Below are 72089 nucleotides of genomic sequence, written 5' to 3' on the forward strand. Positions count from 1 at the left end.
ATTGGCATCAAAGTGTACTTTAAGTACCAAAAGTAGAAAGTACTCATTATGCAGAATGTCCCATTTCTTTGCCATTTGAGATGTATTCCAGTAGAAGTAAAACACTATTGGAAACTATTTGCAAATACCTCAAAATGTTACTTAAGTACAGCACTTTAGTACATGTACTTAGTTACTTTTCACCACTGAGACAGACACACACACACACACACACACGCACACGCACACGCACACAAACCACCTTATACATTGTTTGTTCATTCCATTACAGCCTCTTCCCACTAGAGGGAGACATTAACCGGCGAGTCGCGTCAGACACCCATCTGTTTCCACAGCTGTAATGAATGTATTTGTTTCTCTAGTCTCATTAACCTTTATGTATACTTTAATTTCAGCATCTTAATAAATCTGTAATCAGATAAAAGCAACAAACTATTCCAGGTCCTAATCTTTGTCTGCTACACTGCTAAACGCCTAAACTTAACCCCTGGGGAACCTTTGCTGATACAGATGGAAGAACTATCCCATTTGGATATTTTACTTGAGTAAAAGTATCAATAAAGCATTGTAAAAAAATACCCCATTACAAGTAAAAGTTCTGCATAAGTCAAAGTACAAAAGTATTAGCAGCAACAAAAATCTATATAAGCATTAAAGTAAAAGATGTTGTCCCCCAACTCCTATATTAATTATATGACATATTCAATCAGTGTGTAGCCTAAGTGGCATGTTACTGTTGTCAGTGGTGTAAAGTAACTAAGTATGTTTACTTAAGTACAAGTTTTAGGTATTTTAACTTTAGTGGAGTATTTCCAGTCTTCAGTACTTTTACTTCTACTTCTACTTTTACTCCACTTCAATTATTTGAAAAGTTGAGTTACTAGTTACTTTGCAGATATAAATTATAATATTATAAAATATACATTAACCACTTTAAGTAGCTGTTTCACCACTTCAGAGCACAAAAGTGAGAGGAAAACATAAAATATGACATTATATTTAGGTTCGCTTGGTGGCTTTTAAAGAAAATGGTGAAAGGATTGTCTTTTTTAGTGACAATAGCTTTTTATTTTCCAAAAGGTTTTGCTTCAAATAAAGGCACAAATTGCACAAATTGTAATGCAATAAAACACAGAGGTCACATATTATAAACAGTATTTTAATTGGGTAAAAAAAACATACATAAAATGTTAAAATGCATAAATCCAAAGCATGTTGAATGAAAGTTCTCATCAAAAAAGAACAATGAAAGATAAACTTTTATTGAACGGTTCATAATGTTTTAGAAAATGTTCTGTGCCTCCTTGGACATTTGCCAATACAAATGATAAACAAGTACTGTAGGCATTACCTGAGTGAGGACAAATGAAAGCCTAATAGTCTCTGTTTATACTCTGTTGTCCGAAAAAAGGATAAATCCGTGAATGTATTGCATGTGGTCCCTGACCATGCATTTAGTAAGGATGGAAAGTGAAGATTTGTATTTTTATTCCACAGAACAGTGCACTAAAATAAAATGACCTGGTGACCTATGATGATGCGTCAATATTGAGAAAAATTAATCATACCACTTCCCTGTCTCACTCACATCCCAAAGTAACTAAGTACATTTACTGAATGTAACGATTTTTATTCTATAGTTCATTCAAAGTCTACTCAGATGATGTGGATTAAAGAAGTTCATTGGAGAACACAAGATGATGTCTCAGTTATAGCAGCATAGAAGAAGAGTGATGCATGGGGACACATTGAGTCTCAAACAAGCGTCTAAGTCAACATGTTCTAATTTATTGAAAGACAGGCAGTCACATATATACATTGACAGAATTAGTGTTGGACACAATTATTTGAAAACTTTAGTTACTAGTTACTTTGCATATATAAATGATTACATTATAAAACATAAATTAACCACTTTAGCCCTATTTTATACCTAGGCTATTTGAAAATAGCCGATCTACAAGCTCACAATGCGTCGCATCGCAAGTATATTTTGATACCAATACTTTTGTACATTTTTCATTCCGGACTGTTACTTGTAACAGAGTACTTCTACATTGCAGTATTGACTTTTACTTAAGTAAAACATTTGTGTACTTTTTCCACCACTGGCTGTTATCACCCTTATCATAGGGACCATAGCTATGGCCTGGGGCTGCCTGAGGCCGATTTTTTTTTAAATAATTCAAAATGACTTTATAATAAACTTAATATTATAGTTAATTTTTTTCCAATATTGATATTAGAACATATTGAATCGTATTAGGGTTAATTTAACTGATCTATGTTTTAAATGGAATTCACTTGAGACTCAGTAGCTTACACTTCCTGCTGAAGGAATTATGGGTAATGGAGTCTAAGAGACCACAAGGAATTATGGGTAATGGAGTCTAAGAGACCAGAAGGAATTATGGGTAATGGAGTCTAAGAGACCAGAAGGAATTATTTAGTTCTAACTGACCGGAGATTGATTGAAATTTGGACTAAAATTGTTATAGAACGAGCGAGACAGACACGCATTCAAACATTCACGTATGCCTGCATAGCTGAATCGCTCATACACATAGAAAAGAGAGAAAGATAAACAGAGAACTTTCACCTTACGCTCCCTCACTCCCTCGCACTCACACACACCGTAGAAGACAGCACACTGGCGGACCCACACAGAGAGAGAGAGAGAGAGAGAGAGAGAGAGAGAGAAAAAAAAAACAATCGTTCATTAATACACACAGACATACCGAACATAGATATTTCAGCGATAAACTAATTTTGTAATGAGAAATATTTTATGCTGACTGGGTTCAGTATTACTTATTAGTTTAAATTATATTTAAAATAATTTAAAACTTAGAATTTAAAACTTATTATTAAGGCAAAATATATTGATGGTTCAATGAATTAGAACAGAAGGTTCAAGTAAAGGAATAAGGCATTCAAACTTATTGTTAAAGCTCAATATATTAAATGGATGGATGGTTTAACCTACAGTGGTCAACATGAAACCGGTCTGTGTTCAATATATATAACTTTGACTGATGACAGAAGAAATCACAGAGAAAAAAAAATATATATGTAACAAACCATATAAGACAAAACAAACAAACAAAAAAATGTACTGACAAAGTAAGTAAAACACAAACTTCAAACTGACTCACGGGCCGAAGCAGAAGTTTCTGAATTACAAGGATGGCAAACCTGGCATTGCCATATGGGTTGGAAATTGTGTTCCAGTATGCAGCTGCCTATTAATGTTTTGTACTCGCGGACTCACGGGCCGATGGGTGGTACTAACATAGAAATACAACTGTATACAAAAATGTTACCTGTAGCAGGTAATATGTGGCCAGGGGATAGAAGAGCAACACTGGAGTACCCTTGAGCTGATTTGAGACCCGATAAGGCGGACGTATTATGCCTGTCTATCTAAGGCTAGAACAGTAGACTAGAACATTAACCCACATACAGCCGATAGGCAGTGTAGAAAGGGGTGGCAGGGGTTAATCTTAGGTCAAATATCAGTATAGAAGGAAAATGAGTACATTATGACAACGAGAAATAGTATATATATCATATAGGCACCACACAGACAACCCCCTCCCACCCCTAGTTTAAAACTATTATTAGATAAATCTCCACGCACCGAATACCAATGACGTGGTGATTCGAGCTACAAAAAAATTAATCCATATATTTATATATATGGTCACGAATGCATCGAACACCCAAGTTTGGATCGTGGGTTATTTCTAGATGCATTGACATAAATATATATATAAATAAAGACAAATAACTGTAAGTAACAGCTGATAGCCAAACATCAGTGTAAAAAAACGTTGAGGATGTGTCTGGTGGTGTGATCAATATATATACAATGGACAAGCCAGAAAATAAAACAACCTAAATAAAGAAAAAAAGGACGCTCTGCTTCTAAATTCCGCCGATTTTCGCCGTTTTTTTTCCTCATTTGCCGTTTTTTTTTCTCTTTTCGCTGTTAGGTAAAGCCCCCAAGGTTGATGCCCTGTGCTGCTGCGCTGATTTTATCCGCCAGATTGGGACGTTCACGGCATATTTTGCACCATTACGGTGCGTTCATCTCGGTGACGAGTGCCTCTTAACAGCCGCTGCTGGCTGCGTGCACGCAGCGAGGCAATGCGAGGCGATGCGAGGCGACGCGAGTCATATCTCTACCCCTGTGCCTAATGGCTGTACATGGGGCCGACGGGTGCTTTAGAGTGATTGTGTGAGTGTGGCTTCAGGAAGTAAATTCCTAGCCTCGATCTCCAGGCTTTTATTTTTTAGTTTTGCTAAAAAATAAAAGCTTGGAAATTCCTGTCCCAGCTGTTGGTGCGCAAAAGCGCCTCGCCTGATGTGGTGCGCATTTTTTATTTTGGGTGCGCATGCGCACCTGCGCACCAGTTATGTGCACCCCTGTATATATACCAATGCATGGCGAAACATCACATAAGTATGTATATAAGTACCAGTAACTTTCATAAAAAGCGACAAAGAAAAAACAGACTCAGAACACAGGCAGCCATTGGGTGTAGTGAAATATATTATTCAGACAGACAGAGAAAAAGGTTACAGCATCACCAGGTGTTAACGCATCATCGGTCGTCGCCTCTCTCCTCGTTAAACAGAGAAAGCCCTGGACTTTAACAGCGTCCGGTAACATAAACATATGACATCATTGAAGATACATCGAGCGTCCAGCCGTCGGAGGTGTAATGCTGCCATTGGTGGATAGTGATGATTACGTCGTCGTCAGATGAAGATGATGATGGTAGATGATGAAGATGGTGTGACAGGTTATCTTTGAACAAACAGCGTCCACATGTCTCGAACAACACGTTGACCTCGGGTCTGACCGGTCACTGGTCAGTGGTGACTTCAGTGGCGCTGAAGGAATTGTTAGCGTAGGGAAGAACACCAAGATACAGTGTTCTCAAAACAACTGATAGCCACAGAACGCCTGTAGCTAGTTTGACCTTGCATAGACAGAGAAATAGCAGAATAGAGTACATGACAGAGTTTAGGCCAATATGACAGCATTATATTAATTTGACATTTAAAGCAGGTTTAGGGCACTAGCCAAATTATGATCAATCAAAATAACTCTATCAAGTACTTTTACTTTACTAGAGTATTTCCAATTGTCTATACTTGTACTTCTACTCCACTACATCTCAGAGGCAAATATTGTACTTTTGCTCCACTACAATTATATGAAAACTTTAGTGACGAGTTACTTTGCAGATACAAATTATTACATTATAAAACATACATTAAGCACTTTAGCCCTATTTTTTATACCTAGGCTATTTTACGTAAGTACATTTTTATAACAATACTGTTGTACATTTTGAATTCCGGACTGTTACTTGTAACAGAGTACTTCTACATTGCAGTATTGATACTTTTACTTAAGTAAAACATTTGTGTTCTTTTTCCACCACTGGCTGTTATCACCCTTATCATAGGGACCATAGCTATGGTCTGGGGCTGCCTGAGGCCGATTTTAGAAACGCCTTCTAAATCCTAACCCTAAGCTTTTTGATTTAAAAAAAAAAAGATTCATGTTGCTATATACATAGAAACTAAATAGAAATCTAAAATGACATAGGCGTACAGGACAAAGGCGATCAGACCAAACACACAGCCTGTAAACCCGACAGTGCCGTCATAACCACTAACCATAATGACAAAGGTGATGAGGTACAACCCGCTATAAATGGAGGCACGGAAAAAATCACTCCAGACCGAGTAGACCCATCGGAACCGCTTGTCCAGCTCCATCGCGAAGACTCCAAAAAACACTGCGGAAAATATCACCCCAGAAACGGGCACGTCGATCCAGTTTCCGTGCCACGATTTAGCGTAGCAGATGAGGCCCAGGACTACTTCTGCGGTGAGAATAAATCCCTTGTGAGTCTCCGTCATGTAACTTATCAGCTTCTCCTGGAAGCAGGCATCGGAGCTGGATACGGTCGTATCAGCCATTCTATTACGTTACGTTTCTTTAGGTGACAGATTTAACAGCTTGTATCTTCTCAGTCAGTGGCTGCAGCTCAGTCAGAGTGGCTTTTGCTTTCACTCTCAGTCTAATACCTCAACTTTCCCGTTCGGACATGTGACTGTGTGCGGCTGTAGAAACTACAATGGAAAACCCCAATGCCTAACTGACATTCAGTGGTGTAAAGTAACTAAGTACATTTACTCAAGTACTGTACTTAAGTACAATTTTGAGGTACAGTACTTTTACTTTACTAGAGTATTTCCAATTGTCTATACTTGTACTTCTACTCCACTACATCTCAGAGGCAAATATTGTACTTTTGCTCCACTACAATTATATGAAAACTTTAGTTACTAGTTACTTTGCAGATACAAATTATTACATTATAAAACATACGTTAAGCACTTTAGCCCTATTTTATACCTAGGCTATTTTACGTAAGTACATTTTGATAACAATACTTTTGTACATTTTGAATTCCGGACTGTTACTTGTAACAGAGTACTTCTACATTGCAGTATTGATACTTTTACTTAAGTAAAACATTTGTGTACTTTTTCCACCACTGGCTGTTATCACCCTTATCCTGTCTCACTCACATCCCACTGCATTGTTCATATCCCCAGTGTAATTTTTTGGAGGTCAGAGAGTTAAATTAACACTGAGGATTTTACTGTGTTGGCGCTTGGCGGCCCACGGCATCCTTGTCTTCCTGTCTGTTTTATTGTCCACCTTCCACTCTGCTTGATAGTTGTCTCCAGTGACTCTCCCATGAACTTCATTCATTCTTTCAGTGTGTTCATCTTGATGAGGATAAAAGTGTGAAATTCATTCTTCCAGTGTGTGCTCAGCGATCAGAGTGTAAACAGGATGGTGTAAGTGTCGTAGGCATACAGGACACCAGCGATCAGGCGAAACACACAGCCTATAAGCTCGACAGTGTCTCCATATGGTGGGTTATTATAATTATTACTCACAAGGATGACACAGGTGATGAGGTACAACACGCTATAAACGGCGGCACGGCAAAAATCAGCCATTCAGCCATTATCAGCCATTCTGTTAAAAATACGTTTCTTTTAGGTGATCGTCTCAGTCAGTGGCTGCAGCTCATTCAGAGTGGCTTCTGCACAACTCAGCCTCCCTAATAAAGAAGCCTGTTTCACTTCCTGTTTCACTTCCTTCTACATGTGTGCGGTACAGAAACTGCTCTGCTGCAGACAGGAATGCTCTGCAGCGGGTGGTGCAAGTTTGCTCAAAAGATCATCGGAAGCAGCAGCCTACCCGCCATCAGTGACATTTATACCAGCAGGTGTAGGAAAAAAAGCTACCAGCATTATGAAAGATGCCACCCCCCCTGCTCACGGTCTGTTTGACCCCCTCCCCTCGGGCAGGAGACTAGGTAGCATCAAGGCCAGAACCTCCAGGCTAAAAAAATAGCTTCTACCCTGAAGCTGTGAGAATCATGAACTCTTGACCTTGAACTATGATGATCATCGCATTAGTGATCTAGTGATCTGTGAGAATTACCCGTGAACTCTGCACTAAGAACTGAACTGTGACACATGAATTGTTTTTTTAATGCTGTTTTTAATGTTGCTGTTTTTTATACTGTTGTTTTTATTGCACAGTTTTTAGTTTTGTTGTGCTAAGGTGTATTTTATTTATTTTATTTTTATTTTATTTTATTCTGCCATGACCAGGACCTGGGTAACACATTTTGTTCTGTAATGGAATGACAATAAAGCTCCTTGAACCTTGATAACCATTTCAAATGAGCAGCTTTAAAGGTTTCCTTTGAGGGGGAAAACTGTTGATTTTTACATCATTGTACTAGAGTAGGGGTTTTCAACAGGTGGTCCGTGAAGGTATTGCATGTGGTCCCTGACCTTGCATTTAGTAATGAAGGAAAGTGAAGATTTGTATTTTTCTTCCACGGAACAGTGCACTAAATGACCTGGTGACCTACGATGACGTGTCAATGTTGTCAGTTACTGGCAGGGGTGGAAAAAGTAGTCAAATGTTTTACTTAAGTAAAAGTATCAATACTGCAATGTAGAAAGAAGTACTCTGTTACAAGTAAAAGTCCGGAATTCAAAATTCCCTTGAGTAAAAGTCCAAAAGTATTGCCATCAAAATGTACTTTAAGTACCAAAAGTAGAAAGTACGCATTATGCAGAATGTCCCATTGCCTCTGAGATGTATTGCAGTAGAAGTAAAAAACTATTGGAAATTGGAAATACTCAAGTACAATACAAATACCTCAAAATGTTACTTAAGTACGCACACACACGCACACAACCCACCTTATAAATTGTTTGTTCATTCCATTACAGCCTCTTCCCACTAGAGGGAGACATTAACCAGCGAGTCGCGTCAGACACCCATCTGTTTCCACAGCTGTAATGAATGAATTTGTTTCTCTAGTCTCATTAACCTTTATGTAGACTTTAATTTAATCATCTTAATACATCTGTAATCAGATAAAAGCAACAAACTATTCCAGGTCCTAATCTTTGGCTGCTACACTGCTAAATGCCTAAACTTAACCCCTGGGGAACCTTTGCTGATACAGATGTAAGAACTATCCTATGTGGATATTTAATAGTAAAAGTACCCCATTACAAGTTAAAGTTCTGCATGAAAAAAACACATATTTAAGTCAATGTACATAAATATTATAGCAAAAAAATCTATGTAAGTATTAAAGTAAATGTTTTTGTCCCCCGACTCCTATATTAATTATACATTAAGTGAAGGTGGGGGCCGCATGTTGCCCATGCATGGACTGTGAACTGACAGATTAACTGAAAGACCCTGCGAGACTAAATCAAGATGTTTATTACTTGGTTTAATCCAATGTAAACACAAAATATCAGCTGTCTGCCAAATGAAAGGAAATCTGAAGTAAATATTTTCTGACCCCTATACGCACGTTGCACATACAAAAGATCCTGTTATACCAAAAGCAGGTCTAATTTCCAATTGTTCATCTTGACAGTTGGAAAGGTATTAAATTGAACCACAGAAACAATGAGAACTATGATGAAAGGGGAGGATGTGGGTAGGAGGTTTGAGGGGTTGGCTGTGTGTTCAGTGTAACTATTTGACAAGATGGTTGGTATTAGAATTTGCCTTAAAATATGTGTACAATGTCAAAATTGTGATCCTGTGACTGCGTGTGCTGAAATCAGGACGTTATACATCAATATTTGTGACATATTGAATTATATTACACCAAAGGTACAGTAGCTGTTTCACCACGTCAGAGCACAAAAGTGAGAGGAAAACATAAAATATGACATTATATTTAGGTTCGCTTGGTGGCTTTTAAAGAAAATGGTGAAAGGATTGTCTTTTTTAGTGACAATAGCTTTTTATTTTCCAAAAAGGTGTTGCTTCAAATAAAGGCACAAATTACACAAATTGTAATGCAACAAAACACAGAGGTCACATATTACATGGGCGCGGCAGTAGCTCAGGGGTAGAGTGGCCGGGTAAAGTGAGCTGGAAACCGCAAGGTTCCCAGTTCGATCCCGGGCTGGGGCGCTCCCCCAGAGTAAGTGTCGAAGTGTCCTTGAGGAAGACACTAAACCCCTAGTTATCCCCGATGAGCAGGTTGGTGCCTTGCATGGTTTCCTCCGCCATCGGTGTATGAAAGTGTGTGTGAATGGGTGAATGGCACAATCTATGTGTATCGCTTTGGATGAAAGAGCTATGTAAATGCACCATTTAACATAAACAGTACTTTGGGTGGGTAAAAAAAACATACATAAAATGTTAAAATGCAGAAATCCAAAGCATGGTGAATGAATGTTACTTCACTTTTCTCATCAAAAAAGAACAAACAATGAAAGTTGTTCATAATGTTGAAGACGATGTATCAGGTACAACATTTCTTTATAAAAGGCCAAGAGATATTTTTAGGGCTGTCCTTCATTAAATAAACTCTTAGTCGAGTCATAGTCAACTAATCAACAGGTTGATTTACAGTCATCTACAAATTGCTTTATGCGTACATTCATGCAGACAGAGACCAACCTTTTCAGGTTGGTGAGATTGAGAACTGATGTTGACTTATCAATGCCTACGGGCTATAAAATGTATGTACTGGCAGAATTAAAGGGTTCTAACTAGAGTTCTCACAAGAAATGTGAGTCTGGGAGAAGCATAAAAAACCTCTCCAGGGACTCTCCCATGAACTTCTTTCATTCTTTCAGTGTGTTCTTCTTGAGGAGGATCGGAAAAGTGTGTCCTTGGCTTGTTTTACACTCAGCGTTCAGAGTTTAAACAGCGTTCTGCTGACTGCTGCTCCTCAGCTCCAGGACGATGGTGTAAGTGTTGTAGGCGTACAAGACACCAGCGATCAGACCAAACACGCAGCCTGTAAGGCGGGCAGGATCTCCACGATGACTCAACATGATGAGACAGGTGATGAGGTAGAACGCACTATCAGCGACGGCACGGAAGAAATCACTCCAGACCCAGTGGAACCATCTGAACCGCTTGTCCAGCTCCATCGCGAAGACTCCAAAAAAGACAGCGGAAAAGATCACCCCAGAAATGGGCACGCCGATCCAGGTTCCGTGCGACGAGGCAGCGTAGCAGATGAGAACGATGAGGCCCAGGACTACTTCTGCAGCGAGGATAAATCCCTTCCGGGTCTTCATCATGTAACTTATCAGCTTCTCCTGGACGCTGGCGTCGGAGCTGGATGCAGTCGTATCAGCCATTCTGTTACAAATACGTTTCTTTAGGTGACAGATTGAACAGCTTGTATCTTCTCAGTCAGATGCTGCAGCTCAGAGTGGCTTCTGCTTTCACTCTCTGTGTCTAAAACCTCAACTTTCCCGTTCGTAAGTAAGTAGGCTAACTCCTACTGAACTCTGTGTATAGAAACCACAATGGAAAACCCAATGCCTAACTGACATTCAGTGGTGTAAAGTTACTAAGTACATTTACTCAAGTACTGTACTTAATTAAGTACAATTTTGAGGTACTTTCACCTTACTGAAGTATTTCCAATTGTCTATACTTTTACTTCTACTCCGCTACATCTCAAATAGGCAAACAGTGTACTTTTACTCCACTACAGTTATTTGAAAACTTTAGTTACTAGTTACTTTGCAGATATAAATAATTATTACATTATAAAACATTAATCTATTTTATACCATTACCTGGGCTATTTAAAATAGCCGATCTACAAGCTTACAGTGCGTCGCATCGCGACGCGTTGTGATCTTGTAGATCTGCTATTTTCAAAGATTTTAGTACTTTCTTTTTTTTTTGTAATTAAAGTATTTATTATTTTTCTTTTTTTTTTCCAACAAATAAACATGACAAAACATAACAGACAAAACCAACAACACAACAGTACAGACAATACAGATAATACAAAAAATAAAAATACAAAAAATAAAAAATAAATAAACATAAAAACAAACAACATAAATTAAATACACCTAACACAGGCAGTCATAACACAACTAGGCTAAGCGGACAACACCCCCTACCTCCCCTTTGTGATTTTTGATTACACATCAATTGCGATCTGTTTCAACATATGATCAATGCAGCAAACCTTTTATATACTAAAATCCCACAAGGTAAGTAAAACTCACGTTGTGGGATTTTAGTACTTTCACTTTTGGTACCTTAAGTACATTTTGATACCAATACTTTTGTACTTTTCCTCAAGTCATTTTTTAATTACAGACTTTTACTTGTAACAGAGTACTTTTCCCACCACTGCTGACATTAGTTATTGGGTTTCCCCTGGCAGTATCTGGCTCATATAAGGTGGCAAAATCTTTTCGGTACCAGTTTTGTTTGTAGGGTCCATAAGTACTTACTTAGTAACATGATAACCCATTTCAAATGAGCAGCTTTACAAGTTTTCTTTGTGGGGGACATAACTGTTGATTTTAACATTATTGCCCTAGGCCTCTAGAGTAACCACACAGTAGGTTTGTGTGCAGTGCAGTCTATTGAAAGTTTTTACCAATACCGATATACAGTATGCAATTATTAAGGCCTGTTTTTGTTTCGTTGATCATTGTTGTGGAAGATTAAAGTTACATTAAAGACCTGCTGGGTACAGGAGACCACGCTGAACCCAGTGGTGGAAAAAGTAATCAAATGTTGTACTTAAGTAAAACTATCATTACTGCAATGTAGAAGTACCCTTTTACAAGTAAAAGTCCGGAATACACAATTTACTTGAGTAAAAGTAGTCGCATCGCGACGCGTTGTGAGCTTGTAGATCTGCTATTTTGAAACATTTTAGTACTTATATTTTGTACACCAATACTTTTGTACATTTTGAATTCCGGACTGTTACTTGTAACAGAGTACTTCTACATTGCAGTATTGATACTTTTACATGATCCCACTGCATTATTCACAGTAACATGTTATTTTTAGGTCAGAGAGTTCAATTAACACTGAGGATTTTACTGTGTTGGCGGCACACGGCATCCTTGTCTTTCTGACATGACCATGGATGAAACCTCTCCTCTTTTGAGACCTTAATAACTGTGGTTAATCTGTTCGTTTTATTGTCCACCTTCCACTCTGCTTGATAGTCGTCTCCAGTGACTCTCCCATGAACTTCATTTATTCTTTCAGTGTGTTCTTCTTGATGAGGATAAAAGTGTGAAATTCATTCTTCCAGTGTGTGCTCAGCGTTCAGTGTGTAAACAGGGTCATGGTGTAAGCGTCGTAGGCATACAGGACACCAGCGAGCAGACCAAACACACAGCCTATAAGCTCGGCAGTGTCTCCATATGGTGAGTCACGATAATGACTCGCTATGATGAGAGAGGTGATGAGGTACAACGCGCTATCAACGGCGGCACGAAAAAAATCACTCCAGTGGACCCAACTGAACCGCTTGTCCAGCTCCATCGCGAAGACTCCAAAAAAGACAGCGGAAAAGATCACCCCAGAAATGGGCACGCCGATCCAGTTTCCGTGCCTCGAGGCGGCGTAGTAGATGAGGAGGATGAGGCCCAGGACTATCTCTGCGGCGAGAATAAATCCCTTGTGAGTCTTCGTCATGTAACTTATAAGCTTCTCCTGGGAGCTGGATGCGGTCGTATCAGTCATTCTGTACGTTTCTTTAGGTTGACAGATCTAACAGCTTGTATCTTCTCAGTCAGATGCTGCAGCTCAGAGTGGCTTCTGCTTTCACTCTCTGTCTAATACCTCAGGTACTTTTACTTTACTGAAGTATTTCCAATTGTCTATATATTTACTTCTACTCCACTACATCTCAGAGGTATAAATATTGTACTTTTGCTCCACTACAATTATTTGAAAACTTTAGTTACTAGTTACTTTGCAGATATAAATTATTACATTATAAAACATACATTAACCACTTTATCCCTATTTTATACCTAGGCTATTTGAAAATAGCAGATCTACAAGCTCACTAGAGACGCGTTGTGAGCTTGTAGATCTTCTATTTTACGTAAGTATAGTTTAATACCAATACTTTTGTACATTTTGAATTCCAGACTGTTACTTGTAACAGAGTACTTCTACATTGCAGTATTGATACTTTTACTTAAGTAAAACATTTGTGTACTTTTTACGCCACTGGCTGTTATCACCCTTATCACAGGGACCATAGCTATGGTCTGTGGCTGCCTGAGGCCGATTTAAAAAACGCTTTCTAAATCCTAACCTAATTTGAAAAAAAATGTTTTAAGAAAAAGATTCATGTTGCTATATACATAGAAACTAAATATACATCTAAATGACACAGATGCTTTCCCGGATTGAAAGATTGAAAAAAGATTGAAAAAAAGAGATTGAAAAAAACGAGATTTTGTCCCAAAAAAATGTTTTTACTTCTACCACTTCCTGTCTCACTCACATCCCACTGCATTGTTAATATCCCCAGTGTAATTGTTTTGAGGTGAGCAAGTTAAATTAACACTGAGGATTTTACTGTGTTGGCGGCCCACGGCATCCTTGTCTTTCTGTTCGTTTTATTGTCCACCTTCCACTCTGCTTGATAGTTGTCTCCAGTGACTCTCCCATGAACTTCATTCATTCTTTCAGTGTGTTCTTCTTGATGAGGATAAAAGTGTGAAATTCATTCTTCCAGTGTGTGCTCAGCGTTCAGAGTGCAAACAGGGTTCTGCTGACTGCTGCTCCTTGGCTGCAGAGCGTTGTAAACAGGGTTCTGCTGACTGCTGCTCGGGTTCCGCTGACTGCTGCTTCTGAGCTGCAGGATGATGGTGTAAGTGTCGTAGGCATACAGGACAAAGGCGATCAGACCAAACACACAGCCTGTAAACCCGGCAGTGTCTTCATAACCACTAACCATGATGACACAGGTGATGAAGTACAACGCGCTATCAACGGCAGCACGGAAGAAATCACTCCAGACCCAGTGGACCCATCTGAACCGCTTGTCCAGCTCCATCGCGAAGACTCCAAAAAAGACAGCGGAAAAGATCACGCCAGAAACGGGCACGCCGATCCAGCCGATCCAGGATCCGTACCTCGAGGCAGCGTAGCAGATGAGAACGATGAGGCCCAGGACTACTTCTGCGGCGAGAATAAATCCCTTCCGAGTCTTCGTCATGTAACTTATCACCTTCTCCTGGACGCTGGCGTCTGAGCTGGATGCGGGCGTATCAGCCATTCTGTTACAAATACGTTTCTTTTAGGTGACGGATTGAGCAGCTTGTATCTTCTCAGTCAGTCGCTGCACAGAGTCAGAGTGGCTTCTGCACAACTCAGCCTCCCTAATAAAGAAGGCTCACCCAACGTGCGTATTTCCTGAGAATACGCACATTCTACATGTGTGCGGTGGAGAGCATCTTCACATCCTGCATCACTGTATGGCACGGAAACTGCTCTGCTGCAGACAGGAAGGCTCTGCAGCGGGTGGTGAAGTCTGCTCAAATAATAATCGTAAGCAGTCTACCTGCCATCAGTGACATTTATACCAGCAGGTGTAGGAAAAAAAGCTATACCAGCATTATGAAAGATGCCACCCCCCTTGCTCACGGTCTGTTTGACCTCCTCCCCTCGGGCAGGAGACTGCGTAGCATCAAGGCCAGAACCTCCAGGCTAAGAGATAGCTTCTACCCAGAAGCTGTGAGAATCATGAACTCTTGACCTTGAAAGTTTTCTTTGGGGGGGCTCAACTGTTGATTTTGACACCATTGCCCCAGAGCAGGGGTATTCAACAGGTGGTCCGTGGACCACTGATGGTCCGTGAAGGTATTGCATGTTGTCCCTGACCATGCATTTAGTAATGAAGGAAAGTGAAGATTTGTATTTTTATTCCACGGAACAGTGCACTAAATGTAGAAATACTCTGTTACAAGTAAAAGTCCGGAATTCAAAATTCCCTTGAGTAAAAGTCCAAACGTATTGGCATCAAAATGTACTTTAAGTACCAAAAGTAGAAAGTATTCATTATGCAGAATGTCCCATTTCAAGTTTTCAAATGTATAAAAATCTATTGAAAATAGCAGATCTACAAGCTCACAATGCGTCGCATCGTGACGCATTGTGAGCTTGTAGATCTTCTATTTTCAAGTGGCCGAAATATATGTAGGGTTGAAGTGGTTAATGTATGTTTTGTAATAATAATCAAAATCTACAAAGTAACTAGTAACTAAAGTTTTCAAATAATTGTAGTGGAGTAGAAGTACAATAGTTGCCTCTGAGATGTATTGCAGTAGAAGTAAAAACTATTGGAAATTGGAAATACTCAAGTAAAGTACAAATACCTCAAATGTTACTTAAGTACAGTACTTTAGTACATGTACTTAGTTACTTTCCACCACTGAGACACACACACACACACACACACACACACACACACACACACACACACACACACACACACACACACACACAAAACCCACCTTATAAATAGTTTGTTCATTCCATTACAGCCTCTTCCCACTAGAGGGAAACATTAACTAGCGAGTCGCGTCAGCGACTACAAGCTCACTGCAGATCTACAGTGAGCTTGTAGATCTGCTATTTTCAACTTTTACTTTTACTTTTGGTACTTTAAGTATATTTTGAGGCCAATACTTTTGTACTTTTACTCAAGCAACATTGAAATCAATAATATATCAGTGTTCCGATATTAACCTGCGGGCCGCATTAAGTGAAGGTGGGGGCCGCATGTGTGGCCCCCGGGCCGCCAGTTGCCCATGTATGGACTGTGAACTGACAGAGTAACTGAAAGACCCTGCATGACTAAGTCAAGCTGTTTATTACTTGGTTTAATCCAATGTAAACACAGAACATCAGCTGTCTGCCTAATGAAAGGAAATCTGAAGTAAATATTTTCTGACCCCTATACGCACGTTGCACATACAAAAGATCCTGTTATACCAAAAGCAAGTGTAATTTCCAATTGTTCATCTTGACAGTTGGAAAGGTATTAGATTGAACCACAGAAACAGAAACAATGATAGCTATGATGAAAGGGGAGGATGTGGGTAGGAGGTTTGAGGGGTTGGCTGTGTGTTCAGTATATTTTCTCAAACTATGAGGTACAGTAGCTGTTTCACCACGTCAGAGCACAAAAGTGAGAGGAAAACATAAAATATGGCATTATATTTAGGTTCGCTTGGTGCCTTTTAAAGAAAATGGTGAAAGGATTGCCTTTTTTAGTGACAATAGCTTTTTATTTTCCAAAAGGGTGTTGCTTCAAATAAAGGCACAAATTACACAAATTGTAATGCAATAAAACACAGAGGTCACATCTTATTGAACATGGGGGCGGCAGTGGCTCAGGGGTAGAGTGGCCGGGTAGAGTGAATTGGAAACTGCAAGGTTCGATCCCGGGCTGGGGCGCTCCCCCAGAGTTAGTGTCGAAGTGTCCTTGAGCAAGACGCTGAACCCCTAATTGCTACCGATGAGCAGGTTGGTGCCTTGCATGGTTTCCTCCGCCCACGGTGTATGAATGAATGGGTGAATGGCACAATCTATGTGAAGCGATTTGGATAAAAGCGCTATATAAATGCACCATTTAACATAAACAGTACTTTGGGTGGGTAAAAACATACTTAAAATGCAGAAATCCAAAATATGGTGAATGAAAGTTTCTTCACTTTTCTCATCAAAAAAGAACAAACAATGAAAGTTGTTCATAATGTTGAAGACGATGTATCAGGTACAACATTTCTTTATAAAAGGCCAAGAGATATTTTTAGGGCTGTCCTTCATTAAATAAACTCTTAGTCGAGTCATAGGAATGTATCAACTAATCAACAGGTTGATTCACAGTAATCTACAAATTGCTGCATGCGTACATTCATGCAGAGACCAACCTTTTCAGGTTGGTGAGATTGAGAACTGATGTTGACTTATCAATGCCTACGGGCTATAAAATGTATGTACTGGCAGAATTAAAGGGTTCTAACTAGACAAGAAATGTGAGTCTGGGAGAAGCATAAAAAACACCTTACACTCTGCTTGATAGTTGTCTCCAGGGACTCTCCCAACTTCATTCATTCTTTCAGTGTGTTCTTCTTGAGGAGGATCGGACAAGTGTGTCCTTGGCTTGTTTTACACTCAGCGTTCAGAGTTTAAACAGTGTTCTGCTGACCGCTGCTCCTCAGCTCCAGGACGATGGTGTACGTGTCGTAGGCGTACAAGACACCAGCGATCAGACCAAACACGCAGCCTGTAAGGCGGGCAGTATCTCCACGATGACTCAACATGATGAGACAGGTGATGAGGTAGAGCGCGCTATCAGCGACGGCACGGAAGAAATCACTCCAGACCCAGTGGACCCATCTGAACCGCTTGTCCAGCTCCATCGCGAAGACTCCAAAAAAGACAGCGGAAAAAATCACCCCAGAAATGGGCACGCCGATCCAGGTTCCGTGCGACGAGGCAGCGTAGCAGATGAGGACGATGAGGCCCAGGACTACTTCTGCAGCGAGGATAAATCCCTTCCGGGTCTTCGTCATGTAACTTATCAGCTTCTCCAGGAAGCTGTCGTCGGAGCTGGATGCAGTCGTATCAGCCATTCTGTTACAAATACGTTTCTTTAGGTGACAGATTGAACAGCTTGTATCTTCTCAGTCAGTGGCTGCAGCTCAGAGTGGCTTCTGCTTTCACTCTCTGTCTAATACCTCAACTTTCCCGTTCGTAAGTAAGTAGGCTAACTCCTACTGAACTCTGTGTGCAGCTATAGAAACCACAATGGAAAACCCAATGCCTAACTGACATTCAGTGGTGTAAAGTAACTAAGTACATTTACTCAAGTACTGTACTTAATTAAGTACAATTTTGAGGTACTTTCACTTTACTGAAGTATTTCCGATTGTCTATACTTTTACTTCTACTCCACTACATCTCAGAGGCAAATAGTGTACTTTTACTCCACTACAATTATTTGAAAACTTTAGTTACTAGTTACTTTGCAGATATAAATCATTACATTATAAAACATTAATCACTTTAGCCCTATCTTATACCATTACCTGGGCTATTTGAAAATTGCCGATCTACAAGCTTACAACGCGTCGCGTTGTGAGCTTGTAGATCTGCTATTTTCAAACACGGACGTAGACAGTCCGTTAAAAAAATTACATTTTGTCCAAAAGAAAATGTACTTCTACCACTTCCTGTCTCACTCACATGATCCCACTGCATTATTCACAGTAACATGTTTTTTTTTAGGTCAGAGAGTTCAATTAACACTGAGGATTTTACTGTGTTGGCGGCCCACGGCATCCTTGTCTTTCTGGCATGACCATGAATGAAACCTCTCCTCTTTTGAGACCATAACTGTGGTTAATCTGTTCGTTTTATTGCCCACCTTCCACTCTGCTTGATAGTTGTCTCCAGTGACTCTCCCATGAACTTCATTCATTCTTTCAGTGTGTTCTTCTTGATGAGGATAAAAGTGTGAAATTCATTCTTCCAGTGTGTGCTCAGCGATCAGAGTGTAAACAGGGTTCTGCTGACTGCTGCTCGGAGTGTAAAAAACAAGGTTCTGCTGACTGCTGCTCAGAGTGCAAACAGGGTTCTGCTGACTGCTGCTCCTTAGCTGCAGGACGATGGTGTAAGTGTCGTAGGCATACAGGAAACCAGCGATCAGACCAAACAAACAGCCTATAAGCTGGACAGTGTCTCTATATGGTGAGTCATTATACGGACTCACTATGATGACAAAGGTGATGAAGTACAACGCGCTATCAACGGCGGCACGGAAAAAATCACTCCAGACCCAGTGGAACCATCTGAACCGCTTGTCCAGCTCCATCGCGAAGACTCCAACAAAGACAGCGGAAAAGATCACACCAGGAATGGGCACGACGATCCAGGTTCCGTGCCTCGAGGCAGCGTAGCAGATGAGGACAAGGAGGCCCAGGACTACTTCTTGGGCGAGAATAGATCCCTTGTGAGTCTTCATCATGTAACTTATCAGCTTCTCCTGGACGCTGGCGTCTGTGCTGGATGCGGTCGTATCAGCCATTCTGTTACAAATACGTTTCTTTTAGGTGACAGATTGAGCAGCTCGTATCGTCTCAGTCAGTGGCTGCAGCTCAGTCAGAGTGGCTTCTGCACAACTCAGCCTCCCTAATAAAGAAGGCTCACCCAACGTGTGTATTTCCTGAGGATGACTGAAGCGGGCAGGGTACGCCTGTTTCACTTCCTTCTACAGTACGTGTGTGCGGTACAGAAACTGCTCTGCTGCAGACAGGAAGGCTCTGCAGCGGGTGGTGCAGGTTTGCTCAAAAGATCACCGGAAGCAGCAGCCTGCTTCCGGTGGACCTGGGTAACCAATTTTGTTCTGTAATGGAATGACAATGAAGCTCCTTGAACCTTGAATCTTGAAAACCATTTCAAATGAGCAGCTTTAAAAGTTTTTTTTGAGGGGAAAAACTGTTGATTTTGACATCAATGCCCTAGAGCAGGGTTTTTCAACAGGTGGTCCATGAAGGTATTGCATGTGGTCCCTGACCATGCATTTAGTAATGAAGGAAAGTGGAGATTTTTATTTTTATTCCACAGAACAGTGCACTAAATGACCCGGTGACTTATGATGACGCGTCAGTTACTGGCAGTGGTGGAAAAAGTACTCAAATGTTTTACTTAAGTAAAAGTATCAATACTGCAATGTAGAAGTACTCTGTTACAAGTAAAAGTCCGGAATTCAAAATTCCCTTGAGTAAAAGTACACAAGTATTGGTATCAAAATATACTTAAAGTACCAAAAGTAATTAAGTACTAAAATGTTTGAAAATAGCAGATCTACAAGCTCACAACGCATTGTGATGCGTATTCTAATTTTTAAAAAAGTGTGTTTTATAATAATTTATATCTGCAAAGTAACTAGTTACTAAAGTTTTCAAATAATTGTAGTGGAGTAAAAGAACAATATTTGCCTCTGAGATGTAGTGGAGTAGAAGTGAAAGTATAGACAATTGGAAATACTCCAGTAAAGTAAAAGTATCTCAAAATTGTACTTAAGTACAGTACTTGAGTATATGGACTTACTTTACACCACTGAATGTCAGTTAGGCATTGGGTTTTCGATTGTGGTTTCTATAGTACAATACTTGAGTAAATGTACTTTACCACTGGTTACTGGGAAGTCGGAGGTCAAGGAGATTCCACAGAAAAGAGAGTTAGAATCTCAAGAAGGGGAAGTGTACCGGATTGCCTGATTGAGTCATCATTATTAGGAAATATGCCCATAATTGCATGTGTCTGCTCACTCATACATAAGATACAAATCAGTACATCAGTTAACGTGGGTTTAATGGAATGCTGGATAAAGTAAGAGAACAGAATAATGGTAACCGTGGGATAGGAATAGATCAACCCCCATTTCTTTTTTGCTCTGGACCACCCACATATTTCAGTTAAATAATGTCTGGACTTGATATATTTTGTTGCACGTAATATCGTGCAAAAAATTAAATCAAACCCTTAACAGTAATAATTTAATTTCAAGCTTTTCTCCCGTACCACTCCTATCAATTAAAATTGTTTTCTTACATTTGCTGGACTTTTGAAAATATTATTTAAACATATTTTAATACATTTAACAAAGACTTATTTATTTATATTTTCAAACATTTTCCCATTGACAACCTGCAGGTCTAATTATGCCATGAACCACTAGTAGTCCCTCGACCATTGGTTGAGAAACAGTGGGATGCATAGACATGGGATGCATAGCAAGTGTTACCAAAGCAGCACTAATATTAGCTCATATCCCCACCCAACACAACAGTGGTCCCCAGGTTGATTCTTAGTCAGGGTGGTGGTCCCTGGTTCGCAATCAATTGAAACCCCCTGCCCTAGAGTAACCACACAGTAGGTTTGTGTGCAGTGCAGTCTATTGAAAGATTTTACCAATACCAATATACAGTATGCAATTATTATAGCCTGTTTTTTTTTTTGGTTGATCATTGTTGCGGAAGATTAAAGTTACACTAAAGACCTGCTGGGTACAGGAGACCACGCTGAAACCAGCTTTATTCCAGTCATCATGTTTACAATACAACCTGCTCCATCCCAATAGACCATATTCACACGGCGGCCATATTGGAATTTAACATTGAAAGTGCGGCCACCCGGGGTGGCTACTTTCATTGACTTCATAGAAACATGGCCGCCGTGTGAATATGGTCTATTGGGATGAGCTCTAATTGGCCAGAAGGGGGCGCAGCAGGCCACTAAGCACAGTCATGTCAAACTATAATGTAGTGTAGACCTATTTATAGTGTACAAACCTTTTGTTTTTAAAGCAATTTTCAAGCAAGTAATATTTTGAAAGCTCATAGTAGAGCATTTTGAAAGCTCTACACACCAAAGTGTAGCTACTGTAGCCTACAGATCATGCTAGTGTAGTATATTTTATCATTCTGGTCTTAAATTCTGGTGGGCTATAGGAAAAAGAGATGAAAATAAAATAAAATATTTGTTGTGGCCAGTTTTGCAGCTTGCTATATTAAAAAGTACACACACACACACACACACACACACACACACACACACACACACACACACACACACACACACACACACAAAATAGGACCGGCTGTAAAAGTGCGCGTGTGCCCATGTGTGCGAAAATTCTCTGGTGTAGATCGGCCGACACGCTTTTTAAGTAGTGTATATTTGTCTGTCTTCTTAAATGTCATCATTTATGAGAGAAACAAATTCACTGTTACTTGTAACAGAGTACTTCTACATTGCAGTATTGATACTTTTACGTACTGTAAGTAAAACATTTGTGTACTTTTTCCACCACTGGCCGTTATCACCCAGGGCCTGAGGCCGAATTTAAAAAACGCCTTCTAAAAAGCCTTCTAAATCCTAACCTAAGCTTTTTGAAAAACTTAAAAAACAAAAAGTTCATGTTGCTATATACATAGAAACTAAATAGAAATCTAAAATGACACAGATGCTTTCCCAGATTGAAAAATATAACTGATAGAGCTGTTATTTTTCCTTATCACCCATATATATATACCAATGCATGGCGAAACATCACATAAGTATGTATATAAGTACCAGTAACTTTCATCAAAAGTGACAAAGAAAAACCAGACTCAGAACACAGGCAGCCATTGGGTGTAGTGAAATATATTATTCAGACAGAGAGAGAAAAAGGTTACAGTATCACCAGGTGTTCACGCATCATCGGTCGTCGTCTCTCTCTCGTTAAACAGAGAAAGCCCTGGACTTTAACAGCGTCCGGTAACATAAACATATGACATCATTGAAGATACATCGAGCGTCCAGCCGTCGGAGGTGTAGTCCTGCCATTGGTGGATAGTGATGATTACGTCGTCGTCAGATGAGGATGATGATGGTAGATGATGAAGATGGTGTGACAGTTTATCTTTGAACAAACAGCGTCCACATGTCTCGAACAACACGTTGACCTCGGGTCTGACCGGTCACTGGTCAGTGGTGACTTAAGTGGCGCTGAAGGAATTGTTAGCGTAGGGAAGAACACCAAGATACAGTGTTCTCAAAACAACTGATAGCCACAGAACGCCTGTAGCTAGTTTGACCTTGCATAGACAGAGAAATAGCAGAATAGAGTACATGGCAGAATTAGGCCAATATGACAGCATTATATTAATTTGACATTTAAAGCAGGTTTAGGACACTAGACAAATTATGATCAATCAAAATAACTCTATCAAGCCTACATCTTATCATGATTTGGATAGGGTCAAAGGGCAAGCTGATCAAGTCTTGTACCTTGTGACATTATTCAAACCAAATCAGACAGACAGGCAAACTTAACATTGTGAAGGAGATTTCAATGACTTAAGGGCAAACATAAATGGTTAGTTATTCAGATAACATACACATTTGTACTTCTTCAAAAGGACTGTATATAATGGTTATTTATTCAATTAGGAAGCAAAACATGGTTATATTTCATGACCTTTTAAGACACCACACAACAAAGTTTTCCCCTTGCAATTTGCAAATAACTATTATAATTCAAAAATCTCAGCTAATGTACTGTCCCAAACAAACCTTTTCAAAATATGTTTAGATTTAATCAATTTTCAGCACAGTTAATGACATTGGCAGCTTAGCCTTAGAGTGAGAGACAACTGACCAGTCTGACGTTTTCAAATAATCTGACAAGAAACCTTCGTAACTGGTCAAAGACGATTCTGGACACGTTCAGAAAAAGAAAAAGTTACCCTCCTCGTTGTGAAGCTGTGGTCCTGTGCTTTATTTAACAAGCTGACCTGTAGGTCCAAGTATTTGAGAATGGATCAATACACTCCTGATACCTGTATTTATTACATCACTTTACACTTTATTTAGGGAAAAACTTACGTGGAATGGTCTTAAAACTCAAGAAATACTTCCCGATTGCATCATGTAGGCATGGGGGGCATCAAACATCTGTCTATCCAAGACATAAGTTGAAATCTGTAAGATAGATGGAAATCAAATTTACTGTTTGGCATGAGACCTACAGTTGACTGTAGTATGAAACAGAGTTTAAAACAGTTTGGAACAAAATATAAAATTAAAGTTTTAGCCCTGTATGTCACAATTAGCAGGTATTGTGACCTTATTGTTGTCCAGGAATTGGATTAATGGAGTGGCTTACATTCTCGTTCTAAAATGAAACAAACACAAACAAAGCACATTAAACATTTAAATCAAATCATATTTAAATCAAATATTCATCAAACTCCCCTCTATTTGACACCCATATATCTATAATATAGTGTGTGTCAGAGGATGAATCTGTTGATGAGAAAGAAAAAATTAAACTGAAAATCAAAAGAATTTTTTTTATTAAATTATAACAATTATAATTAAAATATTTAAAATTAAAATATAACAATGAAAAATAAGGAATAAACATCTTTGTTCTGAAGAGTATATTAGAGTTAGGTAACGTACACCAAAATAAATCGAAATCGAAATGTTTAAAATAATTTAAAACTTAGAATTAAGGCAAACTATATTTATGGTTCAATGAATTAGAACAGAAGGTTCAAGCAAAGGAATATAAAATGTATTATTAATAAGGCATTTAAAACTTATTGTTTAAAGCTCAATATATTAAATGGAAGCATGGTTTAACCTACAGTGGTCAAAAATAAAACCGGTCAAAGGTAAAAAAATATATATATGCTCACCGCACCACCCCGGCCGGAGGTGGTGAGAGAAAGAGACAGATAAGATATAGTAATCAATACGAAATCCACCAAAACATAACTAAATATAACCTAGTAACAACAAGCAGTTAACCAGTATATAACCAATATTCAACAAAATCGTGTGGATAATCAGAGATAACCATAACAACGAACTCTTGCGGATTATAAAGTCTATAACCATATTCAACAAAATCGTGTGGATAATCAGAGATAACCATAACAACAAACTCTTGCGGATTATAAACGGTAACAAAAAAAACTGACTTGTGAATTATACATAGTAGGTAAGAAATCGCTGAAACGACCTTAATAAATGACCACTAGATAAGAGAATTTATGAGACATTAGGAATGTCTTCCCAGGAATATAAGGTGATAAAACATTTTTACTTGACTGACTCCCTGGCGGAGCTGTGTTAAACAGTAATTTAAAAACAGGCTGATAATTATGAGACAAATCGTTCGGTAAAGACAATAAAATAAAAATAAATAAAAAGGTATACTCATCAGATTAAGGTTCACAGGGAGAAGTTACGTGGAGATCCCAATCACTGGACCATGGTAAAATAAAATAAAAAGATATACTCATCAAATCAATGGTTCGGGGATCCTGACTCCGATGGCTGGACCATGTGGAATTTGAGACATGTCGAGGGTCAAAGAGCAAGTCCAAAGGTCCAGCGATCGCGTCCAGGTCCAAAACAAAATAAATAAAATAAAAAATGTGATACTGTTCAAAGATAACCTTCATCTGAATAGAAGTGATACATCGTTACACCCAAGGCTGGTTCGTTTGATACGTATTAAAACATGGTCTGCCAGGAGAAGAGAGTCTGACCGTACAGTTCCGGTCAATAGCTCAGTTCCCCCCGTCCACCCTGTTTCAAACATATCCGGCATCGATGGACCAATTGATAGAGCTGTTATTTTTCCTTATCACCCATATATATATATACCAATGCATGGCGAAACATCACATAAGTATCTATACAAAGTACCGGTAACTTTCATAAAAGGCGACAAAGAAAAACCAGACTCAGAACACAGGCAGCCATTGGGTGTAGTGAAATATATTATATTCAGACAGAGAGAGAATAAGGTTACAGTATCACCAGGTGTTAACGCATCATCGGTCGTGTCTCTCTCTCGTTAAACAGAGAAAGCCCTGGACTTTAACAGCGTCCGGTAACATAAACATATGACATCATTGAAGATACATCGAGCGTCCAGCCGTCGGAGGTGTAATGCTGCCATTGGTGGATAGTGATGATTACGTCGTCGTCAGATGATGATGAGGATGGTAGATGATGAAGATGGTGTCACAGTTTATCTTTGAACAAACAGCGTCCACATGTCTCGAACAACACGTTGACCTCGGGTCTGACCGGTCACTGGTCAGTGGTGACTTCAGTGGCGCTGAAGGAATTGTTAGCGTAGGGAAGAACACCAAGATACAGTGTTCTCAAAACAACTGATAGCCACAGAACGCCTGTAGCTAGTTTGACCTTGCATAGACAGAAATAGCAGAATAGAGTACATGACAGAATTAGGCCAATATGACAGCATTATATTAATTTGACATTTAAAGCAGGTTTAGGACACTAGACAAATTATGATCAATCAAAATAACTCTATCAATAACAACGTCGTATAGGCTTTCCAGGTCTACGGACGTAGACAGTCCGTTAAAAAAAACAATTTTGTCCAAAAAAAAAGTACTTCTACCACTTCCTGTCTCACTCACATGCTCCCACTGCATTATTCACAGTAACATGTTTTTTTTAGGTCAGAGAGTTCAATTAACACTGAAGATTTTACTGTGTTGGCGGCCCACGGCATCCTTGTCTTTCTGACATGACCATGGATGAAACCTCTCCTCTTTTGAGACCATAACTGTGGTTAATCTGTTCGTTTTATTGTCCACCTTCCACTCTGCTTGATAGTAGTCTCCAGTGACTCTCCCATGAACTTCATTAATTCTTTCAGTGTGTTCTTCTTGATGAGGATAAAAGTGTGAAATTCATTCTTCCAGTGTGTGCTCAGCGTTCAGAGTGTAAACAGAGATCTGCCGACTACTGCTCCTTAGCTGCAGAGCGTTATAAACAGGGTTCTGCTGACTGCTGCTCCTTAGCTGCAGGACGATGGTGTAAGTGTCGTAGGCATACAGGACACCAGTGATCAGACGAACCACACAGCCTACATCATAATTATAACTCACAATGATGACAAAGGTGATGAGGTACAACGCGGTATAAACGGCGGCACGGAAAAAATCACTCCAGACCCAGTGGACCCATCTGAACTGCTTGTCCAGCTCCATCATGAAGACTCCGGAAAAGAACACCCCAGAGATGGTCACGTCCATCCAGGTTCCGTGCCACAGCGTAGTAGATGAGGCAGCGTAGCAGATGAGGCCCAGGACTACTTCTGCGGCGAGAATAAATCCCTTGTGAGTCTTCGTCATGTAACTTATCAGCTTCTCCTGGAAGCTGCCGTCGGAGCTGGATGCGGTCGTATCAGCCATTCTGTTACAAATACGTTTCTTTTAGGTGACGGATTGAACAGCTTGTATCTTCTCAGTCAGTGGCTGCAGCTCAGAGTGGATTCTGCTTTCTATTTCTGTCTAATACCTCAACTTCCCCGTCCGGAAGTAGGCTACCCACATGACTGTGTGCGGCTGTAGACACTACAATGGAAAACCCAATGTCTAACTGACATTCAGTGGTGTAAAGTAACTAAGTACATTTACTCAAGTACTGTACTTAAGTACAATTTTGAGGTACAGTACTTTTACTTTACTAGAGTATTTACAATTGTCTATACTTTTACTTCTACTCCACTACATCTCAGAGGCAAATATTGTACTTTTGCTCCACTACAATTATTTGAAAACTTTAGTTACTAGTTACTTTGCAGATATAAATTATTACATTATAAAACATACATTAAGCACTTTAGCCCTATTTTATACCTAGGCTATTTGAAAATAGCAGATCTACAAGCTCACAACGCGTCGTGAGCGAGTAGATCTGCTATTTTACGTAAGTATATTTTGATACCAATACTTTTGTACATTTTGAATTCCGGACTGTTACTTGTAACAGAGTACTTCTACATTGCAGTATTGATACTTTTACTTCAGTAAAACATTTGTGTACTTTTTCCACCACTGGCTGTTATCACCCTTATCATAGGGACCATAGCTATGGTCTGGGGCTGCCTGAGGCCGATTTTAAAAACGCCTTCTAAATCCTAACCCTAAGCTTTTTGAAAAAAACAAAACAAAAAAAAGATTCATGTTGCTATACACATAGAAACTAAATAGAAATCTAAAATGACACAGATGCTTTCCCAGATTGAAAGATATAGCAACGTTGGATAGGCTTCCCAGGTCTACGGACGTAGACAGTCCGTAAAAAAAATGAGATTTTTCCACTTCCACTTCCTGTCTCACTCACATCCCACTGCATTGTTCATATCCCCAGTGGACATTTTTTGATGTCAGAGAGTTCAATTAACACTGAGGATTTGACTGTGGTGGCGGCCTACGGCATCCTTGTCTTTCTGTTCGTTTTATTGTCCACCTTCCACTCTGCTTGATAGTTGTCTCCAGTGACTCTCCCATGAACTTGAGCAGAATGTATGTAAGTATTAAAGTAAAAGTTTTGGTTCCCCTACTCATATATTAATTATATGACATATTAAATTATTAATCAGTTTGTAGTCTAAGTGGCATGTTACTGTTGTCAGTGGTGTAAAGTAACTAAGTACATTTACTCAAGTAAATGTACTTAGTTACTTTACTTAAGTACAATTTTGACATATTTTTTTACTTTACTTGAGTATTGCCATTTTTCAATACTTTATACTTCTACTCCACTACATCTCAGAGGCAAATAATGTACATTTTACTCCAGTACAAATATTTGAAAACTTTAGTTACAAGATTCTTTCAAACACACACATTGGCCTGGGCCGCAGCGTGGCGGTCCAGGCACCCTATAGGCTGCAATGCCAGCCTGACAGCGTGTCGCGGGTTCGACTCCCGATCCCGACGACCTTTGCTGCGTGTCACCCCCCCATCTCTCTACCCATTTCCTGTCAGCCTACTGTCATCTATCAATAAAAAGGAAAAAAGCCCCAAAAAATATCTTTAAAGAGGTGGTGCCATGGTTTTGCACTTTTTCTGTTTTTCATGTGTCTATGAGGTTGATAGAACTTCATTAAGGCCCCCGCTGGTGGTTTTATGGTGTTTCATGTCTTCTCTGGCTATTTGGAGTTTTTTCCTGGAGGCTGAAACCTTGAGAGTCAAACGTGCCAATCCAAAAACAGGGGCATAGTGACATCACAGAGCCCCCAAAAAACATACCCTCCCCCTCATTATCATAACACAACAGGTGTGGGCATGAGGAGGAGGAGGGACTAGGACAGGTGGGTGGTGCTAAGGTGGTGGAGGAGGTGCTAAGGTGAGAACCAGGCATACTTAATGAACTGGAGGCGTGTCCACATAAAAACATTTTTTTTAACAATTTCTGTACACTTTGTGGTATTGCTACCTTTTACTAAAGTTTACAAAGTGAAATCAACTCTGAGGATGTCATGCTGGTTATCCTCAGCTCAGTCATCAGACATCTGAGCACTGGGCACTGCAGGTTGTGTTGCTGCAGGGTGAAGGGAAGCAAGTACTTTACTGAAGTAAAAGTAGCTGTACCACAATTGAATGTAGAAATACACTGTTACAAGTAGTAAGTCCTGCATGCAGAATATTACTTGAGTAAAAGTATAAAAGCGTTTTGGCATCAACATATAGTTAAAGTACTAAAGTAAAAACCTTTTCAAAATGTGTCAAACTTTTTCACATTGTGAGCTTGCAGATCTGCTATTTTCAAATAGCCAATGTTATATTAATAATGTAAATCTGCAAACTGGTAACTAAAGCTGTTATTTTAGTGGAGTAAAACGTAGGCTACAATATCTGTCTCTGAGATGTAGAGGAGTAGAAGTATATAAAGTAGCTTACCACAAAATTATACTTAAGTACAGTATAGTTGGGTAAATATACTTAGATCATTTCCACCACTGTGGGCACGGTGGGTTGCGTTGCTGGGTGCAGGGAAGTAATTTAAGGTGCATTTAGTCTCAGTGGGATTAATCAGCCCGACATTCCTCCTCTCCATGACCTTGGTGTAATTGTTTGGCTCCAAGGTGTTGTCCCGTCCACTGTGGCAACCCGTGGGCACGGCGGGGGGAGTGGCATTTAACCCCCCACGTGAAAACAACGCAACCTGTTTGGTGTCTGACACAGTACCGCTAATTACTGCTGACTCAACCAGCTGCTTTTGCTCGCCAGGTCTGCGTAGTGGAAACTATGACCTGGAAGCATTTAAGGAATTAACTGATCATTCTTGTTCACTGTAATGTAATGTAGGTCATGTTTTTCTGCTCGCTGGTAGTGGACTGTTTGTCCTGTTAAGTGGGGGACCGGGGGACACCCAGGGGCCGGGTACAAGTTGAGGGGGTTCCCAGGGGCCCCCAGCAAAACGAGGAACAGTTAAGACATGTAAAACCCTATTTTATTTTTGGGCTATTCGAAAATAGCCGATAAGCTCACAACTTATCGGCTTGTAGATCTGATAGGTTTCGAAACCTTTTGAAAATCTTGGAACGATTTGGGGGAATTAAGATTTTTGAATAACTTGTTTATATTAAAAAAAAATTAACACAAATCTTCTCTTTTATGGGGGTCCCTGGCAGAACATCTTTTCAGATGGATGGGGGCCTGTGGCCAAATACCTGTACATGTCAACTTTGGCTTTGGCTGTCTTGACATGAAAGTGTTTTGAGAACCACTGCTGTAGTGTCTCAGAAAATAATCCATAGATAGACTGTGTAGGAGGCAGAATGTACATTGCAGGGATGGGATGATATGTGGTATTGCACTAACTGTACTAGGTGTAGGCGTATATTACGTGTTTATAATGTGTTTGAAGATTAGGTGTTGTAATGTTGGGGCGTAAAGCTGTCAGTCTAGTGACATTGTTTGGGTCACGGGCTGTACTGAGCTACATGTGGTGGAATAAATGCAAGTGTTTGTTGTAGCAGCATCAGATGGATGGCAGAAATTATATCATTGAATGTAACAACGTTTACATAACGTTGTTAGTCACATGAATGATGTAGTACCAATAATAATACTTACAATGTCCCATGGAATACAAGAACGCTCGCCCCAGGTCAAATCCGGCGACGTCGAAACAGTCGCCACCAGGTATTTCTACATAAATATGCAGGGAGTGATTTCCTTGGCCTACTGGCAGTGTGCACAAGAAATTTGCCGCTGATAGGGACTAGTAGCTTAAGAGATTAGTTCTGGACAAACACAGACAGACAGACAGACAGACAGACAGGGGTGAAAACAGGCCCTATGGTCTGTCACTAGAGGTGAACAGTAAATCTAACTAATCGATAATTATTATTTTTTAAATCAATTTAGGGGGTTGAAATGATCAGACTGATTGATTTAGTAAATCATAAAGAATCATAAAGAATTTGTTTATATATAATTTAACAAAATTAATTATATTTTAAAAAGTGATTATTCAAAACAGTTATTGATAGAATAATGGCTAAGAAAACAATGGTTAGTAACTGCTAAATGTAACGGAGGTGGTGATGTAAAGCTGGGATGTCTGTTGTTCCTCTGTCATGTCTGTCTTCAATCCCTATTTCCTTAAGCTGTTGGAGGTCATGAGAGCTTTCTCTGGGGGATCAGTCAGTCATATTGGGGTCAGAGAGGAAGGAAGAAAGGGCACATGATGAACTGCATGGCCCTTCAGGCTAACACAGGAGCCCTGCGTGGATTATATACCCACAAAGAGAAAGCAGAAAGCACTGCTGCAGGAGATGCATGTAGAGTGTGGGTGGTGGTCTGTTTAGTGTGTCCCACTCATGTCAGCCATTGACCACGTCCACTGACATCTATAGGCAGTGGTGGAATAAGTACTAAGATATTTTACTCAGGTAAAAGTAGCAATACCACAATATAAAAAATACTCTGTTACAAGTTACAAAGGTCTGTGTTAAAAATGTTACTTGAGTAAAAGCACAAAAGTATTGGCATCATATTGGCAAATATACGTGAAGTACCAAAAGTAAAAGTACAAAAATGTTTGAAAATAGCAGATCTACAAGCTCACAACGCATCGCATCACGACGCGTTGTGATCTTGTAGATCGTCTATTTTCAAATAGCCTATGTATTAAATAGGGTTAAGGTGGTTAATGTATGTTTTATAATATAATAATGTATATCTGCAAAGTAACTAGTAACTAAAGTTTTCAAATAATTGTAGTGGAGTAAAAGTACAATATTTACCTCTGAGATGTAGTGGAGTAGAAGTAAAAGTATAGACAATTGGAAATAATCCAGTAAAGTCAAAATACCTCAAAAATGTACTTAAGTACAGTACTTGAGTAAATGTACTTTCCACCACAAAAGTTACTTTCCACCACTGCTGGCACACCTGCAGCAGATCTGAAATTGCTGCCGCCCCAATTACCAGCCAGACAGATTCAGTTCCACTCCAGACACAGACCCAGCAACAGGTTCGAATCTCACACCATTGATTATTTAGCCTAGAAAGCCTTTTCTTTAAGTTACTAGTTTATTTTTGTTTGGCCTGGGGATGGCCGGTAGTTCTATCTTGTCATTATAGAAAGGGGGGTCCCCAGGCGCAGATGACAGTGAAGTGATCATTTAAGGACTTTTAAGACCTTTTTAGTACAAAAAAAAAACATTACTGCATCAAAAGTAATCAACAATATTGAAAATAGACGATCTACAAGCTCACAATGCCTCGTGTTGTGAGGCTTGTGAGGCAATTTTCACAATATTTATCTGTGGAAAGACTTAAGAGTCGAACAAAATGTAAAGCCTCCTACAATCCAAGTGCTTGTCAGGGTGGGGGGTCCCCAGTCCACATATGATTATTTTGGGGGATCCCCAGTTCAAATATGATCATTTTGGCGGGTGTAATGAATGTCTATTGAGACGAGTGTCAAATGTTATGTCATGATGATGAGAGAGACCATAGTGTTTGGGGGGCTGGCCTGAAGCCAGACCACTTCACATGAACAGTATCAGTCAGTGGTGGAAAGTAAAGTACACTTACTCAAGTACTGTACTTTAGTAAAGGGGTCTTCAACGTTTTCAGGCCAAGGACCCCCTAGCCGAGAGAGAGATGAAGCAGGGACCCCCTACTCTATATTGTATAAAACTGTGTTTCAGATTAAAGTTGTTTTTTTGACTTAGTCTGCTCTTTTTCCCCTCTACACCTATAGCCTCTTTGCCAAAAATAGCCGATCTATGTTGAGAGCTTAATTGTAGATCTGCTATTTTCGGCTAATGTTCCCCTCAGAAAAGGAATTCTATGGGTTCAAGTGGTTAATGTAAAAAAAACTAAATCCTATCACACAAAGATTTGGTGGACCCCCTATAGTAGCTCTGAGGACCCCCTAGGGGTCCTGGACCCCCTGTTGAAGTTTTGAGGTTTATTTTTATTTATTTTTTACTTTACTGGGGTATTTCCAATTTTCAATCATTTTACTTCTACTCCACTACATCTCAGAGGCAAATATTGTAGTCTACTTTTTACTACAATTAGTTTAGTTACTTACTTTGTAGATTTGTATTATTATAACAAAACGCATACATTAACCACTTCATCCCTATATACTTCGTCTATTTGAAAAGATTCCAATACTTTTGTACTTTTAATCAAGCCTACATTTTGCACCGAACTTTTTCTACAACAGGGTATTGATACTTTTACTTATAGTAGGCTACTTCTACCACCACTGGTATCAGTAGAGTAGACAGTCCGCGGTTTCACTCTGCATCGAAAGTTAAAGCCGTCTGCCAACCAGAGGGGGGCGCCAGTACAGTACCAAGACCCTCTGCAAAGGGCAAAAGATTCACCACCAATGATCATAGCATTGATTATTTGGTCTGGTCTAAGTTCTGCCATCACGGCCCCGACTAAAGCCATCTCTTCGGAATATATTCTACATAGTCATATTAATTGACCTACATTTATAAGAATACAGTTTAAAGCATAATATCTAGATGCAGCTCAATTCATAGCCTACTTTATTCATCAAGTACGTTATTTTATTAATGTTTTAATATAAAATGAAAACATAATTTTATATAAAAACATGAATATAATAACATACTTGATAGAGATAAGAGCTATTTCATAACGAAATATCTCTTATTTTATACAAAATATAGAATATTGATCAGCTTTTGTCTATCCAAAGAAAGGATGCGTTCTTTTGATTTGTTTTTATCACCATGAATTAGCCGTTAAACATTGTTATATCATGATGGTCATGGCGGAGCTTCTACCTGGTTTAGGCACTTTCTACATAATCTACATAAACGTTTAGATTTCAAATATAAAGTGCTTACCCCATGGCCACTGATGTTACAAGTACCCGTATCTTCCGTATTGTTAAATAAAAAGCATTTTAATCTCACAGTCATACTATATCAGAGTGCAATACACCTCCCAACCAATAGGGTCGCGTAGTGGAAGCATTATGGAGAAAATTTGGAGAAAATGGCCACCGATCGGATTAAAATGGTTTATATTGAACAATACGGAAGATAAGGGTACTTAAACCCACCCGATGTCAATGTTAACATCCGTGGACATGGGGCAAGCACTTTATATTTGAAATCTGAACGTTTATGTAGATGTACGGGTTGTACATGGAGAAAGTGCCAAAGCCAGGTTGGAGTTCCGCCATGACGCTCGTGACGGACGAGCGTCGTGTGATCCATATGGCTACAATCAGACAAATAACTTACTTCATCTGCTTTTGAGAGCTTTAATAGGGGAACATTTTCCACGAGCCACTTGTTGGTGGTCAGGCTTGTAACACTCAACTCAAGAGTTGTTTATTGGGAACGAATTCCTTAAAGAGATCCATGAGATTTTATAAACAAACACACGCCTTCAATGTTTATGTTTAACATTGTCATGCATGAAGGTTCTGAGTCTAAAAACAACTCACACACTTTGTCCGCGGGCTCTCAATGCATTCTCTCCATTGGTATAAGCTATGTAGGCTGTATTAGAATATTCTGGTTTGTGTTTATTTCATAATAAGATAAATACAATTTGGAAATACAATTCGATATTTAGAAATAAAATCACTGAAACGTGGACGTTATAAATGAAAACATATTCCTTGGCAACTTTAAATTGATTGTGTGTGCGTAATTGCGCGAAGCCACTTAATTGTGCCAAAACCTCTCCAAAACAACTTAAAAGTCGGTGAATAAACAGTAAAATACTCAGGGTTTTATTTTTTTTCTTAATATGTTTTATTTTTATGTAGCCTATGTTTTTAAATGTAGGCTATGTATTGTTTTTATATGTGGAACCCAGGAAGATCAGCTAATGGGGATCCTAACAAATAAACAAAAAAGTGTTCCTTTATCAATTTTTAACTCCGAGAGTAGGCTATAGGCCTATCTCCGAGAGTGTAGCCTACAAATGGTACCGAATGGACCCGTAAGGGGACCATTATTTTAATGTATTCATTATAGAGTGAGTCTCTCCACACATCAGTATCTGTATCGGTGCTCATTGATATGGAGATCAGGTTAAAGCAGACAGTTAGACTGAGAGAGGCAGTGACAGAGAGCAGTGGGTGTGACCTGTCCCTAGAACTCCATTCATAGCTCTACCTGTAGCGTTTGTATAAATACTCCTCCCTCTGTGGGCTGGAAGGTTAGTTCAGTTCAGTCCTCCAACAGACACAGACACACACAGGGAGACAGTCAGATCGTTTCTGGGGACAACAAGCTCTCCTCCTTCTCAGTGATGATCAGAACGGATTATAACATGAATGCTTTTGGACACCACCACCAGTCGCCGTCACCCACCACCAGCAGCCATCAGCAGCAATCCAGCACCACTGCCCAGGAGCTCCTGGACATGGCTGTGTACTGCGACAACTTCGGCATGTACCAGGCACAGAACCTCCACCACCAGAGACCCCCGACGGTCCACCCGGGACCACCGGGGTCCTCCTACGGGTCCCTGGGAGTGGGAGAGTACACCTCCCCGTCCTCCAACCCTTACCTGTGGGGCATCAACTCCAACCCTTACCTGACCGGTGGGACCAACGGTTCCTCGTACCTCCAGGCGGCGGGGTACGGTGGGGTCAACCCCCACCACCAGAGGCCGGGGTTCCTCACCTCTCCTCCCACGGGCTTTGGAGGAGCGGACCTGGGCTGGCTGTCCATCTCCAGCCAGCAGGAGCTGTTCAAGATGGTCCGCCCTCCTTACTCCTACTCGGCGCTGATCGCCATGGCCATCCAGAACGCCCTGGACAAGAGGCTCACCCTCAGCCAGATTTACCAGTACGTGGCCGACAACTTCCCCTTCTACAAGAAGAGCAAGGCCGGATGGCAGAACTCCATCCGACACAACCTGTCGCTCAACGACTGCTTCAAGAAGGTGGCGAGAGATGAGGATGACCCTGGTACGTTGATTTATCAAATTATCCCAGAAACGTGTTAAATAGGAGATATACAAGCTCACACCATGAGCTTGTATATCTGTTATTTAACTCTATGTGACTCTATAAGAAAACGTGTCTCTGAAACACTTGCTATGAGTTTGATTTTTTTATATAAATAATTTACCGTGACATTTTAGAATAGCGGACCAACTGACTCCATATAGATGGGAACAGTGCGCTCACCGTTTTTAAAGTGAAATTGTGGCTTTTATGTTTGAGATTCTTTTTAAAACAATGTGAAACAGTTAACAGACAGATCCAAGTTATTAACTTTTACATTGCTGTCATAATTGAGCAAGTATTTATTTAGTAATCGGGTAAAAAGCAAAAAATGGTCGCAACCCCGCCCTCCCCTATTTTGCCAAAAAAAAATATTTTTGTTTTTTACCGAGCTCAAACATTATCAGAGTTGGTAGGCTATAATGTTATTTTACTGTGCTATTTTTGGCAGTCAAATCTTTAAAAAATAATAATGCATCTGACTAATAAAAGTTATTTTTTTTGTATTTCTATAGGCAAGGGAAACTACTGGACGCTGGACCCCAACTGTGAGAAGATGTTCGACAACGGCAACTTCAGGAGGAAGAGAAAGAGGAGATCTGACCTGACCTCCGGAGAGACCACCAGCCCCCTCCCCGCCGCCGTGAAGTCCGAGGAGGACCAGGGCATCAAGATCTCCTCAGACACCTCCTCCCCCAGCGTGCTGAGCCCCTCTCCTCCATCCAGCTCCGCAGCCAGCCTGCAGAACTCCCCCACCTCCTCGTCGGAGTCCAACAAATCCTCCCCACCTCCCTCCATGGACAGTCCCATGAACAGCCCCTGTTACAACAACTTTATGTCCAACATGAACTCGATGCTCACGGGGAACAGCAGCCGAGGAGGGCTCAACAGAACAGACTTTGGGTCCACTAGCGGTCATTTTGTGAGCGACCTGTCCCAGAGCAGCAGCCGGGACAGCGGCATCATGTCTGGACTCGGCTCGCCGGTATACTCGCCCACGTTGACATCTGACAGCGGCAGAATTAACTATTCCTACGCCTCCATGCAGAGCGGCATGAGCAACCACCACTCGCTCTCGAACCACTTCAGCGTCAACAATCTGATATACAGCCGCGAGGGAACCGAGGTGTAGTAGAGCAATGTGGTTCTCGAACTTTAAAAAGGTCAAGGTCTCCCCTTTAACTCTGATAGTAGCCCTATATTTTAGACGGGCTATTTGAAAATAGTGGATCTTCAAGCACACAAGGCATCGCAATGTGAGCCATTGTGAGCTTGTAGGTCTTCTATTTTCGAGGGGGGAAATGAAAAAGATATATTTTTTTATATTTTTGAACATTTTAATACCACAAATTGCCTTTTATGGGGGCCCTGGGTCTGCTACATTTCAATTTGGGGGTCCTTGACGTGAGAATGTTTGAGAGCCACTGAAGTCATGTGTAGATATATTTGAATGGACACGACATAGCATTATACTATTGTTGTTTTAATGTCAAATTGGCCTTGAGCCTGGTGTTTAATTGTTGTACAAAGGACTCCACCTATTATAACATGTCTGTTCAAGGAGATAAGCCTGTTGGTATGGCTGGGTAATTCACTCATGCTGACTTTCTATTTTAATTTGTGCTGAGTGTTTTTTTAACGTACTTTGGTTGATCCAACTTTTTTTTTAAGTATATAGGCCTATGTACAGAAATTATTTTCATAAAAAAAAAGCAAAACTGTATTCTGTATTTTATTTAAGCCCACATCTTGTATTTGAATAAACAAATATATAAAAAATACTTTACGCTGTATTGTGTGTCATCGTTCCTATTCAATGAAAACCTGAATTAGCCCAGGCATGTTCTTTATTTACATCATGGGAATCGATGCGATGATTTAGATGTTGATGAGTTTACACACTAATGAGACTGCACTAATTTAATTAGCATATTCCAGTAGCCTAACACAGTGGTTACTTCTCAACCTTTTCAGGCACCCTAAAATTATCATATTTGAACTGGGGACCCCCCACCCTGATAAGAACTTGGAATTGTAGGAGTTCAGTTGAGGCATTACAACTTACGTTTGACTCGGTTCCAGTTCCACAGATAAATATTGTGAAAATAGCAGATCTACAAGCTCACAATGCCTTGCAAGACGATCTTGTAGATCGGCTATTTTCACAATTTTTACCATTTATATTATTTGACAATTTTGCAATTTTTTAGGTATTAAAAATGTATTAAAAGTCCTTAAATTGTCACACTTTACTGTCATCTGGGGACCCCCCTCAAAGAAAAAATCGTGTGGGAAGGGGGTCCCGACCCACAGGCTGAGAACCACTGGCCTAACACATGCATGATTAAGGAAAATGCGTATCAGGCTATTATCACCAATAAATCAGTGGGGTCCAATGAAGAGGTTCCAAAACCCGGACAGGTCTGTATTGTAGGCCTAACTCTCAGTTATTTCTTATTATTAGTTATTTTAGGACCACAATGGAAACAAGTCCCCAGGACTTTTTTGTGTTACCCTTAGCCTAAATGTCTGACTGTAGCCAGGCTTAGCTCTAGGCCTAACTCGAACCTCGTGCTGTTTACATTTCTAACTAATGAAGTATTCAATCAATTCAATCAATGGTGGGGGTTCTTGAAGTTAAAAATAAGTCCCAGAACCATTGGTTTAAATTAGCCTGCTCCATCGCATAATGACGTCGCTTGCCGAAAAAGAACTGGACACTCTGGACTTGAAGTGTCTGTGTCGCTAACGCCGTCAGTATGTGAGACCTGCCGCCGAATAGCTCGCCCCAAAACACAGCAAACCCGGCGACCTCGGAACGGTTGCCACCTGGTATTCCTAAATGTAACCTCAGTAAAAGTATGCTTAAACGGGCTAAATCTAACCTTGATTTAATAACTAAATATAACCTATACTTAACCCTAAACGTATTTCTAACCTTATCCTCAGTAATACAAATACCGCTGGGGGCGAGTGGTCCGCGAAAGAAATGGGGGCGAGCGTGTTTTGGGGCGAGTCTTCCAGTCACCCTGGGCCTTTAGCCTATCAAGCTATAAATTAGGCTTTTTCTTTTGCTATATGCCATAACTTGTGCCACAACAAAATGCTGGCCCAATACCAAATAGGTTTAGTTTCTGAGAATTATGTAATTATCAACCATTGTTTTAGCCTATTCATTTTGTTCCCCTGTCTCTTGAGAATGACGTTGTGCTTGTGGGACTGATGGGAAAGATGGCTGTTTACACAGATTTTAGAGTTTAATCGAGCGTTTGAATTAATCTACGCCCCCCGCTGAGCCCCCCTGCTGTCCCTCGTCTACTGTCATTGTCTGCGCTCACACGTCCCCAATCAGGGAGACACTGTCATGCTCATATAGGACTATACTGTATATACACAGCGCCCTCCCCATGTTTTTACAATAAATGGATAGGATATATAAATAAGAATACTTTTTTAGGAGAGGAAAAACAGGCTCTATCCAATGGTAACAGGATAGGTGGGTACCAAGGAAGAGTGGGCCCCTAAGTGTTACATTAGCTATTTCTTCCAATTACAAAAATATATATATATATTTGGAAAATGTTTTTATGTAAAGTAAAGTACATGCATGCATGATTAGAACATGCTTAAACATTGGACAATTAAGGTCTAATATTTCAACAATTGCTACAAATTGCTACAAAACCTGTATAGGCCTATATATACAATCATTTTGGTGCATAAACAAGAAGTTGAAGGATACAATTAAGTTTGATAATGATATACCGTGCATGTTTTCACATCATGTATACTTTACATTACTTCAGACCATTTTTAAAACATTTTATTAAAAAAAAAAAACATTTTGGACAAAATAGCCAATTTGACATCACGGTGCCCAGATGTCCCTAATGCCCACTTATCCTGTATCCATTGTAATGGCTCCTCAAACTAGCGAATGTAGACATTTTCCCCTTGACAGAACCAGTTCTCACAAGTAGCATGGTACAAGATATTAGGCAAGTACTTCGATTTTATTTTTCTGTAAAAGAAAAGTTAAAGTTCTATATTCTGTTTGTTAAGTTACAGGGGTCTCCCCATGTCTCCAGCTCTTTGATAAACAGAAAATACATTTGCAGGTGGGTTGCCAATTTCACCCAATCAGGAGCATTTATCAGCTTCAATTTTACGGTGTTCCGGTTCCAATTTTGTCTGCTCACTTCTTTGTGTCATCCTTCAAATGTCACTAGTTTATCCTGCATCCTGCCTGTATCAGTTTGAGTTCTCTCCTGATTGGATACAAGTGGCATTTTCTGTTTATTAAAGCGCTGACACTCTGCAAACACTCTGAGTCAGCAATGATTACTATCAGAAGAGCTATTTAACACTTATTTTAACCAACAAAAACACTTACTAATCCTTTTGTAGACTATTTGTCCCGGTCAGTCAGTCATTACCTGTCTCTTTATTCCTGTCATGCAAACCAATGCATGCATGGGAAAGGTTTCGTGAGAGAATCTCGCTAATTCGATTTGGTTTTAGTGTGAATCATGCTGGAAGAGCAATTGAAGTGAAAGCTAAACAGGCCTAGCATGTAACTGGCCTTTGTTGTTCATGTGTCCCTGCAGGGGCTAGGGACAACACACACACACACACACACACACACACACACACACACACACACACACACACACACACACACACACACACACACACACACACACACACACACACACACACACACACACACACACACACACACAGAGCCTGTTCTTTTTTGCTCCATTGCAGGAGGAGAAAATATTAGAAATGAAAAAATGATCCTCTAGGAATGTTCAAAGATTTTTTTAACAGTGTGCCCTATGTATCACTTTTGAAACGATATAACATCAATATAACAGTTAACGATGCAACGCGTGAACTCAAAGCATGTAAATAACAGAAAACACCTCTTAATTGGTTGATAATTGAACGCACTCAGGCGCTCTGTTGTCTAGAAATAAAGAAAAGAAAATAATTGAACAGACTTTCGTGCCCCATGCCTGGGCGACACAATGGAAGTTGGCAAATGCTGGAGGTTCCCTCCTGTGTTCAAATAAAAATATTGCGACCTGTGGATCTGGGAACAAATTATCTCCTCTCAGGCCACATTTAGTTTCTATTATCCGTGAAGCACGGTCGCTGGATCAAACAAAGAGGATATTTGTCATACAGGAGCTGGTTCTCACAGTAACACGTTTCCCGTTTGATAAATCCTCTCATTACACGGACTGTGAAGCATCTCCCAAAAAAATGATAAATCGAAAGGCCTTTCATGTCGCGTTGATGTAAAACACCGTCGCCTATAACGTGTGAGTGCAAAATAAACAAATAGACGAAGAAGTCGCAACACAGAATGTTTTTAAATGAACCTGATTTATTTGAATTTCATCTACTTAAGCCAGGGGTCTTCAACCAGTGGTCCTTGAGGAGGTTCCAGGTGGTCCCCGGCTAAATGATGGAGTTGGTAACCAAATGGACCCTTATAGAATGGTCTTTAAATATTGAGAGTGTAAAATGTCCATTTGGTTTCATTTTACTCTCTCAAGAGTTCAATTATTGTTAAACATCTGCATTACTTAATTAAATAATTGTTATTTTGATCAACGTTTGCCTGTTATCTCTCCTATGGTACCAACATCAATACAGCATGGAATTGTGGGCAAAATCTCATCGAACATTAACAAAATATTCTAAGTTTTGGGTCTGAGAGTATAAATCTCATGAAACGGTGGTCCAATGGCTCAAATGCCGAATAAATAATGGGCCTTGACATGAAAAGGATCGAAAACCACTGACTTAAGCCATGGGACATAGCGCCAAACAGCTCTGCTTAAAAGTCACACAGATCCGTGTGACTTTTTGAAGTTCCCATACAGTGACTCGTCTCCTCTGCTCCTCTCTCATTTCTCAGAAGTGCAACGCTCCATTGCCCTCTCTCTGCCTGAAGGGCACGTTTACCCGGCCCCTATGAATATCAGTCAGGCCAGCCCAGGGTCCATAATGCTATACCTGCTCTAGGGGCCCCTCTGCATGGCCTCAGGGGCCCCCAGTATAGAATACCTGTGCATATAAGGGCTGCCCCAGTCCCTGATGTGTAGAGAGAACAGAGGTCTAAGCCCATAATGATGGGTTTCAGGCTCAAAGGGTCACTTCTCCAAAGGCAAAGGTAGCTACATAATTGAAGGACCCTATGTTTTAGAGCTGGATTAATTTAATCCTATTCCACCCATGTGGTAGAAGACATTTTAGCTTCTTCAGTAGGCAACCAGATGCTGACTCGGGGACAGTAGGTGTGTCAGGCAAAAAAGTGTACTCCTCGAAATGGATATTAGATCATCCTCTGCAATGTGCTTTACTGAGGGACCATAGAACAAATTAAGCCTATGTATTAAAATGGGACCAAAATGTGTTTACATGTCCACTAATATGCAGATCTTACACCACTTGAGGCAATAGGCTGCTCTGGATAAACTTTTTGTTACCACTGTGCTCTGTCTCCTCTGGTGCGATATCCTCTTTGACCAATACCATTTACAAAAGTAATGGGTCACAGAGTTAACTTTTTTTTTCTTCTACATGTCTTTATAATGAAGGACAAACGTTTCGGCTATCCAGCCTTTGTAAGTGTGTGTTAACTCACTCTTGCCATTCTAAGTGCGTCCCATTACTTTTGTAAATATTAATAGGCTATTCTGGTCATTGACATGTATGCAAACACCATTCTGAAATTCAAAATTCTTAATCAGGGTTTATTAATGTGCACACGTCTGAAAACGTATCCATAAGAAGCAACAACAACAAACCCAAATTGTGAGTATAACTATAGGATTAATGCCTGTCACTGCTTTCTGCATGCAGAGAAGGGTAGTTGAGGCTTGCTTGATATACTTAGTTTCACGCAGTGTCACACACTGAAAATAGCAGATCTACAAGCTCCTTGTAAGACCTATTTTCAGTGTGTGACACCGGCACACAACAAAGTATAAATCCGGCTTGACGGTCGCCTATGCAACAGGGGCCCTCCAACTTGGGGCCCGGAGGCTCATAGTCAGGGATGTGTGTGTGTGTGTGTGTGTGTGTGTAAAGTGCAGTTAGCCAGTGAGTGACATGAGCTCGAGTGATGAATCACTGCTGGATGAAGTTGCACTCAGCAAGGTGTGAACCTCTGCTTCCATTAGCCATTAAGGAAAGATGGCCTCAACTGATAGTATAGGCAACTAGGAACAAGGCCTGCATGGCTGCACCCCTCCCCCTCCAAAGCTGACAATGTTGTTTTAAAGATGGGCACCTGACACGGCATTTCTATCTCATGTTTGTAGACAAACACATGTAGCACATACATGCATGCGTGTGAGATTCAAAGGTGTCGGCATGCGTGACCGAGATTTTTTGAAACGCGAAGATGTGTCCAGCAAATCGCGGGCTATAATAATTTCTTCATAGTCCATAAATAACACTCCTTTTTCAGACAAATCTGATGGGGCTATATGAAACGCGATAGCTTCGTGGCACAGCCTTGTCTAGTCTGACCCGGACCAAAGAACACATGATAGCTGTGGCCCATAGTAAGTGCTGATTACTGCCCCCGATCTACCCTGAAATCTCAACATCTGTTTGTAGCAGTCAACGGGAATTACAGGGGCAATTTCTTATATTACAGCTCAATCTCTTGAGGAAGTTAAATATTTAAGAGAACAATACGATGACAGCTTCTGCGGGGGCAGATCGCTATAGTGGCCGTGCGAGGGTGGGAGAGCCCTTCACTCCCGCTAGCAGTTTAAAAGGCTCGCTGAGTACATCTGATAGCTGAGGATAATGTCTATCAATCGGCATGACCTGGTCTCGGTTTCATCGCACCCCATCCCGCGGCCCATAAAAAGCCTTAACGTATGAGCCCGATAACGGCATGGGATCCCCGTCCTGGGACAGGCGGACATATGGATTATTTTATACAGAACAAGTACCGTCTCAGTGCAAAACTGTTTCGGTTGTTACCCGGAGTAACACGGCATGAGAAAAGTCTTGGAGACAACTGAGGAAGAAGTTATATGGCTGCTTATATCTATCCTTTATATTTTACCACCACTTATAATACTTCTACAATACATTATAATATTTGACAGCTTGTAAGAGCCTAGATGTCTACACTAGGCCTAATAGCTATTGTTTTGGTACAGCCTACCTTGTTATGGTTCAGTTTGTCCTTCAAGCAGCTACAGTGATCTCTGCCCTGTGCTCGAGGCAGAACTACCGTACCACTGATTTGAGTGTTAATGTACTTCTGACCATGATATCATGTACATAAAGCATAACCACCACCACCTAGAATATTGTCTTGACTCCTATGTGCCTCATAGATTGCTGATTGATCCAGAATTCCACGACAGTTCTTGGATTCCACGACACATCTCTGTGTTGTACAGTACTGTGTTCATTTCTTTTATTTTTGTTCATTTGTTTACATTTAACCAATTAAATCCTCTATACTTTGTTGACAAGGGTCCCTCCAGGGGTCTACTCGGTACTACGCCCCCTCCTTTTTCCCCTGTACAACATATCACTCTGCTGAAAATAACCGATCTGCAAGCTCACAATGTGTTGTGGTACAATGTGTTGTGATCTTGTAGATCTGATATGTTTGCCAAATGTTTGCCTATTTATCACAGAATGTTAGCCTATTATGATATCCCCAGAATACGTACACTAGGGGCATTGGTTCTCAAAAGTGGGGTCCGGGTACCCCCAGGGGTCCTTGAGGGGGCCCCCAGCTAAAGTAGTTAATATAGCATCACAATCATTTTAACCTTTTATACTTTGGCTATTCAAAAATAGCAGATCTACAAGCTCACAGCGCGTCACTTCGTGCCGCGCTGTGAGCTTGTAGATCTGCTATTTTTCAAAAATCTTGAACATTAGTCAACATTTTTTAACACATCTTTGCTCCTGTGGGGTCCCTGGCGCAACATATGGCAGCCAAATATCTATCAATTTTGGGGGTCCTTGTCTCATAGGGTTCTCATGTGCGTGATTAATATTCTGGTGATACTTATTTCTAGAGGTAGTGAGCGTTCCTCAGCCACAACAATGCAGAATTTCGAAGAGAGAGAGAGAGGACATTCCGTTCTTCCGTAATCAGATTCAGTCGAGCGCGGTGCCATTGTGTTGTTATTATTAGACAGTATGCCTTCTTGTGAGAGCATCCCCACCTGTGGAATGCTCACCCTCCAATCTTCAGGGCCAGTATATACACTATAAATCATAATTGGTTCTCAAAGTGAGGTCCGGGGACCCCCAGGGGTCCTTGAGGGAGTTCCAGGGGGTCCCCAGTTAAAAAAGAAAATCATATAGAGTCACAATCATTTTTAACCACTTTAGCCATATTTTATACTTTGGCTATTAAAAAATAGCAGATATACAAGCACCGAGTGCTTGTAGATCTGTATGAGCTTGTAGATCTGCTATTTTTGAAAAATCAGGAAAAGTTTTGCAAATCTTTGAATATATATATTGAAAGCGAACATTTGTAACTAAAATCATTTCTTCTGGAGGTCCCTCGCAAACAATTTTTGAGATGGGGGTCCGCGGGCTAAATACATACAATTTGGGGGTCCTTGACATGAGAAGGTTTGAGAACCACTGCTGTAAATGGACAGGTTTGAGGTCCCTGGCCATCAGCCCAGGAGTTATTATTGGTCTGTGTTGAGGCTATATAGGGCTGTCTGTCACGATTACAAATTTAAAATTGACGACTAATTGTCACACTAATTATTGCGATAAACAATTTAATTGTGTTTTTGGCATTGAACAGTGGAACATATAAAAAAAAATACAATTCCGTTTGCATTTTAGGATTTGTACTCAAAAATTGCACGGGGAAGATATGTCAAATAACTGAAATATACAAAGAAATTACTGACATTTATACATTTTATGCAAAAAAAGGTAAAAATTGCTGAAATAGCAAATAGCAGAAGCTCACAACGTGCTTCTGTAAGCTTGTAGATCAGCTATTTCTGCTTTTTTTATGTATGTATATTTTTCAATATGAAAACGATTATGAAGATCGTGACAAAATAATTGCGACTATCTCAAATAATTGCGATTAGACAATTCTGTAATAATTGTGACAGGCCTATAGTTGAGGCGAGAGAAGGGCGCCAGGCCTGCCATGAAGCCCCAGGAACCCGCGGTTAAAAAGAAAGAGAGAGAGAGAGATACAAGGATTAACGGACTAGAACGAGACCCAGTAAATCCACACAGCCGAGGCCTGTCTTCACATCAGTCTGTCTGGAAAAACTATCCCCCCACAACAATGTAACTTATCCCCCCCACCCTTCCTCCCACCCTCCCTGCTTCGCTGAATTGCCCTGAGTATATTTTGACAAAGTCTTTGTTCCCACATTAAGGAACTATGGGTGGATCATTCTTTTTATCCGTGACCTTTGTCATAACAAACGATGCCAGTGGTTTGAGATGGTTTTTAAGGGGAGAACTCAGTAAGAAAGTTTCCTGTGTTTTAGGTTGTTTTTAGACATTTATTACTCATTACGGGACCTACGTATATATCCATAAATATAGGCCTAGCTTTGCATTAAAAAATGAACAGCAGTAGTAATTATCACGCTATGTTATTACAGAGTACAGATTTTGGTACACTGTAGTAGCTGAAGATTTATATTATTGCTCTTGTTATCTATACAGTATATATATCACTGAATGTTTTGCAAATTTGCTTGACAAATGACTTGAAACAGAAAATTGTGTGTGTGTGTGTGTGTGTGTGTGTGTGTGTGTGTGTGTGTGTGTGTGTGTGTGTGTGTGTGTGTGTGTGTGTGTGTGTGTGTGTGTGTGTGTGTGTGTGTGTGTGTGTGTGTGTGTGTGTGTGTGCGTGCGTGCGTGCGTGCGTGCGTGCGTGCGTGCGTGTGTGTGTTTCACTACAGTGAAACATTTCCCCAAAGGCAATCGTCACCTCCATGACCTCCGACCTTATGGGAACAGTACCCAGGATTGAGGGAACATCAGTGAGAGGTGAGTCATCATGTAGACCAATATCATTTACAAAAGTGATGGGACTCCGAATGACAAGTGAGTTAACTTTTTTATTGTTACTTCTTCTCCATGTCTTTACAAAGGACGAACGTTTCGGCTATCCAACGTTAGTCGGTGTGACTGACGAAGGCTGGATAGCCGAAATCATTTGTAATGACATGGAGAAGAAATAAAAAAGTTAACTCACTCTTGTCATTCTAAATAAAAACAAAAACCATCACTTTTGTATGTTATAATGTTGTATATTTGAACTATTGAAATTCACAACAAATTTACCAGTTATTCAAATTCTGACCTTTTGGGTGTCTGCAGTAAACAGCAAATGTTCCATCATAGGCTAAAAGTGATCCCTGCCTAGTTACTCAGAACTCAGAAAGGCTTGATTTCCAATTAGTCATGAATGACAACATACATGGACTTTGTTGTGGCATTGATGCAGTCATTTAGCAGAACGCGTACGATTGTACAGTTTAACGACTTAAGCCCTACTTTATACTACAACCAGTGTCACAGAAAAGCAGTGGGAACGGCAAGCTCACAGCTAGTAGATTAGCTATTTTGGACAATTTGTGCCTTAAAAGGACATGGCAGGTTGAAAGTGGTTAACAACCAATGGTGGAAAGTAACTAAGTACATTTACTTAAGTACTGTACTTAGGTACAATTTTGAGGTACTTTTACTTAGTATTTCCAAGTTATTACTTACTTTAAAAAGAATATTGTACTTTTTACTCCACTACAATAATTCAAACATTTTATTTAGGATATCGAGTCAGAGCGCGTGGCAAGAACAAGTTTATCTATCGTTAAAAATATACAACAAACATCAAATTCTAAATTCAATGAAGATAAATGTATACTAAAGTGACAACAAAATGACAACAGTAGTAAGAGCATGTGTGTGATAATAATTAATGCCTGGAAGTGATACCACCCTGCTTGCTAGCAACACCTGTGTGCTGTCATTAACTTCTCCTCACCGACAGGAAGTGGTGACAGATGGCAGAGGAAGTGGCCACCCCCGGGGGAATACATTTTACCCTGCGCTGCCCCCCGGACCTCTGGAGGTAGGAAGGATGGGAAGTATACCGGGAGTCTTCATTCAGCAGTGTTGCCAGGTTTGTTTATTAGTGACTGCGACTTTGAGCTTGTTTTTCTGCAAAGTTGCTTGTAAATATTGGGTTTTTTTTTTTTTTGGGCTTGTTTCTAAAGTGTAGTTGCTTATTTTGGACTTGCTTCCCTAAATGAGGTTCTCAAATATCTTCATATCAAGGACCCCTAAATTAATATGTAATTATCCAAGGACATCCCCCATCTGAAAATATGTTTTGCCAGGGACCTCCATACAAAATTTGTGTTGTATACTTTTTTTCCCAATATTTTTTTTGAAAATAGCAGATCTACAAGCTCACAACATGTCGCATTGCGACGCGTTGTGAGCTTTTAAATCTGCTATTTTCAAATAGCCAATGTATATAGGCTTAAAGTGTTCAGCATGTGGCCTAAAGTGCTTCTTTTGGGCTTGTTTTCATAGACCTGGTTGCTTATTTCTCTTGCAAAATCTGGCAACGCTGGTCTTCAGTACTCCAGGGGATTCTCAGAATAGATGCCTCTCTCCCTCCCTCTCTCTCTCTGGGACGACCTGTCAATCGCTGTCAGTGGCTCTAAAAGGAAGTCATCTCTTTAAGGGTGAACATTATTACGTAAGTGGAAGTTCCCCTTGTTGAAAGACGTGTTCCACCTGGACATGTGGCAGACTTTTAGAGTTATCTTGATCCCCGTGTGGCCTTTGGTAGAATCAGTAATATTGAATTTGATGTAAAAATAAATTAATAAATATTAATTTATTTTTTAAAGACAAAAATAACCTGCGTCCTCTTTGGTGCTAATAATAATAATTATTGTTATAATAACTTTATTTTTATATCACTTTTCTAAACAGACGTTACAAAGTGCTGAACAAAATCACACAGAGTAAAATGACAAAAGGGAACATGATACTCAAAAATACATTCAAGAAAACAGGTAACATAAGAGAAGAGAACTAGTACCAAATTCAGCAGATTATAATTCAACAAATACGTAGAGATACAACAACAACCAAAAAGATAATATAGCGAGAGGAAATGCAAAGCTCCAATCTTTATTCACAGCAGCAGCAAAAAAATTGCAGTATTTTTCAAGTGCTTGGAAAAAGACTGCAAGGTCGAAGGTTTTTTAACATCAAATACGGTATTATTGATTTTTTTTGTCGGGTACATATGGGATCAGAGAGATGTTGCTGACATTGGTAGACGATTGCTTTAGAACAGGGGTCTTCAACAGGGGGTCCGGGACCCCTAGGGGGTTCTCAGAGTTACTATAGGGGGTCCACCAAATCTTTGTGATATGATTTTTTTTTTTACCTTAACCACTTGAACCCTAGCATCCCTATTCTGAGGACAACTTTAGCAAAAATAGCAAATCTACAAGCTCACAACGCCTCGCAACGCGAGGCGTTGTGAGCTTGTAGATCTGCTATTTTTGGCAAAGAGGGGTTTGGTGTAGAGGGAAAAAAAGAGCAGACCAAGTAAACAAAAAAAGTTGAATCGGAAACACAATTTTATACAATATAAAGAGGGTCCCTGCTTCATCGCTCTTTCAGCTAGGGGGTCCTTGGCCTGAAAACGTTGAAGACCCCTGCTTTAGAATCACCCCCCATGCACAGTAAAATCCAGAGTGTTCATTTAACTGTGAGAGTGTCGAAGAGTAAAAACCTTCATTCCCTACATTCATGTATAAATTAACACAGTGACATGATGGCTACAGTGTTAAGCACTGTGCTGGCTGCCTATCAACAAGAATGTCCTGGGTTTGAATCTGATGGCTGGAGGCTGACTGGGGCTTTTCTGTGTGGAGTATGCCTGTTCTCCCTGTGTGGGAGAACAGTCCCAGGCCCAGGGGTCCTTTGAGGGGCTTACTGTGGGGTCCCACAAATTTAGACATTTAGCATTTCGTCCCATGCTGATAATGATTGATAGTTATAGGATTAGGAATCAAATGGACTCTTTTACGGGTCTGTAACTCACTCTCAGAGTTAAATAAACTGACGATTTTACAGTGTATAGATTGGGGTCCCGCAGAGATTAAAAAATGGAAAAAAATCATATCAAATGGGGGTCCGTGGACTATAATGCATATCAAAACGGGGGTCCTGGAAATCATCATTCTATGCAATGCTGGTGCATCTGCCTTGAGGAATTCCCCACAACGCCCCCCCCCGGGCCCCCCCTTCTCTGTCCTAATGAGACCCCCTGCCTCTCCTCTCCATTGTGTGGGACGATGCATACCAATAGAGAGAGACAGGCGAGGGGAGACAGACTGAACCCTCAATCCTAGATCTTCCGGAAGCCCACCACCCTCCCTCCCTCCTCCTCCCCTTGTTAGCTCTGAAACCATCAAACACCTCTCCTCACCTCACACAGGGAAGAAGGAGCTAAAGCAGTGTGTTGCCAGGTCTGCTTATTATAAGCGACTGTGGGCTTGTTTTTTTCTGCCAAAGTTACTTGTTCATATTGGTAGGGTTGTGTTTTTTTCTGGGTTTGTGTGTAGTTGCTTATTTGGGCTAGCACTTTCCTAAATGTTGTTTAAGTCAGTGCTTCTCAAACATTTTCATGTCAAGGACACACAAATTAACGTGTACTTGGCCACAGATCTGAAAATATTTTGTGCCAGGGACCCCCATACAAGATCTGTGTACTTAAAATGTTTCAAAAACATTTATTTTTCAAGATTTTTTCTCAGAAAATAGCAGATCTACAACCTCACAGAGCGTTGCGTGAGCTTGTAGATCGGCTATTTTCAAAATAGCTGATGTATATACTGTAAGTTCAAAGTGTTCATGTGGTCTATAGTCGCTTCTTTTTTGGGCTTGTTTTCATAGATCTTTTTTGATTGATTGATTGATTGAATACTTTATTTATAAGTTTGCAGAAAAAGGCACATGAAAGTACAGTTTAAATACAAGGTCAACTAAATAAATAGGATTGAAAAGCCCATGAAAGCCCTAATGGCTTGTTTCAAATGGGGTCCCCATGAACTCAATTCGTAGTGGAAACCCGGTTTGCTTATTTCTCTCACAAAAGAAATCTGGCAACAGCACTGGAGCTAAAGCAACAGTGAGCCTGATCAAGATGTTACCCAGAGGTCGCCCTCCCTCAACGTAAAAAAGCCACAGATGATCTTATGGCTGAAGGCTCTAAATGATAGCCTTTCAAAAGAAGACAGGCATCATGCACCCCTCCGATTGCTCCTTTTGTGCTCGCCACTAATCCCGGCCATGCACTTCAAGGACCTTGTGCTTCACGTCTGAGCCAGCTGCTATCAATTTAAAAAGGAGGCAAAGAAAAGCTCGTCTTAACCTGTTAGGTCCTTTTTTCTTTCTTTTTTTCTTTTTTCTTTTTTTTTTTTTACTTCAGGTGGATGTAATAATACTTTAATTATCTCTTAAATGTATTGTTTTTTCTCCCTCGTGTCTGTAATTGCATCATAAAAGAATGCCTGCACTCAAGGAAGTGGCCTTCATGTACTTTTATTTAGATAGGCACGGGAACAAAACCCGTACGTGAATAAAAGTACCTGGTGGTGAATGACACTTCCGTGAGTGCTGGCATTCTTCTGCTTTCATTGAAATCTTTCTGAGCCGTACACCCGGTAATTAGTTTAATATTTGTGACCGAGGTTGTGCTCGCATTCTTTCTAGTGCAATTGCATCATAATAGCCTAAGTACGTCCTAAGGCTAGTAGATTCATTCACTATACTTTCAACTTGGCGTCCCTATTTTGGGCCTATGTCATTATAGGGCAAGTCTTTTTTTGTTATCAAAATATTCCAAAAAAACACGAAAATTGCAGATCTATAAGCTCAAAGCGCATTGCGATGCCAGGCGTTGTGAGCTTGTAGATTGTCAGTTTCACAATTCATCATACGACAAGGTACATAGGGTTCAAGTGGTTACAAATCAAAGTCACCTAAGATAGATAAAACCTTTATTGAGTCAACAAGGGAAATCCAGTTGTCATGGCAGTACAGCAGTATGAAACAAAGGACAGATACAGGACAAAGGAGAATTAATAATATGAAAATCTAAAAATAAGAATAAATACCAGGCTGTTGAAATCATTGATTGAAGATGTAAAAGTGTCATAAATAAAAAATGATTCTTGGAGAAGATGTGCCCTTCCAGCCTGGACCTGTTCAGGAGGAACATGATTATGGTTTAAATCCAACCATGCAAGGTGATCGATCAAACTCTTTAGCTGAAAGTAGCTGTTGGAATTACTTGAGATTGCCAGTGGTGTAAAGTAACTAAGCACATTTACTCAAGTACTTTTGAGGTATTTTTATTTTAGTGGAGTATTTCCAATTTTCTGTACTTTTACTTCTACTCCACTACACCTCAGAGGCAAATATTGTAATTTTACTCCACTACAATTATTTGAAAACTTTAGTACTCTGTAGATTTGGATTATTATTACAAAACCTACATTAACTACTTACATTTGCCCTACATACATTTCGGCCATTTGAAAATAGCCGATCTACAAGCTCACAATGCATCGCAATGCGTTGTGAGCTTGTAGATCTGCTATTTTCAAATTATTTGTATACATTTGAAAACTTGAAACTGAAAAAAACAAACTCCAGATGAAACTTTTACACAGAACCAGGCTGTTGAAATTGTTGATGATGAAAAACTGATTTAAATAAATCAGCCAGAAATGCTCCTTTCTACAAGGTTTTAAGTGTAGTAGTAGTAGTATTAATGTACAGGCATTAGAAATAGGGAACCAAAAGGAGATAAAGGGTTCCTTACTTGGCCTTATAAAGTTGGACCACCAGGGATTTTGCATGTTGTACGAACTATTAATAGGTATAAATATAAATATACATAAACAGGTCAGAAGGTGAAACAGAAGGAAGGACTGATTTATTAATGATCTTTTTCAGATAAACACAGAGTATTGGGTCCAACAGTTTTCCAGCATTTTGTTTCATTTGTGGAGCAAATTGGTTCATTTTCTATAGCCGAGAGGCAGAAAAACCAGCCAGGCCGCCGCGTGCCATATTAGTGGCGTTAGAGGAAACGAGATAAGAGATGCTTATTTGTGAGGACAAGTGTTCAAACAGAAAAGGCGGCGCACAGCAAAGCGCTCAGTGTTGACTCTGGTATTGGAGTCTGTCAACCCCAAACAAGCCCTGTGTGTCAACTATAAACACCAGGCATGCACCCTGCCTGTCTAGAGGCATACAGGGCCTCCACACCCTCTCTGCTGCCTGCTGCCCTCATATAGCCCAGTGCCGACCCAAACAGTGGGTCGTGACCCATTTATTTATTTATATGACAGGGACAATACAAAAAACAATGTATCAAGTTATAGAACATGAAACCGTTGCATTGCACATGGGGATTATAGCCGAGGCTATTTGTGAGTCACGCAACCACTTTCCTTGGTTTTGAGTAAATATCCCCCTATTTTATATTAGAAAAATAATGTCAGAAATGTTCCCCCCTATACCAAAGAAATCCCTGCATCAAAAAGCAATTAAGAAATAGCGAAAATAGCAGCTCTACACATTTTCAACATGTCACGATGCCATCATTTGTTGCAAGCTTACAAGTTGTAGATGGTCTATTTTCTTTAAAAATAGTGATTCATTCATGATGTATTTTTGTACGTTTGGGTGCCGGGGGGGACACGTCAAATGTATCTTTTGGCTCTTGGTTTGAGAACCCCTGCGTCTAGACGGCATACAGGCCTTCACTCTCTGTGCCGCTGCCCTGTAGCCTATATACATATAGCCTTGCAACGGACAGGTTGTTATAACCAGCCCTGTTCGTATGGCCCTGCAAACAGACAGGTTGTTATAACCAGCCCTGTACGTATGGCCCTGTAAACAGACAGGTTGTTATAACCATCCCTGTACGTATGGCCCTGTAAACAGACAGGTTGTTATAACCAGCCCTGTACGTATGGCCCTGTAAACAGACAGGTTGTTATAACCATCCCTGTACGTATGGCCCTGTAAACAGACAGGTTGTTATAACCAGCCCTGTACGTATGGCCCTGTAAACAGACAGGTTGTTATAACCATCCCTGTACGTATGGCCCTGTAAACAGACAGGTTGTTATAACCATCCCTGTACATATGGCCCTGCAAACAGACAGGTTGTTATAACCAGCCCTGTACATATGGCCCTGCAAACAGACAGGTTGTTATAACCAGCCCTGTACATATGGCCCTGCAAACAGACAGGTTGTTATAACCAGCCCGCTGTTCTCCTGATAACAAACAAAAGATGGGACTGTCATATCACTGCAGCTCGTTTAACACAATCTGTCCCCCTCTCTGTCACGTGATGGCATTCCTGGTCTATGACATAAGCCACGATGCACAGACAGGCACACATGTCTGCACACTCTGTGTGTGTGTGTGTGTGTGTGTGTGTGTGTGTGCGCGTGTTAGTGTGTCTGTGCCCATCCCACATGGCCGCGACGCTGACAGCAGCGGCACTAGAGGAGTACATCATACTCAAAAAGTGTGTGTTGACATGCCCCCACTCGACAGAGAGGCCCGTTTTTTTATTCACAGCGAGGGTAAAATGGGTTTTTACAGGCCTGAGATAATCTGAGATGCACAAAGGCATAATTAAAACTACAAGAGGGAAGCCCTGTATTTAAGCCTGCGGAATAGAAGAGATGGCACTCATGGTTCCTGGGTGAATCATTGCGGCGCGCTGACTGAGACCGTAGTGTTGATTAACATGCCAGACAAACAAGGAGAGACGTACTATTGAGGAATTTAGCAGGCTGTAAATGTCTGATTTATCCGTAGTTGCGTGCGGTTTGCACCGTGCACCAGACACAGCCGATCAACAAGCTCCTTACAACGCATTGCGTCGTTAAGTATTGTGAGCTAAGTATTTTTAATCTTGGGCATTTCATGCACTGAAAATAGGCCATCTTGTAGATCGCCTTCATTAAAAATGAAGGCCGCATTAGCCACTTAAACCCTCTCTAGACCACTTTTTTTCTCCGACTACACCAAATGTCTTTGCCAAAAATAGCCGATCTACAAGCTAACAACGTGTCGCAACGCTATTCCCCCCCAGAATATGGATGCTGTGGTTCAAGTGGTTAAGGTTTTCTTTAGCCTGATACTAAATATAAATGAAACATATTTGAATCACAAAGGGAGACAGTCAGAATATATCTTGATCTTAATGCCGTCATTATGGCTTGGGCCACGTAGTGTAACAGTAATGATGGCTCTATCATGTGAAGTCCCTCTCAGTCTGAGCTTGGGGTGACGTTAAATAGAAAAGCTTGTTTGTTTTTTCTAACCCCTATGGTTCACAGCATGCAGGAGGCTGTCACTGAGCTTAAGGAACAAGAAGATGACAAGCCCATGCTGAAACAGCTTCTGAATACGTGAGCTCTCACTGAGCAAAGACACTCTTTTTAGTCACTCTCCCATCTGGAAAATACAGCGCTTACTTATTTCACACGGGTTTGTCATTCTTTCTACATCGCTCCGCTATTTATTTATCAGCCTTGTTTACATAGGGCTGGGTAATATAGTGATGTTAGATCAATATCGTGACCAGACATAGTCTGGGGATTTTGGATAAGTCTTATCATAATATTGTGATATGCCATAAGTGTTGTCTTTTACTCACTTGAATCACCTAGGCCTTATTTTATACTTTCAAACATTGTCAAAACAAAGTTTCACCGTGATGAGTTGTGACTTTATAGATCTGGTTTTATTTTTACGTTTTGACAAATGAAAATGGATATTATTGTCACAAATTTACAATATTGTCATCACAATATCGATATCCAGCTATTTTAGTCAAAAATATTGTGAGATTTGACTGTATTTTTTAACCTGCAGCCCCTGTGTTGTTACATGAATCCAGTTAAGATAATGTTTGTTATATGGGCCCAACGAAGCAGATCGAGTTGTTATGGGGAAGCCACACTTTTCTATTTACTTCCGTGTGTCATGCGCTGACACACTTAACAGATAACGCTAGATTGATGGACCCACCATCATTAATGAGGTGTGGGTCATCCCATGGCCAAGATAGCCTTACTGACAGCGACACTACCCCTCCCTGTATAAACTGTGTAATTATCTCTTTCATTAGCCCCGGCCACCCTGTGTGAAATTCAAAGGGAGGTGTCACTGGGCTCTTATCATTATGCTAATAGCTTTACCTGTGACCAAGGCAGTTAAGACACAATAGGCGGGGGGGTGGCAGAACTAGAACAGTAGCCAGCCAGTCTAGCAGATGACCCATAGCACAAGGGACCTGTCTGTCTACAAGTGGCCACAACAGGCTACAGCATGTCCCAAAGAAGGCCCATGGGGACAGCCATGCATGCATGCGCCGCTGGGCTGCCGGGACAACATCTGCATATGGGTGGGCTAGCCCCCCAGATGCCTCATCAAGACCCCCCCTTATTTCAATACGACTGGACTGTAATGACCTCCACTAATGTGCAGACACTAGGCTCTTTTGTGTGTATGTATCATGGTGCTGAATGAAGGTACAAAGCTAAAAAGGCTTTGTTGTGTTTATGTGTGGCACTAATTATCACCCGAGTTAGCATCATTATCACCTCAGTGCATCCATACCATGGAGGAGACGCATAGCTTCACATTGAATGTGGGGAGAGCAGTGTTGTAGGGAGAGAGTCATATAGGGCTGTTTACGCTGATGGTGTATATTATGACCCTTACGAGTCCATTAAAAACCCATTAAGGCCTGAGGCCGATTCTACAAAAATGCCTTCTAAATCAGTTAGTTCTTCTCACACTTTCAATATTTTTCAAAAATGTTCAAAAATAGCAGATGTACAAGCTTGTTTCCAATGTCACAGGCTAAGAAACATGCGTTCTGGGATAAATTAATATACAGCGCCTTTCTCCAATGTGCTTTATAGGCCTAAAGTGCATTACATTCAGCCATTCATACACAGGGTTACTTGCTTAAGGACACTTGTGGACATCCATAGGGATCGAACCAGGAACCTTCCGATTCCAAGACCGGCCGCTCTGGTCTTGGAATCTAAATAATCATATTTGAACTGGGGACCCCCCAAAATTATCATATTTGAACTGGGGACCCCCACCCTGATAAGCACTTGGATAGGAGTTGAGGCATTCAATTTTCACAGATAAATATTGTGAAAATAGCAGATCTACAAGCTCGCAACGCCTTGCAATGAAGGCGTTGTGAAGGCTCTTTCTTATATTGTTTGACAATTTGGCCAATGTAGTATAGTTTGTTGAGTACTTTTGATGCAGTAATGGTCTTTTTTAGACTTTGAGGTATTACAAAGGCCTTAAAAAATATGTTTTGAACCACTGAGATACAAGACTTCATAGGTTACTACTACACTACTGCTGTTATTGTAATGGGGTGGGTGGGGAGGTCAACTGGTTAATTTCTATGATGATAAGTAAGCTAGGCACGCTGCCCTACGCGTACATGTCAACACAGAGAGAAGCCATGCCCTGCAGGGCCCCACACACTGGTGGTGAATGTGTGTACAGTGCTGAACTTTACACTCACTGACTGACTGGATGAATGAATCAAGTTAAAACATTGTTTTTTATAAAAACAACATATTGAAAGGATATTGTATTAAGCTCTGAAGACGAACACCAGAAGTGTCCCTTATAATAAGCAGACATGGCAACACTGGATCCAGTCTAGTGCGGACTGGATGCCAAACAGGTTCCACATCCGATCCTTCTGCTGGCAATCAATACTCTTGCACTTTGCTGACCCACCACTCCGCTGTTTTTACTCAGTCTTGTTCACATTGGGCTGGACAATATATATATATATGGATATTACATCAACATGGTGATCTGAGACAGGATAATAGTCTGGGATGTTGGATAGTCTATCATAATATAGGGATATGCCATATAAGTGTTGTCTTTTGCTGGCTTGAGTCATTTAAAGGAGCAGTTCACTCAAAAAAAAAGTCTCCTTTTCAAATGCTGGTCAATTGAGACTCCGCCGGTCATCAAATGGAAGGAATGCGACAAAAACGGAATAATCTCCATGAATTCAAGGCATCATTGGGTGTGTAAAAGTATTTTTTTGGGTGAACTACTCCTTTAAGCCTTATTTCATACTTTCAAAAATTGTCAAAGATTTGCTTTCGTGACGCGTTGTGACCTTGTAGATCTGCTATTATTTTAACATTCTTTAATGTCACAATATTGACATTGATATCCAGCTATTTGGTCAAAACATTGTGATATTTGACTGTATTTAAGCCTGTGCAGCCCTGTGTTTACATGTTTGTTATATGGGCCCAGCGAAGTAGATCAGAGTTGTTGGGAGCCACACTTTTCTATTTACTGTACTTCCGTCTGTCATGCACTGACACACCTACAGATAACGTGAGATTGATGGACCCATCATTAATTCGTTTGGTCATCCCGGCTAGAAAGTTATCTGTCTATCTATCTATCTATCGCCCCACTCACTACCCACATTCAGTACTAATCATTTGCTCCACTACAAGACACAGACAACATTAGACAACTTGTGTCGTAGCCAGTGGTGGAAAGCACATTTACTCAAGTACTGTACTTAAGTACAATTTTTAGGTATTTTTACTTTATTCGGTACTTTTACTGCTACTCCACTACATCTCAGAGGCAATTAGTGTACTTTTACTCCACTACAATGATTTGAAAACTTTAGTTACTAGTTATTTTTTTAGATTTTGATTAATATTACAGAACATACATTAACCACTTCAGCCCTATGTATATTTTGGCCATTTGAAAATAGCCGATACAAGCACATAATGCGGCTCATAATATAGTAACTAGTAACTAAAGTTTTCAAATTTTCAAACCTCAAAATTGTTCTTAGTTACTTTACACCACTGTACCCTCTCAGAGTTAAATTGACCCTTGAGATTTTTGCAGTGCAGGATCCACAGTAAGGATACCATATTATACGAGCTCCTCCATCCAGCCCCCCTTTTAAAATTGATTGCTTAGTCTCTGAGGGCGGTCGAACCGCTCTTTAGCAGGTGGCTGTTTTCATTAAAACTAAACGCCATGATGATTATTCTCTTCATGAAAGGATGGCCAGTAATATGGGACTGAGATGATTGCAGTGAAGGGGGTGGGTGGGGGGGACTGGGGGGTAACTATAGTGGCAGCATGATCAGGCACTCGGCGGACATTATAATAAGAGCCAATAGAGTTGGAGCAGCTATTACGCTGTCAGCCCTCATACCATTACACGCCATTTAAAATGGAACAACTCTCTGATTTATCCTCATTATATTTATTGGATGGAGGGGCCTGATCTAATAGCAGCGCCCCCCGAACCCCCCCCCCCCCTACATAGCTGAGCTGGGTGTCATCATCCTATATAGCTACGACACAAGTTGTCTGTTGTCTGTGTCTGTTGTAGTGGAGCAAATGATTAGCAGTGGCAGAAAAAGTACTCGCATTTCTTACTTAAGTAAAAGTATCAATACTGCAATGTAGAAATACTCGGTTACAAGTAAAAGTCCGGAATTCAAAATTCACAGTCTAAAAGTATAAAAGAAAATAGCAGATCTACGATTCAAACAATTTATGATTTAAACAATTTATGAAGTATGCTTCCCTATTTTCCTTTTTTCAAAAAACAAATAGAGACATTTGATCTGCAGGTAAACAGGTAACAGGACATTGGTGTGTGTGTTTGTGCGTGGGTGCACGTGTGCGTGTGCGTGTGTGTGTGTGTGTGTGTGTGTGTGTGTGTGTGTGTGTGTGTGTGTGTGTGTGTGTGTGTGTGTGTGTGCGTGTGCGTGTGCGTGGGTGCGCGTGTGTGTAATGCTGGATGCCTTTGTATGGGAGGTGGGTGGGAGGCGTTTCTGACATAATGCTGTGATTGTAATGGCATGAAGAAGAAGTTCCCCTGGCTCTCTGTGGTAAAACTGAACGGAGTGATCCGGTGTACAGTGTTGATTCTGATTAAAAGCCAAAGCTGTCAGGGCAGTTATTGGCTGCAAGACGTTTTGCAAGACCTGCAGAGAACCTGCTCTCTCTCTCAGACAATGCTTTCCTTCATTAGACAATCTTTTTTGCTCAAGTCCATATCGTATGACCCAGCAGACAATTGTCTGACAAAGACCCAACCAGATTCTTTAAAAAGAAACGGCGCTTGGACGTTTAACCTAACCGAGCAGAACGGGGGGGACAAAGCGACCCCCCCCGCGCCCCCGACTACGAAACAGTGCATGAAGAGGTTTCTGGGTGTGAACCAAATTTGTGGTTATCACCAAAGTGATTGCACAATCTCCCCTTCGACAACGTCCTGACAAGCTTTGTACATTGTCTGATAAGCCCAAAAACAGAGTACGTTTTGTATGATGGAAATTTTTCTGTTCTTTTTCCCAGACACTCCCAAGACTAGCAGCGCTCTGGCTTTCAAGATGAAAACTTCCATGCTGTCATTCAAGTCGTCTGTCTCCTCAACGTCCCTCCTTTTCTCCTCTGTGAATGATGAGGTGAGGGCACCTGCAGGCCAGGTTTTTTTTTCGGGTTGTTGTTTACTGTCAACAGGACAGCACATCCACATGTGGGACAGATCAGGTGCGTTTGATAGCGTTCACCGTCCCGTGGTTGGTTGATGGCTAGATGACTGTAATCTCATGTGACAACAATCTGACCAATATATACAAACACATACACAAAATGTACAGTTTAATTAACATGTAAATGTGGCTTGTTTTATGTAAAGTAAAACCTTTTTTTTTAATGTGAAGGACTCCCAAATTGATATGCAATAGGTGACAGGTCCCCCCTTTGATAAGGTTTTGTCTTTTATGATTTCTTTAGGTAAGGTTTTGCTAAATACGATTTAGTCTAGAATTACATAATTGTCTGTACTTTTGGTTAAAAAAGAGAAAAAAATACACTCTGATCCGAATAGCCATTCTTATAATTTCTCCTTGTAAATATAATAATGGTGAAGTCTAGCTATTGATCGTTTCACTGGGCATCTCCTGGAACTAAGGACCCAACATTTAGAAATAATGATTTAGAGCCCAGTTAACCACTTAAAGAGCATATGGTTGACCGGAGTCCCTACTAGTGTATTTTCAGTTTTCTGTTATTGTGGGGAAGGCTTTCGCAGATAATAGCCGATTGACAAGCTCACAACAGCAAGGTGATGCGGTCGCAACGGGTCCCTAACGCCAAATCAAATGGGTTCAGATCTGAGCCAAGTCAGGAGGAGTCTGAAGCCTGTCCTGGACGGGAGTCTCCGGACATAAAAACAGTTGATAGATGTACATAGCAGCTTGCAGCCATGGCGGTTCTCGTTCTGCAGCGGACCCTCGTTGCACCGGGCCCTTTGGCTTCCCCTTCCCTTCCCGTGTGTGACCGGCGGGCCAGCGGGCCGGCTGGGCCCCCTTTGAGGCCGTGCCAGCTCCATGAGCGGCCCTGAGCTGATTATTTTGACGTCCGAATGGCATGGAGAACTCTCCTCACAGCGGGCCCGCCGGGCCGCTCTTTAAAGCACAGCGGAGACGCATTCCGTTTGTTGAAGTGTTTGTGTCACACATTAGGGATTAGAGGAGAATTTTGAGAAGCACATGTAATAATGTTTGGAGTCACCTACTGAATAGCTCTGCTTAGCCCGTAGAGCCCATCCAGCCAAATGATTTATGTTTTCTGGTTTACCCATTTTTTTCTCCCCAACTTAGTCGTTATGCCAATTAATTCCTCCCCACACACATTTCTGTGTTGTCACTGCTGTTGTATCCTACTGACTCACCTGCCAGTGAGGAGCCCCCACCAGGAGGACGTAGAGCCTTCGTTCTACTCCTCCCGCCCAACACTCCCTGCTGAGGTGCCGCCCCACAGCCTGTAGGATTGCAGTGACAATTATCACCCTCCTCCCCGCCCTGCAGCTTCCCCTCCCCGAACACGGGCCAAATGTAATGATGCACCACGGTGGATTCGAACTCACAACCTCCGCGGTGGTGGGCAGGGACTTTAGCAAAGTGATTTATGGGATGATATTAGCAACTTTGCCAGAATTGGGGTCTCCAACCGTCCCTTGAAATACAGAGTTGTCCCTTATTTGGAAACTAAATGACGTGACAGTCACTACGTGACAACGTGTCGCATCGCATGTCAACATGTAGTGTTTTTATGCACATCAGTTAATTAACCGTAGCTGAGTGGTTAGTGAGCCCGCCTGTCCCAGGTTTGATTCCAGGCCAGCAATACGCCGACGTGTGTCCCTGAGCAAGACTCTTAACCCCTAATTTCTCCCAGAGCGCCGTAGAATGCTCACTGCTCCTAGTAGTTGTAGAATGGGAAAATGCAAAGGACAAATTTTACATATGTGCAAATATACAGTGACAAGAAAAACACCCCAAGGAATGGGGACTATTCCCTGCATGGCCGGGTGTCCCTTTCATTAGAATCTCAGGTAGTTGGCAAACCTTAGCCAGAATGCTAGGCAGTGTCTGTACCAAAGGGCCGGGTTCGGAGGTTCGGGCACCGTGCCAGGTTGTTGCCAGGGGTTCTCTCCTCTGCTGTCCATATGATATTTTACCCCTCCTTGACATTATGTACAGTTTATGTTCCCATATTTCATAGTTTCATGTCAGAGTCCCACTGTAAATCCCCCTCCACCTGTATCTCACATTGAGATCTTTACACGTCGGCTCTGTCTCGGCTGTGAAACTGTGAAAAAAGCGTGTTGGGATAAATCAACCGGAGAGATTTCCACCATGATGGTTCCCATACATCTCCGATTTTATTGTGTTTCAGAATCTACTCCATCTTGATATGGCTTTAAGTATGGTCTGATGGGTGTTTGGTTTCTGGTCAGTCAGTGGTGGTAGTGGTGGTGGTCACAGGGAACGAGGGCCTCTGCTGGACAGGTTGAGACACTGCAACACTGTTGTGTCTGCACCAGACTGTCAATTCCAAGAGCTGATGATCTGTTGGAAGTCAATTGAAGATTTCCCTGTATTATTATGTATTTCTTGCCACTTCTGTCTAATGTTTTAGTTATTTTCTAGTAATTTCCCAGAAGTGGTTATGAATTATAATAGACATTTTATCCATAGCAATTTGCATAAATATGTAATTTTAACAAGGATACTAAGTAACCACTTTCAACATGGTGTCCCCATTTTTGGACATAAATAAATGGATAACATTTGCTATTTTAGCTGATTTTAATCAGGGCTTAAGTGGCGAAGGCTCTGTTCCATTTAGTGTAGCACAGCCTTTCTAATGAGCGAACATGAACAGTGGCAGCACCCTGACTCCATCTGAACTCTTAATTAGTGTCACTGCTAATCCCTTTGAAGGAAGTAACATTACATTAACCACTGTATTTATGGCAAGATGGTTGCCGTGGGAAAAGGGACTATTATATTTTGAAAAATGTACATTCAGAATCGTACAGTGGTGGAAAGTAACTAAGTACATTAACTCAAGTGCCGTACTTAAGTACAATTTTGAGGTGTTTTTTACTTTCTTCAGTATTTACATTTTTCAATACTTTGACTTCTACCCACTGCATCTCAGAGACAAATATTGTACTTTTACTCCACTACAATTATATGAAAACTTTAGTTACTAGTTAATTTGTAGATTTTAATTATTATTACAAAACACACTAACCACTTCAGCCCTATATATATTTCGGCCATTTGAAAAAATATATTTTTTATACCCAACACCTAACCGTTTCAACTTGTGAAATGGGACATTCTGCACAATTTGTGCTTTTACTTTTGGTACTTTAAGCACATTTTGATGCCGATACTTTTGTACTTTCAATCAAGCACATTTTGAATACGGGACTTCTACTTAAAGTAACAGAGTATATCTACATTGCAGTATTGATACTTTTACTCAAGTAAAACATGTGAGTACTTCTGCCATCACTGGAATCGTATTCATCACAGAGCCACAAAAGGTCAATTTCTGTTTCCAAAAACCCAGTAAAGATATCTTCTATTCTGTCAGCCATAGCTACATTACTGAGAAGTCTCTTGAGTGTGAGAACTCCAAGTGTCAGTCATGCTCTCCAGTTTCAGCTCTGTGAATGAAGATGGACAACACTTAGAGAGAGTTCCCCCAGGGCTGGACATTCCTCCCAGACTTAGTGTTTTTCTCGCTGTTCTTCAACAAACGAGCTTCCAGCAATGCCGTTTCCATTAAGAGACCCCGGACCGTCTCTCTCTCTCTCTTGCTCTGTGAGCTCTGCAAAAAAAGGCAGAAAACCTGCCGAAGGGCAGGGTTTTGTAAGACTAACCTCTGCAGATGTAATCCATATTGGTAAAAGCACAGAGCCTGACCTTTTGATTTGAACTCGACTGATGCCTGTCTCCATAAACATACAAACGATAAACGGGGATTTTGCATGACATTTTTAAATCAAAAGGGTTTGCATTGTGTTTGTTTCTAAGCATATCCCCCAAATTGTTTTAACCTTTAGTAGAGCTGAGTGTCATATTATCTTTAGCCACTTCAGCACTATGTACTAACTATAGTTTACTGTATGACAAATTGCGAAAATACACTGCACTTGTAGATCGGCTATTTTAGCTATTTCCGAAGATTTCGAAAACAACGACACCCCCAAAATATAGGGACGCCAGGTTGAAAGTGAAACACGTCTGCTGCTGCTAGACCGGTTCAGCTCGATGATGAATCACCGAACCGAGATGGAAATGAGTGACACGTCTCAAATGTTTACGTGCGGCCCCTATTCTTTTGGCTGAGGATCTGAGAGGCTGCTCGGCGACCCAAACGTTTCCCAAACCCCCCTATGCCTTTAACGCAGAGGTTGTGTTACTGCCGCCATACATCACCTTGACATGGGTGCACTCTCTGAAACGGCCTGGCAAGCCCCTGTCTCAGGACGATGACATATTTGTCATTCCACTCAGCGAGGTGTGCTTGGCAGCCTATCACTCTCTTATCACTGACATAGACCCAGAAGGAGCCACTGGATCTGTCTGCATCTGTTCTTATAAGCCTGAGTTATACCTATAGTTTTGTGCGGGGTGTTGAACGCTGAAATTGGCCAATCTACAAGCTCGCTTCTATACATCATCTTCTGGATCTGCCACTGGATCTGTCTGCAGCTGTTCCTATAAGACTGAGTCATACGTAGTTATGAGCGGGTGTCCCGCACCAAAGAATTGCCGATCGACAAGCTCACAACATGTTGCAGCACGACGCGTTGTGAGGTTGTAGATCGGCTATTTTTGGTGCTCGTCACTGCCGATGAATCAGGCATTACAGTGCTTTGTATATTGCAGGGGTCTTCAACAGGGGGTCCGGGACCCCGAGGGGGTCCTCAGAGTTATTACAGGGGGGCCGCCAAATCTTAGTTTGATATGATATTTTTTACATTACGTTTTTGAGGAGAACTTTAGCCAAAATTAGCAGATCTACAAGCTCACAAAAAAAATAGCAGATCTACAAGCTCACAACGCCTCGCGCTGCGAGGCGTTGTGAGCTTGTAGATCGGCTATTTTTGGCAAAGAGGTATAGGTGTAGGAAAAAAGAGCAGACCAAGTTTAAAAAAATGGTTTAATCTGCAACACATTTTTATACAATATAGAGAGGGTCCCTGCTTCATCTCTCTCTCAGCTAGGGGGTCCTTGGCCTGAAAACGTTGGTATATTGAACAATCAGGCATATGAATATTACTTATGGGATGATGATGATGATGATGATTATCATCGAATGTCCTCATCCCCAGTAAGTTTACAGTGTTTGATAGATGGTCCAGCCGCTGGTCCCCTGTGTTCAGGCTCCTGACATCGATACTTCCCTGACCCTGTATGGGAGACAAACTCCCCCCACCCCATCCCACCCCACCCGGAACTCCCCCCATGCTCATCCCGGGGGTAATGGAGGGAGGAAGAATGCGAGAGGGGAGGAAGTGAGGAGTTTCCTCCAGGCGGATTGCTAGGATGGAAGAGAGGCTGAGAGACGGGCAGATGACAATGGAGTGGAGGAGGCCTGGGCCTGAGTGTCGCCCCGGGGAGAGAGAGAGAGACCCGGCCCCGTAGCCCGCCTTGTGTGTTGACTCCGAGCCGCCACGCTAAGTGCACAGAGCAGGGGCCTTCACAGCAAGGATTTGGCAAGGTGATCCCTTCACTTGCACTCTAGCCCTCCAACTCCTCAACCCTCCCCGCTGCTGCTTGCACCCTCGTTGACACCTGTCCGGCTGGAAGGTGATGAATCGATGCAGAGGTCTGGGAGATTCCTCCTCTCTCTCTCTTTCTTTGGTATCTACCGGTTTTTTTCTGTTATTACATTTTTATTGATTTTTCACATAAAATCAAATATGCATTTCAAGTATAAAACCAACATCATTGAACTCAGTATCCCCCACCCTTCATCCCCCGATTCCTTCCCACCCCGCGCTCCTTCCACCATTCTATTAATTAAACTTCACACCAACACATCCACTGCATCACTGAGTCAGCAGGTCTTTCAGATCTGACATCAGGTTCGTCCACAGTGAAATTGTGCTCTGTTGAGCATGGTTAATCCTTGCCGACGACAGCTCCAGCTCCAGGCAATGTCCAAGAAGATCCTTAGCCAGTGTGTTTTGGATATGTCATGTGGAGGTTTCCAGCGTTGGACTATAATCTTTTTGGCTGATGTAAGGTATCTCCGGTTTTAATGGTGATTTAAAAAAAAAAACTCTTGTATTTTCAGATGAACAGTTGTCGTAGTACTCTCACAGAGCGGGGTGGGTGGGTGGGTGTTGTGGGGGGGCTCGAGGCGGCCGCTGGGGGTCATCGCGGTTACGCTGTCTGACAAATTGTTCTGCACACACATGCAAAAAGGCCCTCGAGCACTGTCCCCTCCCGCCTCTCAAAAAATGGCACAGACACCGTGTCTCCGGCGTCGACGGGGCGAAATGACACCGAACGCTGTGCTCCCGTTGAGAGAGGCCTGCATTGTTCCCCGGTTTAGTCTGTTCTGGAAAGCTGATATCAGCTTTCTTACTGTATTCAAGGAGCCTCTGTTTTATTAGAGAGACAGCCGATCACGGCTTTTATAGTACTTTGCATCACGGGGAGGCTAAAGTACCGACGGCGCAGGCACTCAAGAGCGGTTGTCAGAAAAGCTTGATGATGAAAGGGAATAAAAAGAGCAGATGTATTGGATTGCAGTGAAGCATTCCTGGAGGTTAAGCTGTGGTAATTTGTAGTGTCCCGGTTTTTCTTTTTTTCCTTCACAACAAAGGCTGGAGATGAGATCTTTAAGATAATGGTTCTCAAACTTTTTTATTTTATTTCAAGGATCCCCTAATGCATACCAAATTATGCTTTAGGCCCCCATCATTCCAAGAGTGAACATTTATTCAGTCTTGGAGTCTTACAGACCTGTAAGTGTCCATTTGGTTCCTATAGCTATCAATAATTTAGAAGGGGAGCCCTCAAGGACCCCTGGGGGTCCCCCCGCCCGGACCCCACTTTCAGAAACCACTACTTTAAGGCAAGAACAACCCCTCAGGGCTGTTCTCGGCTGGTCGACTCATGGTAAACGCGCCTCTTTTCTGCGACCTGACGTGACAGCTGATTGACGGCTTCACGACAGCCCGCCGCAAATCCCCTAATCCGTTCATAAAGCTGAATTGGCGGGACACTCGATGCACTTTATTCCAGTGCCATGCGCTCATCTGGCTCCTGTAAAAGACACTCAATGCCGTCGGGCTTTTTGACAGGCGTTGACGACACACTGCGGCGCTGAGAGCTTTTTACAGGGATGCTGGATTTCAGCGCGGCAATCCACTCAGTTCCGCACAAATGTGCAGCAGAACTGGCAACCCCACATCCCTCACGTTCCACGCCACTTGTTGACATTTTTATTCTTTATTTAAAAGGTGCTGTAAGTGATATTTTCTGGTTAAAATAAAACAAAAAAATCCCCTCTATATTCTGATAGTGAACATTACTATATAGAGTGTTTGTTCCGTAATAGTGATCTCCCCATCTCTCCAGTTCTTTAGTATACAGAACATACATTTTCAAGTGGGACACCAATTTGAACCAATCAGGAGCAAGATCAGCTTCAATTTGACAGTGTTCCGGTTCCAGTTTTGTGTGCTATTCTTTTCTTTTTTTTTGGCTCTTCACTTGTTTATCATGCTGTATATGAGTTCTCTCTCCTGATATACTGTAGGATGAAAGTGGTATCCCGACCTGAACATGTTTACTAAATAGCTGGAGAGACAGGGAGAACCCTTGAACAAACACTATAGCAACAATTACTGTCAGAATATAGACACAGCTATTTAACACTTCTTTTTACAACACATCACCTTTAACATTTATTTTATATTGTTTATGTGGAAGTCCATTATTTACACAGGTAAAAGGTCTCTTGCCAAACCATGGGTGTGGAAATACTGTCTTAAAGGAGGAGAATATAGGATTTATATGTGCTGTCAGTAGGTGCAGACTGCAGGAATCTCTGTGGTTTTATGGCCCATACGGATTGGGGGAAACAGCTTGCGGTCTGCGGAGCGAGGGTCTCGGTTACACCAGGGTGTCTGTGATCTATGGAGCCCCCCGTCCCGCTCCAGTGGCAGTGTGCACTGCACCCCTCACGCACTGACCTTTCATCTCACACAGACACCAGTGGTGGAAAGTAACTAAGGACATTTACTCAAGTACTGTACTTAATACACTTTTGAGGACTTTTTTACTTCTACACCACTTTATCTCAGAGACAAATATTGCACATACTTTTGCCGATACTTTTATTCTTCTACTCAAGTGAATTCGGAATACCAGACTTTTACTTGTATCCGAGTGTTTCTACATGGTATTGATACTTTTGCAAAATGTGAGTACTTCTTCACTGACAGACACACTGATGGACCTGAAAACGACTGAGAGATGTACATCCCCTTCATGGGCTTTCAGTTGTCCTTAAATGAAGACATTCACAGGCGTCTGAGACTTTTGTTAGGATACCGCCACCATGTGAAAAGCTGGATTTCCTTTTTCTTTGGAGGAAATGTTTACTAGGAAGCTTTGTATTTGTTAATACTTGAGAACACGTTGAGGCATTCAGCCCTACTTTACACTGTAGCATTTTGAAAATAGACTAAGGTTACAACACGTCATGTCGCGTTTAGATCTGATATTTTAGCTATTTTTAAACATCTTTGAAAATCTTTGAGCATTTTTGAAACTTTGAAAAATTCTGAATCAGTGATTACGGGCGAAATTTCGGCTTGTGAGACTTGCGGAGGGGCTCCTCTCACACAAACACCATGGACAGTTTTCTGTCATTAGGAGGAGTCAGATATAAAAAGATATTTACATAAAATCGTGATTAAAATATGCGACCTAGAGCACGGTTTTTAGCTGCGGTGGACTCGGGATGGAGTTATGACATTTTTCTACTGAACCACTCGTCCTATAATATAGTTATATCATATAAAAGGAAATAGTATATAGTCTGAAATTCTCTAACTTTAAAGCAAACATTTTGTCTGAACCTTAACCTTCATGTTGGTGGACCTTGAGAAGAGAAGCCAAAAAAACTAAAAGCCAAATCTGCCACCTCATCATCAGATAACACCCCAATAATGACACCCTTAAGGCAGCCATCGACAGTAAGCAATTAACTTAACTCTGAAACATTGATTTATGACTTTTCAGCCCGCCTCAATGTAAAATAAACATCCCACACTATTTAGTTTCGGAGTGGGGGTCAAATGGCCCCCAATAGAATCCAACCAGGGGGCCGAGTCAGTGGGGTTAAGCTGCGCGGCCCCTCTGCGCGTCACACCCACTGATATGGATCATAGCTGCCAATCAGGTGCAACATTAATCAGCGGCCATGTCAAGTGTCGTGGAGCAGAGAAAGTGCTCCCCCCCATTCCCCCCTATTCCCCCCATCCATCACTCTGGATGTAAAGGCGCCATCCAGCGCTGTCAGCGCACAGCGTCGCTCTCTGTGGAGATTGTTCATCACATACAGACATACAGGCTGGCTGGCAGGACGCTGTACGCAGATTGATTAGTTCAGTTTAAAATCCATCCTCAGGTGGTCCGTCAGAGGCTAGACATGATGGGGGTGACGGTTCGATACCCTCTCTCTCTCTCTCTTCGTCTCTCACCCTCTCTCTCTCTCTCTCTCTCTCTCTCTCTCTCTCTCTCTCTCTCTCTCTCTCTCTGTCCCTCACCCTCTCTCTCTCTCTTCTTCTCTCTCTATCCCTCTTTCTCTCCTTCTCTCGCCTCCCCTCTCCCTCAGTCTTTTTCCCTCTTTCACCTCCACCTTTCTCTTCCCCTCTCTCTCTTTCTCTCCCTCTCTCTTTCTCTCCCCCCTCCCTCTCTCTCTCTTTCTCTCTCTCTCCCCCCACTCTCTCTCCCCCCTCCATCCTTCCCTCTCTCTCTCCCCCTCCATCTCCCTCTCTCTCTCTCTCTGTCTCTCTCTTTCTCTCTCCGTCTCTCTCTCTCTCAGGCAGGCTAAAGTGGAGAAATGGCTGCAGGTGATTTGGAGTAGATCTTATCTGCTGTTAACAGAGGAATGACACCATAATGGAACAGCAGGGGTGCAATTACCACCCGCCCCCACCCTCCCCTCCACCTCATTCTCTCCCCTTCCTTGGCCTATACTCACTCCTCAGCCGTCACTGACAAATTAAGATTAATGACGGAGATAAGCAGAGCGGCCCGCCTATACCTTTTTTCCGATACACCGTCACGGCCGTTCTAGGTCTGGAAGAAGGCCCGTTTTCTTGTGAGTGGACCAACACAAGGGGTGTCCCCCGTTTGACAGGGGTGTCCCCTGTGTGTCATGACTTCAATTGAAAGCACTGTACACAGCTAAATCCAAAGTGTTTGTTTAACCCATTCAAGCCTCAGGCCGATTGTATGCCATCTAAATCAGTAGTTCTCAAACGTTTTCGTGCCAAGGACCCCCATGTATTTGGCTCCCATCTACATTTTATACATTTGAAAACTTGTGAAATGGGACATTCTGTGCAATGAGTACTTTTACTTTTGGTACTTTAAGTTTTCTTTGATGCCAATACTTTTGTACTTTTACTCAACTCATTTTTTAATACCAAACTTTTACTTGTAACTGACTATTTCTACATTGTAAAAAATGTGAGTACTTGATAGGAAGTGTGAGATCACGGCTCTCTCACTGTCATTATCACGTACGCTCAGGCAGGAGGAGATAAGGATGTGTCCAATGTACAGAATGAGCTGCAGGGCAGGAATGACTGACTGTCAGTTGTAAAGGTAGTTCCCTGCCCGGGTGATTGACCTCTCAGGGCTGAATAAAATGAACCACAAGAACAGATTAGGAAATGGCATGGCTGTGTGAACATCATTCTGCCAGTGCCAATGGCAGTCTTGTAGTCAATGATTTAGGGGAGGGGGAACTTTTAAGACCTTTTAAGACCTTTAGAAACCTAAAAAATATATGATTATATGATTTTTGTGGGGGTCCCGGCCTGAAAAGGTTGAGAACCACTGGTATGTAATAGTTTGGATGAAGTAGTTTGCGTGGAAAAAGTGTGTTGCACTTTCCATGAAGCCCATGTCTACATATAAACATACGTAGAATGCATTATAATCTGTTTATAACACTGTACAATTATAGTTAAGCACCCATAAAACTCCAAATGCTT

At 41.1% G+C, this 72089-nt stretch overlaps 7 protein-coding genes across 8 annotated transcripts in view; 1 reads left to right on the forward strand and 6 right to left on the reverse strand.

Moving 5' to 3' along the window:
* The window catches only part of LOC311060211 (proteolipid protein 2-like), a gene marked incomplete at both ends in the record, with an annotated part of 6487 nt that extends 487 nt beyond the window's left edge, over window positions 1–6000 (reverse strand). The window contains one exon of the mRNA XM_084078344.1: window positions 5630–6000. Within this exon, the coding sequence (XP_083934470.1) occupies window positions 5630–6000 (371 nt within the window). The remainder of the gene's footprint in view (window positions 1–5629) is intronic.
* Window positions 6001–9688: 3688 nt separating this feature from the next.
* On the reverse strand, window positions 9689–10801 carry LOC311059938 (proteolipid protein 2-like). Its single transcript, XM_084078063.1, has one exon. It carries the CDS (start codon window positions 10747–10749, stop codon window positions 10303–10305), a length of 447 nt encoding a protein of 148 aa, XP_083934189.1. The 5' UTR covers window positions 10750–10801; the 3' UTR covers window positions 9689–10302.
* A 1905-nt stretch (window positions 10802–12706) lies between these two features.
* Window positions 12707–13126, reverse strand: LOC311060212 (proteolipid protein 2-like; the record flags this gene model as incomplete). Its single annotated transcript, XM_084078345.1, has 1 exon — window positions 12707–13126. One exon carries the CDS (start codon window positions 13124–13126, stop codon window positions 12707–12709), a length of 420 nt encoding a protein of 139 aa, XP_083934471.1.
* Window positions 13127–14123: 997 nt separating this feature from the next.
* Window positions 14124–14678, reverse strand: LOC311060213 (proteolipid protein 2-like; the record flags this gene model as incomplete). Its single annotated transcript, XM_084078346.1, has 1 exon — window positions 14124–14678. One exon carries the CDS (start codon window positions 14676–14678, stop codon window positions 14124–14126), a length of 555 nt encoding a protein of 184 aa, XP_083934472.1.
* A 1992-nt stretch (window positions 14679–16670) lies between these two features.
* LOC311059937 (proteolipid protein 2-like) lies at window positions 16671–18866 on the reverse strand. The gene has a single exon (XM_084078062.1). The coding sequence runs from the start codon at window positions 18040–18042 to the stop codon at window positions 17596–17598; it is 447 nt and encodes a 148-aa protein (XP_083934188.1). The 5' UTR covers window positions 18043–18866; the 3' UTR covers window positions 16671–17595.
* LOC311059936 (proteolipid protein 2-like) lies at window positions 16671–19580 on the reverse strand. 2 transcript variants are annotated; one of them, XM_084078061.1, is made up of 2 exons: window positions 18844–19580; window positions 16671–17448 (listed from the first exon to the last, which is right to left on the reverse strand). In XM_084078061.1, the coding sequence occupies exon 1, from the start codon at window positions 19494–19496 to the stop codon at window positions 18933–18935; it is 564 nt and encodes a 187-aa protein (XP_083934187.1). In that variant the 5' UTR covers window positions 19497–19580; the 3' UTR covers window positions 16671–17448; window positions 18844–18932. The 2 variants fall into 2 exon arrangements, with proteins under 2 accessions (XP_083934187.1, XP_083934186.1); XM_084078060.1 differs by having other exon boundaries at window positions 16671–17478.
* A 15932-nt stretch (window positions 19581–35512) lies between these two features.
* foxi1 (forkhead box i1) lies at window positions 35513–37984 on the forward strand. Its single transcript, XM_084078454.1, has 2 exons — window positions 35513–36241; window positions 36796–37984. The coding sequence occupies exons 1-2, from the start codon at window positions 35578–35580 to the stop codon at window positions 37410–37412; spliced, it is 1281 nt and encodes a 426-aa protein (XP_083934580.1). The 5' UTR covers window positions 35513–35577; the 3' UTR covers window positions 37413–37984.
* The last annotated feature ends 34105 nt before the right edge of the window (window positions 37985–72089 follow it).

Source organism: Gymnoscopelus microlampas (assembly GCF_963454915.1).
Source record: "Gymnoscopelus microlampas genome assembly, chromosome: 14".
Lineage (NCBI taxonomy): Eukaryota > Metazoa > Chordata > Actinopteri > Myctophiformes > Myctophidae > Gymnoscopelus > Gymnoscopelus microlampas.

Excerpts from the sequence above, each read along its gene's own strand:
- LOC311059938 (XM_084078063.1), bottom strand. The coding sequence starts at position 10,749 with ATGGCTGATACGACTGCATCCAGCTCCGACGCCAGCGTCCAGGAGAAG.
- LOC311059937 (XM_084078062.1), bottom strand. The coding sequence starts at position 18,042 with ATGGCTGATACGACTGCATCCAGCTCCGACGACAGCTTCCTGGAGAAG.
- LOC311059936 (XM_084078061.1), bottom strand. The coding sequence starts at position 19,496 with ATGGCTGATACGACCGCATCCAGCACAGACGCCAGCGTCCAGGAGAAG.
- foxi1 (XM_084078454.1), top strand. The coding sequence starts at position 35,578 with ATGATCAGAACGGATTATAACATGAATGCTTTTGGACACCACCACCAG. Across the intron at positions 36,242-36,795 it reads GAGAGATGAGGATGACCCTG|GCAAGGGAAACTACTGGACG; the intron begins GTACGTTGATTT and ends GTATTTCTATAG.